Genomic DNA, 62,500 nt, shown 5'->3' with positions numbered 1-62,500 from the left:
GAGTTGATAGACCTAACCCTGACCATCTCATCTCGTTGTGTGTGTGTGTGTGTGTGTGTGTGTGTGTGTGTGTGTGTGCCTCTACAGAAGGGAAGTACCGGGCGCTGAAGATGGAGTTTTCTCTGCCGTCCTCCACTTACGCCACGATGGCCGTCAGAGAAGTGCTGAAGATGGACACCAGCATCAAGAGTCAGACTCGGCTCAACACCAGCTGGCTGAACTGACCGTCACACACACAGACACACACACACACACACACACACAGCTGGCTGAACTGACCGTCACACGCACAGACACACACACACACACACACAGCTGGCTGAACTGACCGTCACACGCACAGACACACACACACACACACACAGCTGGCTGAACTGACCGTCACACACACAGACACACACACACACAGCTGGCTGAACTGACCGTCACACACACAGACACACACACACACACACACACACAGCTGGCTGAACTGACCGTCACACGCACAGACACACACACACACACACACAGCTGGCTGAACTGACCGTCACACGCACAGACACACACACACACACACACAGCTGGCTGAACTGACCGTCACACACACAGACACACACACACACACACACACAGCTGGCTGAACTGACCGTCACACGCACAGACACACACACACACACACACACACACACACACACAGCTGGCTGAACTGACCGTCACACACACAGACACACACACACACACACACACACAGCTGGCTGAACTGACCGTCACACGCACAGACACACACACACACACACACACAGCTGGCTGAACTGACCGTCACACGCACAGACACACACACACACACACACAGCTGGCTGAACTGACCGTCACACGCACAGACACACACACACACACACACACACAGCTGGCTGAACTGACCGTCACACACACAGACACACACACACACACACACACACACAGCTGGCTGAACTGACCGTCACACACACACACACACACACACACACACACACAGCTGGCTGAACTGACCGTCACACACACAGACACACACACACACACACACACACACAGCTGGCTGAACTGACCGTCACACACACACACACACACACACACACACACACACAGCTGGCTGAACTGACCGTCACACACACACACACTTTCACCAGCTTTAGTCCTGCAGTTTATTGGTGATGAACACTTCGCTACGTCGTGTGTGTAATTTTCACAGTGAAGCTACACACAGTTTTTCAGTTACTCAGTTTTAGTGTGTTGTTGTTTTAAAGCTGTAAAGACATTTATTACATGTATTTTCAGAACTTCAGCATAGACTGAACATTGAGCAGTAAATTAACATTAATTTGATGATTTATTATTGTAAAATGTTCTATTTCTGCTGAATACTGAATTTTTCAGTGTAAATATTTGAATCTGAATAAATGAATCTTCCTGATGTCTTCGTGTGTCCGTGTGTAACTTCATGTGTCAGGCGTGTTCTCTAACATTCCTCTGGACAGAGTCTCGATTGTTATTTTACAGTCCTGTCTGGAATGATCTGAAGGACTTTGGAAACCTCTGTGCATTGCAGAGTGGGATCATGGAGCAACACCAAATGGCTGGCGTTCTGAAAACAATCCGGATGACTGCGTTCACATATAGATTGTTTTTATCCTTTATAGTATCAGGGCAATTTGGTTATCGTAAGAAGCTGATTATAAACCGTGGGCCGCCAGAAAACACTAGTTATAAACCCGCTGGAAAAGCGGTGAGCAGAACGCAAACACAGAACATTGGCACAAAAGGGTTAGGCATGTTAATACCCCCTGTCAGCGAGGTAAAGAGAGAACTACATGCCCGAAAATGCCACTGTTCAAGCTGCCAGACAACTTTACATTCGACAAGCCGGGAGAATGGCCGTCATGGCGACAGCGTTTCGTGAGATACAGAACGGCTGCAGTGGCGGAACTAGAGTTTTATACAGGGGGTGGCCACTGCCACTTTCGGGGGTACACAGTACACACACACACACACACACACACACACACACACACACACACACACACACACACACACATATACATACACAGTGGAAAAGCTTATGGAAGGAATTGGGTCACTCTGTTTGTGTCTATAAGTGTTGAACATCCAAAATATTTGCAGAAAACAAAGCTGAAGTACCAAGGAGATAAGATACCGTAGCATGTGTCTGTTATGAACTGCTGCGTTTATTTACCAAAAAAAAAAACACCCTCACATTTACAAAAAAAATGTTTTTTTTTAATTAGATATAGCAGGCATCAAGCAGACATGTACTTGAAACATGTAAACAATTTTATTGCCCATCAATATAAAATCTTATCCTAGGAAGATTTAATACAACATAATTCTTTCTTTATAATAATTTATAATTATTCTTTCTAATTATAATTATTTAATTTATAATTATTTTTTGTGTTCATTTTTGGGTGAACTATCCTTTTAATCTGGCAAAATCATCTCAACTTAAATTCCTGAATTGGGTATGTGATTGACTGCCTGTGTCTGGTAGATGCTCTGAGCTGTTCCTGGTTCTGAAGTCTGACCACACTGACTCTGACTAACCAGTGATGATGCAAGGGCTGGGGTCTGTTTGCACCTGATCTGCCTGTTAGTCCAGTCATTTTAAGCCAAAATGGGGGTCAACCTTGAACAAATTGCAACAGAAGCAAACTCAACTGATTTTGTATCCTCAATATGTCCTAAGTAAGGAAAAACAAGTCCCGAAGAATCCCATTAGGGGAAAGTTTCGAAAAAGACCCAAATATAGCCTATTCATACACCTATTCATTCTTTTACTCACATGAATAGGGTAAAAAATGTAACCTTTAGATATCAACATGAAAATTACAGAGTTGATTACTTATATCAAGACAAACAAAAAATGTATGACAAGTTTTTTAAAATTGTTTGTTAACATGGACAAACGGTGCATTATCTAATTACAGATGTGCTATTTTGCATAAATACCACAACAGGTCTAAACATTGGGTATAGCCAGGTGAAATGTCTTGTTGAATCTTGTTGACAAATAACAGTAAAATACTTAAGGTCTGAATGGAACCCATTTTGGCTACCCATGAGCATTAATACATAGAGGCAGGAAGAAGTACTTTAGAAACCAGCCTTTATTAATTATTAAGAGATTGGGTTTGGGGCTGGGTCCGTGGGACTGTTTCTGGGGGACGAGTCTGAGGGAAGAACAGGAGACAATGGTAAGGAGAATGCAGAAGACAAAAGGTAGGTAAAATAAAAAGTGAATCCCCAGAAACAGTTTTCAAAACTTTCCCCTAATGGGATTCTGGACTTTTTTTTCCTTACTCAGGACATATTGAGGATACAAAATTATTTGAGTTTGCTTCTGTTGCAATTTGTTCAACCTTTTTTTTCATAAAAATGACTATGTTTGTGCTTATTTAAAAAGAACTCTGATAGCCTATCTCTCCCTTTCTTTTCATGTTTAATTGACCCTGTTCAAAAATATGACAAATTTAAAATATGATTCCAAATTCCAATCATCTTCATATTCTCTTCATCATCCAATTACCAACATTTTTATCTTAACTATTCTCGCCAGTATAAAAAAATGGTGTTTTTGGTAATTTTCACAATTTCATGGCACCCCAGAATATTTTGTTGTATGAATATCTCAACATACCAAAAGAAAGAACAGACCCTATGCTTTTAAACAACAAAAAAATCTGTTTTATTCTAGCTTCGTGCATCTTTTTTATCAACACTTGAATGTTGGCAGTTGTTTCATAAAAAGCAACATGAGCAAAAAGCTGAGAAAATTGCATTTTTATCAAAGACTAACGTTACATCTAGATCAGATTTAATGATGATCAAAACACAATAGATCGAGTCCATCAACACCCTACACCCATAAAGCTTCACAGTCAGTGATCGCATTATGAAATATCGCTTGTTTCTGCTCTTCTTTGCATGCGTTTTGATCTCCTATCCTCGCATTGGCTTGAACATGTATACTGTAACGTACACACGGCAAGGTAGCCTACTGTATGCGTGTATTAGGCCTAATGTATTCGGAGCAAACCACCCTGATGCTAAACCTTGAAAACTTACTTCAAATATGATGTTTTCTTATCCGGGAAGTTCGGTATCTTTCAACCATCTCTTGTCCTCTGTCTGCTCGTCCGTTTGAAAACTGCGCGCGCGACGCGCTGCCGGCGAACGTAATTTTTTATTTTATTTTCAAATCAGCATCAGCAACTGCCAGTAGCAAATACAATTTTGGGGTGGCACCCGGGGTGGCCAATCGCATGTCAGGGGTGTCCAGTGCCACCCCGGACCCCCCTCTGGCTCCGCCACTGAACGGCTGCCAAGCTCACAGAAGAGGACGGGACCGTCCAAGTGAGTACATTAATTTACGCCAGGGGCGATTCTAGGATTTTCATTTTAGGGGGGCTCAGCCCCCAATGAGGAAAAAAAAAAGTTAGTTTATGGTCTAATGCTCATTATTAACTAGTTTCATTCATTCATCCAGTAACATGCATATGGCAGGGTTTTAGAATCACTGAGGTCCCAAATGTGAGGTATTTAGGGGGGTTCGGGGGCATGCTCCCCCGAGAAAATTTTGATTTCTCTGATCTACATATGTGCATTTTAAGATGTTTTGAAGGCCAAAAAAATTGGATAACAATAGCTTTAAAACCATGTGCGGGCAGCTGTTTATTTTTCACACCTCATCAGCATCACACTCTTTTTCTCTTTGTTTTTATCTTGCTCTGTCTTTTCCCCTCCTAAAGCTGAGCTTTGACTGATATAGGCTTTTCATTTTTGTCTGTCAGTGAAGAAAGTAAACATAGGGTCAACTGATAGGTTGATTTATGAATCATTTTCTCAGACAAAGCTACCAGGAAAGCTAGGTAACTAAGTTTATTAAATTCATTCACAATATGTACACATTCATTATTGATCTAGGCCTAATACATGGCCGTAGACAGGGCTTTATAATCAAAGAGGTCATAAATTTGAGGTTGTTATGGGGTTAAACATTTTTATTTCTCTGATATGTGCATTTCAAGACGTTTGAAGGCCAAAAAAGGATAAGAAATATATTTAAAACCCGCTCTCTCCTCATCTCCATCACTCTGTCTTTTTCTCTCAGTCTCCTGATCTTGCCCTGTCTCTAATTCCCCTCCTAAAGCTGAACTTTTTTAATTTACTGAAGGCTACAAATTGTATTATATTAATTCTCAACATGTACACATGCATTATTAATCTTGTGCCTATGAAAACGGCTTTGTTAATGTTTCTTGTCCCCTCACAATGACATAATTACACGTTATATAGGCCTATTTTCAGCTCAAAATGGCGAAAATAGACAAGTTTATTAGTTTTCTAATTATTTTTGTCATTCGTTTAACATTTATGACCTAAAAAACTGTCAAATATAAAATGTTTAGTTTAGCTACTTACATCTTAACTCGCACTATAAACTGAAGCGTCAGTCGTGCTGCTAAAATTCCATGTAAAATTCGCGCTCAGCAGCTTCCGTGAACATAAAGCCCGCCTACTTTGATTTGATTGGTCATCTCAAATATTCTGACATTGACGAGAAGTGAAAGACCAATGAGGCTCAGATGAACAAACACACACACACACACACGCCTCTGTTTCTGACCTGCGCTCTGCTTGGCGCTGCTGCGGATTGAAGATGAAGAACATTATTTAACCTTGTCAAAGACGAACAAAAATTTTAGAATAACAACATTTCTTACTCCAAGTTTTAGGGGTGCTGAGCTCCTTTTTAGGGGTGCTGAAGCACCCCTAAAAAGGGGCTAGCCTCGCCCATGATTTACGCGATGGGAAATGAGGCGGAAAATATTTACAAATCCTTCGTTTTCAATGAAAGAGAAAAAGAAGACGATTTCGAGACAGTTTTGAAGAAATACGATGACTACTTTGTACCACAGACCAACATCATCCACGAGAGGGCGCAGTTTCACCAGCGATCTCAGAGATCAGGGGGAAAAGCCGAGACATTTATTCGTGCACTGTACAAATTGTCAGAAAACTGTGACTTTGGTGCTAACAGAAATGAGAACATCAGAGATAGATTAGTTGTAGGAATTAGAGACAAGGATTTGTCAAAAAGATTACAACTAATCAAAGACCTCACACTGGATGTTGCAGTACAAATGGTAAGACAAGCAGAGGAAGTTACTCACCAGGTCAGCCAGCAGGGGGATCCAATGTGCAGCGTTCAAGAGATCAGACGACCCAAACAGCGTACTGGCTACAGGTCTCAGCACAGCAGAGAAAGCCAGCCTGGTAAAGTATGGAATGGCGAGGACAAATGCAGCCGATGTGGCAAAACATAAAGACAAAGAGAAATATCCTGCTTTTGGAGCAGAATGCAGGAGATGTCACAAGAAAGGCCACTGGGAATGCATGTGCAAAACTAAATTAGTCCATGAAGTCATGAGGGAAGATTCTGACTCATTTTACCTTGGATCAGTACAGCAGCCTGGAAAAGGCACCACAGAAACATCTGTGACTGTCAATATGACAATTGGAAATACACCAGTAGTATTTAAAATAGATACAGGGGTGGATGTGACAATAATAAACGAACATAAATTCCAGAATCTACAAAAGAATCATGAACTGTGCAAAGCAAATGTCATACTCAACAGTCCGGGAGGCCAGCTAAAATGTGTGGGTCAATTCAGAAGTCACATAAAGCATAAAGCGAAACAGTACGAACTGACCATATATGTTGTAAAGGGCCCAACAGTGAATAATCTTCTCAGTGGAAGGGCGGCTAAAGAAATGGGCTTGGTTAAACAAATAGAAGAGGTAAATACTAACAATGGGGACCACGGAAGGCTAAACACTGAACCAGTTAAGATTCTACTCAGAGAAGGAGCAGAACCGTATGCTGTTAATACTGCCCGTAGAGTCCCATTGCCGCTGCTTCAGAAAGTAAAAGAAGAATTAGGAAGGATGGAAGCTAGTGGTGGGATTGAGAGAGTCACTCAACCAACAGACTGGTGCGCACCTATGGTGCCCGTCATCAAACCCAACAGACAGGTGCGAATATGTGTTGACCTGAAAAGACTGAATGAAAACATCAAAAGAGAACGATTCATGCTGCCGACAACAGATGAAATTCTCGCGAAACTAACCGGAGCCAAAGTGTTCACATCGCTAGATGCCGCAAGTGGCTTTTGGCAGATACCGCTGCATCCCGAGAGCAGCCGGTTAGCAACATTCATCACACCATTTGCCAGGTATTGTTTTAAAAGACTTCCTTTTGGCATTAGCATTGCACCTGAGATTTTTCAGTGGAAAATGCAAGAGCTGTTGTTAGGTCTGGAAGGAGTCCAAGTGTACATGGACGACATCATCGTATACGGAGCGTCGATGCAAGAACACAACACACGATTGAGGCAGGTAATGGAAAAAATGGAACTCGCCGGTCTGAGATTAAATAAAGACAGATGTAAGATCAAAAAAAGTGAGCTGCATTTCCTGGGTCAGGTAGTCGAAGAGAGTCCGAGCAGACCCCGAGAAAGTCAGAGCCATTGCTGAACTCAAAGCCCCAAATAATGTACATGAACTAAAGAGAGTGCTGGGGATGATTAACTATATGGGAAAATATATCCCATCTGGCAACACTGGGAGGTCCACTATACGAACTCCTACGAACCGAAACTGCATGGATTTGGGACTCGGCACAGGACCAAGCTTTCCGACAACTAAAGGAAGCTCTTATGACATCGCCAGTATTGTCATTTTATGATGCAGAGAGGCCAACAACTGCATCTGCCGATGCAAGCAGTTACGGCTTGGGAGGAGTGCTACTCCAACAACACGGAGACTGCTGGAAGCCTGTCGCATACTGCTCGCGAACCCTTACTAGTGCGGAGCGTCATTATGCGCAGATAGAGAAAGAGTGTCTCGCAGGAGTCTGGGCGTGCGAACATTTCAGCAAATACCTGAGTGGAATGGGGCATTTCAGACTCATTACAGACCACAAGCCGCTGGTTCCTTTGATAAATTGTAAAGATTTGGACAATGTACCAATCAGATGCCAGAGACTTTTACTCAGACTGATGAGATTCAATGTGACAGCTGAGTATGCCCCAGGTAAAACACTTGTTGTAGCAGACACTTTATCACCAAGCCCACAAAGCAGAACCATGGACAGCACCACGGAAGTGGACGTCAGCTGCTATGTTAATGCGATCGTTGAAAGCCTTCCTGCTTCAAAAGGCAAAATAAGTGCAATTCGTGATGCGACGCAACAAGATGGAAAATTGCAGAGAGTGAAGTACTTAATTGGAATCGGATGGCCTGAACATGCTCGCGATGTACATCCCTCGGTGAGAGACTTTCACGCATTCAAAAGTGAATTGTCTGAGACTGATGGCTTGCTTACTAGAGGAAACCGTATCATCATACCAGAGTCTCTTCGAGGAGAAATTATCGAACGAATACATGAGGGACATATGGACTTGACCAAATGTAGGGAAAGGGCACAGACATCCGTATGGTGGCCAGGACTGTCCTCTGAATTAAAATGGAAAATTGAAAAGTGCACATTCTGCTGTGAACACAGAGAAAAGAACCTCTGAATCCAACTCCGTTACCAGAAATACCATGGCAGCGTTTGGGGGTAGATTTATGTGAGTACAAAGGAAGAAACTATATCGTACTCTCAGACTATTATTCCAGATTCTTAGAAATCCTACACTTATCGAGCACCACATCTGAACAGGTAGTCACCAAGCTCAAAGCTACATTTGCTCGATTCGGAATCCCAGAAGTTGTCGTGTCGGACAACGGCCCGCAATTTGCGAGTGAAACATTTAGTCATTTAGTGAGTATGATTTTGAGCATGTGACTTCAAGTCCACATCATCCCTCGAGTAATGGTCATGCAGAACGTGCAGTCCAGTCAGCAAAAGCCATCCTACGGCAAAAGGACCCGGTACTAGCGTTGCTGAGCTACCGAACAACCCCAAATGCGTCAACTGGAGAAGAACTTTTTGATGGGACAGAGACTCAGGAACACATTACCAACACTGGACCGCAACCTCATTCCGAAGTGGCCGGATCAGAGACTGATACGGAGACGAGATGATGCTGTTAAGCAACATCATGCATTCTATTTTAATAGAAGGCATGGAGTGAGAAACTTGCCTCCGCTAAAGCCAGGAGATCCAGTCCTTGTCAAGCTGGATGGGGAAAAACAGTGGAAGACTCCAGCGACAGCCATGGGACAGAGTTCAACGGAGCGCTCTTACATGATCAGTAGCCCAGAAGGGGGAATGAAAAGGCGTAATCGATGCCACTTACAGCTTCAACGTCCCTCAGAGAGCAGTGATGATGCCGAAACAACAGGGCACTCAGAAACAAAGTGTGATGATGACACAGTTCGAACAAATGACTCACTGCTCACACAGACTAGTGAAGGATGTAGAGTAACAAGGTATAGTAGAGTGAGTAAACCAGTTCAGAAGCTGAATTTGTAATACTGTATGTCTTACAAGTAAGAATTGAGGTTAGCAAACTGTTCTAATGTCAATGTTAGTGGTTGAAGTTAAGAATAGGAAAAGTGAAGAGAAGTAAAATGTTGATAAATGTGAGAAGCATTAATCTACTGTGTTATGTAAGTCATGCATACAGTTAAATTCTCTAATTTAGGGAATAGTTGGTTGTTTAGGAGAGCATAAGTTGAATCTTTAAAACACAGCCTTGTGCTAATTAATGTAGAGATAATATACTATGTTCATTGTAATTTGGGATACCAGTCCTTCTTTTAAAAAGAAAGTTCTTAAAAGGGGGAGATGTCAGAGTATTGTGTATGTGACTTTAAAGGAAGCCCTTTTAAGGAAAAAGCCATATATAACGTGAGCTCGCTGAGAAGAAGCACTTGTGTACTTGAACCACTGTTCATTATTGTTTTCGTTATTAAATGAAAGAAAGAGTCATCGTCTGCCTAGACGATAGTCTGCCTGTAACAAGAACTTACACGACACGCTTGTGTACAGCAAGCTACGTACACCGACCCCTATTGGCCGTGTTGGTCGTTGCAAGTACTTTGTGCAAACAAAATGGGTGATGAGTAGATTTAATAAAAAGATCTTTAAAATCCCTCGACCTCTGACTCACGAATCCATCAATTGTATTTATCTGGCCTTTTGTAAAAGATGCCGCAGACAATACGTGGGTCAGACGAAAAATGAACTGAGGGTCAGAGCCTATCAACATGCACACAATATTGTGCACAAAGTTGATAGGCGGCGACACCTAGTGCAACACTTCCTGACCCATGGTCTGTCTGCATTTAAGGTCACCTGTCTCCAATCAAACCCGGCATGGTCTCTAAAGGAGAGACTCAGAGCCGAGAGCATCTGGATCTAACGATTGGACACACTCTATCCGAGAGGCCTCAATGAGGCTTACGTTTTTCTCCCCAACGCTCTTCCCTTATTTTTGGGATAGTGGTTTGGACCAAAAACTTTTCTTTGAACGGCCACCCACACCTCATCCCTAACCCTACCGTCAATAACCCCTCATAAATTACACCTGGCTCATAAAACCCTATTTTTCATAACCCCAACATCACCCACCACACTAAAACCTACCCCACTTGCTAAAGCTCCAGAGTGAGGAGGCTCGGAGGAACCAGGCACACGCTCAAAGTCGTCTAGACCAGCTGACCCTGGAGGCCAGGACCAGCACAGAATAACGGATGAGCCGACATATATTCCTCAACAGTGTTTTCTGTGTAACCCTTCGCCTCTCAGCCAGCTCCTATCCCAGCCAGGTATACGGGGAGTTCGGGCCAAATACTCTTTTACTCTGAGTAACTCTAGTCTTTTTAATTAACTCTAGTCTTTTACTCTAATTATTTGTAAGTGTGAACTCATGAACTGTCTGTGGGCATTTGTGGGCATCTGTCTGGGCCGTGTGGATTGGCCTTTGCTGAAGGAACCATTATATTTATTTCTATGACCATCATTTGGTGCTTCAAAGCTCAAATTATTAGAAAGATTAGAAACAGATTTTTCTACAAATATTTTGTTTATTTGTTAGTCCTGCTCCATCTGAAAATTAAATTGAAACAAACACAAGTGAATAATTTGCACAGCAGAAGTTGAATCATATCACAGGATGAACTGAAACACACACTGTTTCTGAGCATACAAGAGTCTGCTGAATGAAAGAGCTCATAGAAAAGCTTGATGAAATTAATATTCTTAATGATAATAATAACCTTAATCTTTTAGCGTGGGGCCCAGAAGCTGCCCAGGGTCCAGGTCCGCGTCCAGAAGCCTCTGGGGTTACGGGTGTGGGAGCTGCCGTGGGGTCCGGGAGCTGTCGGGGGCCGGGAAATGCTGGAGTGAGTGTGTGTGAGAGAGAGAGTGAGTGACAGAGTGAGAGAGTGAGGGAGTGAGTATATGTTTACCCCGTGAGTCAGTCCTAGGGCTCCTCCAGTCCGATTTTAGGGAAAAATCGGGTCTATCGGAGACGTCCAATCGATTTCTTAGGCGGGCCAAAATAACACCACAGACACAGTGTAATCACCATGGGGAAATCTCACAGTAAAACTGTGCAAAATATTGATACACTGGTGTTTTACCAGATGAGAAGTTTATATTTGTATAATCTTTTTACTCTTTTAATTCCTTTTATGACTGTTTTAATCGTTCTTCCTCTTGCTTTTATTTTGTGATTATTTTAATTCCTTCCTGTAAAGCACTTTGAATTGCCATAGTGTATAAAAGGTGCTTTATAAATACACTTGCCTTGCCTTTAGTGAGAGAGTGTGTGTGTGTGTGTGTGTGTGTGTGTGTGTGTGTGTGTGTGTGTGTGTGTGAGCGTGTATGTGAGTGTGTGTGTGTGTGTGTGTGAGCGTGTGTGTGTGTGTGTGTGTGTGTATGTGTGTGTGTGTGAGCGTGTATGTGTGTGTGTGTGTGTGTGTGTGAGCGTGTGTGTGTGTGTGTGAGCGTGTATGTGTGTGTGTGTGTGTGTGTGAGCGTGTGTGTGAGCGTGTGTGTGAGTGTGTGTGTGTGTGTATGTGTGCCTCTGGGAATTGGGGGCCCCGTCTGCTCCACCAGCTCCAGAACCAGCTCCTCCCCATGAGCAGCCGCGTAACACCGCAGGCCAGAGAGACACTGCCGGCTGAGGCAGTCCTGCAGCCGTGGCCGTCCTCCGAGTCTCTGCTAGGATAGAGAAACTCTAGATTAGATCATGTGACACACAGAAAATGAAGCAGATGGGAATGAAAGCATGTGTTAGTGAACGCCTGACTCTAGTTCTGTATTAAACGGCTGAAGCGTCTCCTCTAGAAGCCATACGGGTCGCTACAGGTTTACTGCGGTGCGTCTCGTCTGTTTTACCTGGAATAACAATGGAAAACAGTCCCAGACACTGATGGCTACTAGTCGGAGTAGTTTTAGCACTAGCGGTCAGTGTCAATCATCTTTCACAGAGACTAGATTACAATAACTGATGACAGATTACAAATGAATAAAATATCATCTGAAGGGAACCGTTGACAATTATCGTCACACTGTTTGTGTGGTGTCAGTCGTTCTCTCACCCTCTCCGGCAGCGGCCCTGCCTCCCTCGCCGCCCTCTTGTTGCTCCCGGACCCCTCCGGGAACTCCTCCTGTCCCATGCGGACCCGGACCGTGAACCTAACTTAGAGAAAGATGAGGAAGGAGAATATAATCTTTATTCCATGTGGACAGAGTTGCATGGAAGTTGTTTGTTACTATAGCAACAGTCGGCTGTCGACCACTGATCTGTGCTCTCGACACGGTTTCTTTCAGAATTAAAGTATACTGTACCATAACACTGAATATTCAGCAATATTACTAGTCTGACTGCACTGACACTATTGGATGAGGACATCACTGTTCTCTGAAGAACTGCTTTATAGATGAAATGAACTCATTTAATAATTGATGATAATTCCCAGCTCTCCACCTGGCTTCTCTTGTGTTATCGTGTCCCTGGCTGCTCAGTGTTTTACAAGGTGTTTTATTTCTGTGTGTGTTGACCCTCGATTGCTCGGCACCCTTTGGGTTTTATTGGCCAGGCTGTGTTCTCTTGATGTCTTTATTGGCATCTCTGGTAATAATACTCTTGACTGACTCTCATCTCCACCTGCATCTGAGACCCTTCTGATCTCAATTGGTTTCGTAATGATCCCAGTTTATGGCCGACTAGTAATGGTGAATGGTGCTCAGTGTCATCAGATCAGTGCTCTCTTCATTGAATCCTCTGGAGATGAAAAGCTCCACAGTTTTCATGTCAGGTTGAACTATTCCATTGGCCTGTGTCTATTGAATCAGTGCATTGACAGCCTATACTCGCTGCCACCATTAATGTTGACCAAAGAACAAAAGAAAAAGAAAATCACTCACTGAACTTAATATGCATATATTAATGCACACATAATGAGCTTAATATTTTATTTGCCTGTTGTTTGGCGCTGACCGCTCTAACGGTAACATGATTGTGTTTCGTAATATCGTTAAACATATTTTCTGGATTTCTTGATCTTTATATGACTTTTTTTATTCGTATGCTATTCGTTTTTATATAACTTTGTTCTGCATATGAAAAAATGTAACTATCCTGTTAATTCAGAATAGCAGAGATATATCCAATTTAAAAAAAATAATATAATAAAGTAACCTAGGGCTATTTTATTTGGGTTTGCATGCATGAAAAAGTTAATCAGAAAAACAAATGGTAGAAGTAACTTTACCCGTTTCTGAATATTCATTTAAATGTTGCACATAATAAATAGGCCTAATCAAAAAGCACAAACATGAACATTGTAATTAAAATTGATTAAATTAAAATTTCGTTAAATTGCAAATGGATGAAGAAATTGTGTTGCTTGAATATCTCATGCACGCGTTCGGAGTTTACAATGTTGGCAGCTCGGTTACAGTAGGCTATATTGGGAGCGTTATACTTTGCTTTAGATAAAAAAAATACCCCAAATATAATTGTGTTACGAACTGCTCGGAGACACGAGGGGAGAGATCCAAATGCAGCTTTATTTTAAGGGTTATCCAGAATCGTAATCCAAAAACAGGCAATGGTCGAAACACAGGTAAGCAGTCCAAACAAACAAACAAATAAACAAACAAACAAACAAACAAAACAGGCAGGGACCAGAGGCAAGAGAGTAATCCAGGGAACAAGGCAAGATATCCAGAAAACCAAGAAACATGAAACCAGGGAAAATGCTCGGAAATGCAGACTAACAGTACAACAAGACTTCGCAGTGAGTAAATGAATGAACATGGTATAAATAGACAGACTAACAGGATGAGACAGGTGAATGCAATCAGTGAATGAGGTACAGGTGAATGTGATCAGTGATAAGTGATGAGTCCAGGCAGTGAGTTATGGGAACTGTAGTTTGTGAGTGAATAGGAGAGTCTTATGTGGAGTGCCCTCTGGTGGCTCTCAAGGGCACTCCAGCTGGTGATCGTTACATAGCCCCCCCTTTAAGGAGCGGATTCCAGACGCTCCTAAACTGTCCAGGAGGGAGGTGGAGCGGAGGTGGACCTGGGGGCGGGATGGAGGGCCAGGCCCGTGGAGCAGCAGAGGACCTGGAGACTGTGGCAAGACGGGAGGCCAGGGTGAAGCAGGCAGTGCAGGCGACCAGGGCGGTGAAGAGCCTTCGGGCGGCCACGGCGGTGAAGAGCCTTCGGGCGGCCACGGCGGTGAAGAGCCCTCGGGCGGCCACGGCGGTGAAGACCCCTCGGGCGGCCACGGCGGTGAAGACCCCTCGGGCGGCCACGGCGGAGAAGACCCCTCGGGCGGCCACGGCGGAGAAGACCCCTCGGGCGGCCACGGCGGAGAAGACCCCTCGGGCGGCCACGGCGGAGAAGACCCCTCGGGCGGCCACGGCGGAGAAGACCCCTCGGGCGGCGATGACCCTTTGGGAGGCCAGGGCGGAGATGACCCTTCGGGCGGCCAGGGCAGAGAAGACACTTCGGGCGGCCAGGGCAGAGAAGACACTTCGGGCGACCAGGGCAGAAACGACACTTCGGACGGCCAGGGCACAGGAACAGACACCGACTCAGGAACAGGAACAGACACCGGCTCAGGAACAGGCTCAGGCTCAGGAACCGGCTCAGGAACAGACACAGGCTCAGGCTCAGGAACAGACACAGGCTCAGGAACAGACACAGGCTCAGAGGATGCGGTGGCCCTCTTGTCCGAAGACACAGGCGTGGAGTCGGCCATCTTGTCCGAAGACACAGGCGTGGAGTCGGCCATCTTGTCCGAAGACACAGGCGCGGAGTCGGCCATCTTGTCCGAAGACACAGGCGCGGAGTCGGCCATCTTGTCCGAAGACACAGGCACGGAGTCGGCCATCTTGTCCGAAGACACAGGCACGGAGTCGGCCATCTTGTCCGGAGACACAGGCTCGGCGGCGGCCATCTTGTCCGGAGACACTGGCGTGGAGTCGGCTATCTTGTCTGTAGACACAGGCGTGGAGTCGGCCATCTTGTCCGAAGACATAGGCGTGGATTCGGCCGTCTTGTCCGAAGACACAGGCGTAGAAAGAGGAAGAGGAACAGATTCAGGCTCAGGAACAGATTCAGTCTCGGCGGGACGAGACTCTTGTCGGGCGGACGTGACGTGAAGCTCAGTCTCTGGATCGGCTGACGTGACGTGAAGCTCAGTCTCTGGATCGGCAGAAGTGACGTGAAGCTCAGTCTCTGGACCGGCAGAAGTGACGTGAAGCTCAGTCTCTGGATCGGCTGACGTGACGTGAAGCTCAGTCTCTGGACCGGCAGAAGTGACGTGAAGCTCAGTCTCTGGATCGGCTGACGTGACGTGAAGCTCAATCTCTGGATCGGCAGAAGTGACGTGAAGCTCTGGCTCGGCAGACGTGACGTGAAGCTCTGGCTCGGCAGACGTGACGTGAAGCTCTGGCTCGGCAGACGTGACGTGAAGCTCTGGCTCGGCAGACGTGACGTGAAGCTCTGGCTCGGCAGACGTGACGTGAAGCTCTGGCTCGGCAGGACTGACGTGAGCGGACTCAGACTTGGCAGGTACTGTGGGGTTGCGGGGCTCCTTGTCCGCCAAACCCACAGTAAAAGCTGAATCGCTCAATTGCAGGGCCAAGTTCATATACTGTCCAAGAGTCCAATGAGGATTGTGCAGAGGCATGCTTGAACCGAGCGGCTCAGATAATCCTCCTCGAAAAAATATCATTAAGCATACCTCTTCCATGCAGGTCAGGTGAGCCAGCTCCAAAAAGTCAATTACATAATCTTCCATTGATCGATCTCCTTGACGGAGACGCATAAGTCTCACTGCTGGATCCATGTTTGGCGAAGTCTTCTGTTACGAACTGCTCGGAGACACGAGGGGAGAGATCCAAATGCAGCTTTATTTTAAGGGTTATCCAGAATCGTAATCCAAAAACAGGCAATGGTCGAAACACAGGTAAGCAGTCCAAACAAACAAATAAACAAACAAACAAACAAACAAACAGGCAGGGACCAGAGGCAAGAGAGTAATCCAGGGAACAAGGCAAGATATCCAGAAAACCAAGAAACATGAAACCAGGGAAAATGCTCGGAAATGCAGACTAACAGTACAACAAGACTTCGCAGTGAGTAAATGAATGAACATGGTATAAATAGACAGACTAACAGGATGAGACAGGTGAATGCAATCAGTGAATGAGGTACAGGTGAATGTGATCAGTGATAAGTGATGAGTCCAGGCAGTGAGTTATGGGAACTGTAGTTTGTGAGTGAATAGGAGAGTCTTATGTGGAGTGCCCTCTGGTGGCTCTCAAGGGCACTCCAGCTGGTGATCGTTACAAATTGAATGACTTCGGTTTCTAAATTTCTAAAATTCTAAATAAGCAGTAATTTTTATTTCGTAAGCAGCTTGCGTTACCTTGGAACTCTAAAACCAAAAAGGAGGAAAGAAACAAAAACGTTTTTGGTCATGCAGAACGAAACAATTCGTTTTTAAATTCCTAATTTTTGACAAATAACAAATATATGTTTGAATACAAGTTTAAAAACAGCGCTACACATTATAATTAGGAAATTAAACATCATTAAATCAGGCGATAACGCCAAAAAAGAAAGAGAACATCGGACCTTATGAAAAACAAATAGGCGAGACACCTTGCTATAACATACACATGCGTTCATTCACCATTCTTACCTAATTGTGTTCTGTTCAGTATTCAACAGTTCTCCTCGCGAAACCAAACTCGTTCAAACACAGATGCGATAAGAACAGTGTGGAAATTATTAGCAACAACATAACAGCAAAGCGAACAAAACAGCAAAATGCTCATTTAAGCTCAAACTAACCAAAGTAAAACCTTTAACATTTCAATCTTTAAATTAAACTAGCTGAATCGCAGGCTATCATTAAAGTGCAGCCAAACTCCACATGACATGTTAGCGGTGTGTGTTGGGTAGACGGTATAATCGGATATCGCAATATTTTTTAAGGTGATTATTGATCAAATATTTTTCACATATCACCTAGCCACCACGCTGAACCAGAGAAAGCAAAGGACAGAGTTGTCTGAGGAGCTCGGAAAGAAAATAATAGACAAGCATGATAACGGTAAAGGCTACAAGCCGCTTGATGTTCCTGTGACAACAGTTGCAAATATTATTAAGAAGTTTAAGGTCCATGGATCTGTAGCCAACCTCCCTGTGCGCGGCCACAAGAGGAAAATCCACCCCAGATTGAACAGAAGGATGATGCGAATAGCAGAAAAATAACCAAGGATAACTGCCAAAGAGAAACGAGCTGAACTCCAAGGTGAAGGTACGTCAGTTTCTGATCGCACCATCCGTGGCTTTGAGCAGAAGTGGAAGAAGAATGGAAGAAGACCCAGGAGGACTCCACTTTTGGAAGAAACATGACAAAGCCAGACTAGTATTTGCTCAAATGCATATGACAAGCCACAATCCTTCTGGGAGAAACCCAAAACAAAGTCAGAACTGGAGCTTTTTGGCAAGCCACACCAGCTCTATGTTCACAGACGAAAAAAAACAAGCTTTCATAGAAAAGCACACCATACCTACAGTGGACTGGAGGAGGCTGGTTATGTTTTGGGGCTGCTGCTGCGTCTGGCACAGGGTGCCTTGAATCTGTGCAGGGCACAATGAAATCTCAAGACTATCAAGGCTTTCTGGAGCGAAATGTACCGCCCAGTGTCAGAAAGCTCTGTCTCAGTCGCAGGTCATGGGTCCTCCAACAGGATAATCACACAAAACACACAGCTAAAGTCCCCCAAGACTGGATAAGAACAAAACATTGGACTATTCTGAAGTGGCCTTCTATGAGTCCGGATCTGAATCCTATCGATCATCTATGGAAAGAGCTGAAACGTGCAGTCTGGAGAAGGCACCCATCAAACCTGAGACAGCTGGAGCAGTTCCCTCAGGAAGAGTGGGCCAAACTACCTGTGAACAGGTGCAGACGTCTCATTGAGAGCTACAGAAAACGCTTGACTGCACTGATTGCCTCGAAAGGTTGTGGTAATCTGTGCATTTCTGGCTTACTTGAACACACACGTCACTAAGCAACAAATAATGGCGCGCTTGTTCACTTGCACTGAAGTAATAGCGAATATTAAAAAGCATTTGGTTAACAAAAGACATTGTTATTTTCCAACATCCTACATGTTCTGTGAATTTTCTGTCCACCTAAAACACATTTTTGGTAAAAAAAAGAAAAGAAAAAAAAGGCTGTTAAAATCGATTCCCTATTTTCATTTTCGAAACTTGTGTTGGTTGGTCCGATCGATTGTGCAACCGATTTTCGAACGTAAAGTGACAGCCCAGTTTCAACACAGTTAAAATACATGATATAGATAATCATCTTAACTTAACATGTATTATAACTAACGCCTGCAGAGGGCGCCACTGTCCTGCTGATTATTACACTCTACAGCAGATCAAATCCTTGCTTAAATACTCGCCAAACATTTCATTTACATGTTCAGTTAATCTGTAATATTTGCCCACTTCTTTACAATAGAAATGCTACAGCCACTGTAATTTCTTCAAGAACATGTGGACTTCAAAACATGCAAACATGCGAAAAAAAGAGCGAGGGTTTAAACTTTTATTTTGAAATCGCGAGGAACAGTTTGCATATATTTAGAAACATATTGAGGAGGCAGTCCAAGATGGCGCCGAGGAAAGTCGTGTCGTGAGTGACGTCGTTTTATTTTGTGTTAAGTTTTAGCAATCGGTTACTCAAAAACGAACTCATAGGTGCTGAAAGACTTTCTAATAAATGTTTTGCTAAATCAGATAAAAAAATAGATAAATATCTACTCCCCAAGTGATTTTTATTGGTGAGTTCTGGAAGTTTAGTTGGACTGTGATCGTGGATGAGCTAATTTCTTGGAAAGAAAGATGAAGGCAAGTGAAGCTACAGAAAGCTACAAAAACCCACGCCAATAGAAACTGAGGGGGAAAAGGTTTAAACGGATCCACGACTATGTGAAACATCCCACCGTTGAGCCTGGAAAACAGTCAGGAGAGTCTCCAGTGAACAGTCCAGCAAAAAAGCAATAAGAGTAGAAACACCCGAAACAGTCTCTAACAACACTCTTCTAGATGCAATCAACAAAATTGGAGAAACACAACAATCATTTCTAGAGAAATTAGTGTCAGTTGAGAGCGCTGTGAAAGAAATCAAAGATCAAGTGAGTGGGATAAACGGCAGACTGGACATGGCGGAGGAAAAAATATCAGCGATAACTGCGGAGAACAAGATGCTGCGAAACAGAGTGAATGAGCTGGAATCCTACCAAAGACGCTGGAATTTTACAATTTCAGGAATCCTGGAACAAGACGAGGAGAATGTCAAGATGGCGGTAATTGATCTTCTATCACGCATCTCTCCTACTATTGCGGATACTCTGCAGAACTCGGTGGATGTTGCCCATCGCTTGGGTCCCAGACCAAAAAAATGTATCGGTTCATCACAACCTCGCCGCATCATCGTGCAATTCTTGGCGCGAACGACGCGAGGCCGCATTTGGATCGAAGCTAAAAACTCAGAGGTTCTCAAACAAAAGAACATTAAAATCACTGAGGATCTTACACAATATGTCAAAGATGCAAGAGCCAAGCTTTGGCCTCTGGTGGAGGATGCCAGACAGCAAAAGAAATTGCCGGATTCAAAGGGCCATTTGCCATTATAGAGGGTAAAAGAATTTCAGTAGATGATCTAAACTAAAGTGATAACTAACCTCTTTTTGTGAAATTGTTCTTCTGTAAAGTTTACTAAAAGACATAGGCCTAGCCTATTATTTTTGTGGTAACACTTTACGGTAAGGGTACATGAATTATCATGAATTCATGTATAAATTCATGCATGAAATATGCATTCATTCATGCATTAATATCTCATGAATCATCAGGAACTAACACGAGTTCAACGTTTTTCATTCAATGATTTATTAGAGCATTACCAATCATACAACCGGTTTTGCCGTCTCTTAGTTGTTCTGATAAGTCATTCATATACAGGTTGAAAAGGGCTGGGGAGAGTATTACTCTCCCCAGAGAGCCATTTTCAACGTACTCCATTACCCACACTAAAATGAATCAGTGATTCATTTGTTTTTTAAATGTCCCTTTACAGGAATGAGATTTCAATGTTGATCTTTACATCCTTTATTAATAACCTTATTGACATCACTGAAGAAATGGTCCTGTTTTTGTCATGTAACACTGGTTCTGTTCCTTTAAATAATGCTATTAAAATCCTGTGCTTGCTTGTAAAAGGTCATATTCATAAGTGTAAAGTTACAGCTTCAAACCCAAATTTTATTGCATTTTGCTCTGAATTAAAAAGTCTTGCTGAATCCCTCTGTAAATTAAATAAAAACAAAAAAGCAGTTAAAACACACCAGATTTTAAATAAGGTTTTGAATCACCTGTAAATTGAGATATAATCTTTAGATGAGCTTTCCTACCCCCTACTTGAGTCAAAAAGTATTTTATTATTTATTTATTTTTTGTCTATGTATTATTATTTAATCTTTTATATAATTGTTATTGTATTTTATTATTATTTTATTTTTTGTTATATCTGGACTTTTTAATTTTTTTTAATTTATTTATTTTTTTTATTTTTATTTACACTGTTATTCTAAATCCCTCGTAACAGATTGTTTGTTCTTAATAATTGTTAAAAGCTAATTTTTGTTGGAATATAATATGTTTTCAAATGTCAAATGTTATTGGCAAAATGTTAATAAAAAAAAAATATATATATATAAAAAGAAACATATTGATGTATTCTCCGGTGTTGGCTTAGTTTTACAAATGATTTACCTTACACATCTGATGAAATGGCTCACATTCGTCTCTGACAGACCACCATCTTCTCTTTCATATTAAAACATTCATTATATCGAGCCAAGTTTCAGATATGAGTTTCTCCTGACAGCAAATGTGAACTTCGCAGACCGGAGAGTATTGGGTTGCGTATCCTTTGAATTTTAACCATTCCTAATTTCGATTCCAATAAGGTTAAATAAATAAATCAATTTGGATATCATTCACATTTAGTCTTATTGCAAAACATTTAATTGTAGCTGAAAATTATGAAGAAAAATCCAAAAGTTAAAGGACACTTACGGAGCGTTTGACTGGTTTAAATATACTGTAGCGTTCTCAGGCAAGGACGAGACGGTGTTAATAGCAAAGGGTGTTAGCAGAGGCTGCCGCACACACACCCGGCGCGAGCCTCCGTTTGCCCATCTCCATATCCAACCTGAACATCCAATCAATCCAATCACATACAATGAATAAAGTACAACATTACAATTAAATGCATCCTTATTTGTAACAGAACAGCATTTTGAACACGTTACAATACCATAGAAAAACAACTAGCCTAATATACATTTTAAGCATTATTAAAGACTTAACGTAAACACTCACTAATTAACTAAAGTAAACACTCACTAATTAAAAAAGAACAAATAAACAAATTAGCAATCGCAACAAACCGAACAAAGATACGATTGAAATACGTGTTTTAAGATTTGCAGTATTCAGAAACGAATCAAATGTAAAATAACACTGCACTTTATCAATAAAATATACATTACAAATATAGTTACAAAAGTTATTCAGTGAAGAACGAGTGAGTTTGTCTACTGTAGTTTGATTAGTGTTATTATAGAGATGTACAGCAGTGCTGCTTATAAACACCAGGGGTCTCATTTATAAAACTGTGCGTAGGAACCTTACTAAAAGTGTGCGTGCGCCCGAAAGCCAAAAATGGCGTACGCAATAAAATATTCAGACTTATAAAACGCCAGAACCTGTGCAGAATTCACTTTATAAATCCCAGTCAGCGGAAGATTGTGCACACATGCGTCTCCACCCCGAAATAACCATATATGAGCTTACAACGCCTAGTTTTACTATGCAGATCCTCATCTGCATATCATTTGCATATTATTATTCATCCACGTGATAACGTTTAACGGTACAAGACACATTAAAAATCAAGTAGTTGCCTATATCTTGCCTTGTTTTTGAATACATAAATCAAATAGTGTAAAATACATTTCAGAGAAAGTTTTCCTCAATCTTTTCCACTGGCCGAATTGTATTTTTAATTGATTTATATTTTTAATGGAAACAGAAAGGCCTTGGGCATTATTTGCACGAAACTATTTCCCCAGACAATCTGGTATTATTATGTATTCTTTTATTTTGTGTGTGTATTTGTATGTATTGCCAATCCTTTGCCAATGCTCTAATGTTATTCTAGCATTAATAAAAAATGTAAAAAAAATAAACCCCAGAACAGTAGGTGGCGCTATGAACCTATAACCTTTGTTTGTTTGCTACTAGCCGCCAGTTAATGCATAAAAGAAGAAGAAATGCGGACGAACATCAAAATTCAATGAACAAAAAAACCCCTAACATGCAGCATCCGGTGAACAAGCTGTTCATTTATGGCCAGAGGACAGGACAGGAGGTGGCCTTCATTAATGAAGGCCGCACTGGACCCCTACATGCGCCCAGGTAACACATCTAGTGAACTCTCTCAGCCGCTGCTGTTTCTGTGAGTTTACTACTGTAACTGTTGATCATCAGTGCTGTGAATCTTGAACCGGTAACACTAGTGTTGAGGCTCTCGACTGCATTGACTCGGGTTTGCTTGTGTTGGCATGACATGTTTAGCCTCATTGTGTATATTTTAAATGTAGAAGACATGATATGTAAATATATGAAATGTAGAGCAGTATTTCTCAAATGGTCGCAGAGTGTGCAGTGTCAGAAACCGCAACAAACGTTTATTTTGTTTTGTTTGTTTTTCACAATAAACGTAATGGTCTAGTTGCTCGCGGCCACCATGTTGTATTTCCGGTCAGCGAGTGTAGGGATAGACACTTCCGGTTTCACTTTACGCCGGTGCAGGAGATGCACAGATTATCTTTCACTCTTTCTCCTGTTGATTCTGTGGTTCAGCGATTAGTGAAATCTCTTCCTTCATGTAAAACACTCAAGTGTGTAATATAGATTTCCTGATTATGTTCTGATTGCTGATGGACTCAATGGCTCAAAAACTGCTTCTCTTTCTGAGTGTAACTCGACCCTCATCAATGTTTACTATTGTCAAGCCAAATATCGATCATCAGAGATGTAGAAGCATAATAATGGAATATGGAACTTAACTTTATTTGGTATTATTGCTAACTGTTTTTATTTAGTATGCAATTTAAATTTCATATAATGTCCAGTGTATTTCATCTGTGCCTTTCTGTTATTTACTGCATTTATTTTGTGCAAGTGAGATGAGCATCTGTTGCATAAATCATCATCTGGTGTTTATAAGCAGCACTGCTGTACATCTCTATAATAACACTAATCAAACTACAGTAGACAGAAAACTCACTCGTTCTTCACTGAATAACTGTAACTATATTTGTAATGTATATTTTATTGATAAAGTGCAGTGTTACTTTACATTTGATTACAGTTTCTGAACCTGAATACTGAAAATCTTATTTCAATCGTGTCTTTGTTCAGTTGTATCTGTTGCGATTGCTCAGTTTATTTGTTCTTTTATTACTGACTGTTTACTTGTCTTTAATAATGCTTGAAATGAATATTAGACTAGTTGTTTTTCTATGGTATTTTTAAACCAGTCAAACGTTCTGTAAGTGTTCTTTAACTTGTTGATATTAGTTTATGATATTCAGCTACAATTACATGTTTTGCAATAAGACAAAATGTGAATGATATCCACTTATTTTTTACCTTATTGGAATCGATAAAATGCAAACGTTACGGCGTCTGCGAAGTTCACATTTGCTGTCAGGAGAAACTCATATCTGAAACTTGGCTCGATATAATGAATGTTTTAATATGAAAGAGAAGATGGTGGTCTGTCAGAGACGAATGTGAGCCGTTTCATCAGATGTGTAAGGTAAATCATTTGTAAAACTAAGCCAACACAGGAGAATACATCAATATGTTCTAAATATATGCGAACTGTTCCTCGCGATTTCAGAATAAAAGTTTAAACCCTCGCTCTGAGTTTGCATGTTTTGAAGTCCACATGTTCTTGAAGAAATTACAGTCGCTGTTGAATTTCTATCGTATAGAAGTGGGCAAATATCACAGATTAACTGAACGTGTAAATGAAATGTTTGTCCAGTATTTAAGGATTAGATCTGCTGTAGAGTGTAATAATCAGCAGGACAGTGGCGCCCTCTGCAGGCGTTAGTTATAATACATGTTAAGTTAGGATGATTATCTATATCATGTATTTTAACTGTGTTGAAACTGACAAAAGTAATTGGCGTCCACCATTGTTTATTTCATATTCAATAGAAATCAGAGTTTGCTTTTATTTTATTGTAGTGCTGTCTCTGAATAAGTCACGGCTGAAGGGCGTTGTTAGGCACGACGTGAATATGAAACATTGGCCGAGGTCCTCGGTTAAAGCTAGCGGGTATTAATGTCTGGCTATAATTGTTGTAGAAATTTTGTTACTAAGACTTTTTTTACCACCAAATAGTTGAATTTCCAAAACAGCCTAATACATGAATGAACCTCATCGATTATGGTCTAGTCTAACATCATAACTAACATGGCCTACCGTATACTTACTCTGAACAGTTCCTCTGGCAACTGAAGATGCCGAAATCACCAATTGCATTTTATTTTTCAATTTGACAGGGATGATGCACTGTCACCGTGAAAATGAAATCATTTAATTTCATTCTCAATTTTGTCACATATTTTGCGTACAGTTTTCTGTAATGAAATCGTTAATCTGGTTTTAATTTTAATCATTTATTTATTTAAATTTAGCAGAAAATGCTTTCCATAGTGAAATGCCGACTCTGAACCAGACCAAATCAACAGGACATCATCAGTGTAAATTGATACTGATATTTGCAGGAGTACCAGTGGAGTAAGTTCAGCCTGACATGAAAACTTCACTTAGTCGCTGTTGTTGCTCTAGATGCGTTTTTCTCATATGGAGCACAAAGTTAAGGAATGACAGTCAGGGGCGTCATGCAAGCCAAAATTCTAGGGGGGCACAATCTGAGACATTGCAATTATTTTCTGACGGGTGATATGGATCATGTTAGGAGGGGTCAGGGGGTTTTAAAATTCTCAAAATTTTTTAAATTCTGGCTGCTAAACATACCATTTCAATGCAGTTTGGGAGGGACAGAAATACCTTAACGGAGCTAGCAGCAAGCCTCCTGTATCTGAGGACTAAGTTAAAGCATCTATTTTGTAAGTTTATGTAAAAGACAGGTTGATGAAAGAACTGTAAGCTCAAATTCAAAAGCTTTTGAAGTCTACTTCATTAAAGCATGTTTACACACACACTTACTGTACACTTAGGCCTACTACACATGATTTTAAAAACAGTACCATTGCAGTTTTTATGTTATGATTTTAAATTGGTATGTGACCTAAGAACGATCTTACATTATTTTTTGCAGTTAGCCTACAACAAATTTAACACCCTCGTTTCTATGAAACTGAAAACAATTGAACCAGCTGGAGACTTTGACACAAGACAAAACAGAACAGATGTTTCAAAACCGATCAGATAACGTTACTATGGCTTTGTATGGCAGTAACGTTAGCCAACTAGTTTACGGTTAGACTAGGGTATAGCTATCGATAACGTTACACTAACACAACTTAAAGGGTTAGTTCACCCAAAAATGAAAATTCTGTCAGTAATTACTCTCCCTCATGTTGTTCCAACCCCGTAAGACCTTCGTTCATCTTCGGAACACAAATTAAGATATTTTTGATTAAATCTGAGAGCTGGATCACTCCTCCATAGGCTTCTATGTGATTGAAACTTGCTGGCCCAGAAAAGTTATTAAAGAGATCGTTAATATAGTCCAAGTGACTACAGTGGCTCAATCTTAAGTTTATCAATCGACGAGAATACTTTTTGTGTGCAAAAACAAACAAAAATAGTGACTTTATTCTACTATTCATTTCCTTCTCTCTGGGCCTCACTTTGAATGGGCATGACGCCACTGATGACAGTGTGTGTGTGAGGGACTTTCAGAAAAGCCAGTTTTGTGCACCGGGTTTCTATCGCTGGAAAACAGAACTCCGTAGGAGAGACTGTGGAGCTTTTCATCTCCAAACTGTGATCGTTACGAAACAAAATGAGATAAAAGGGGCTCAGGTGGAGATGAGAGTCAGTTGATGTGTGAACGGTACGAGTACATGAGCCCAGTATCCAGACCGACACCGGAGTACTGGTTTTGGTATCGGCGCATGCCTGAACAAAGCCTTGTAAAACACTGAGCAACCAGGGGCTTTGAGCTGGGAATTATCATCAATTACTAAATTAGTTAAGTCCATCTATAAAGCAGTTCTTCAGAGAACAGTGATGTCATCGTCCAGTTCTCATCCAATAGTGTCAGTGCAGTCAGATTAATAATTTGGCTGAATATTCAGTGTTATGGTCTTTATTAGAGGTCGACCGATAGTGGATTTTACCGATATCGATATTTAGGTTTGACCGTACATGCCGGTAACCGATATTTAAGTTCTGCAGAACAAATTCTACAGAAAATAATTTAAACATTAAAATGTTACAGGTCAAATGTGTGTTTCTTTAGCTGTAACATAGCCTATGTAAATGTCATAGGTAACACTTTGCAAGTCAGTCAAGTCATCTTCATTTATATAGTGCTTTTAACAATGGGGATTGTTTCAAAGCAGCTTTACAGAGATAAACGTGTAATTTAAGGAAACAGAGATTGTTTTGGCTTTATAGCGGTTCTTTAATAAAGTTATTTTCCAGCTAAAGTTAGTTTTAGCAAGTCCCATTTGTTAACAAGGATGAATTAGCTAGCTTTCATGAACTATATGCATTATGCAATATATGTTTTTACTGCATGTAATATTTAGGGGTGGGGAAAAATCGATTCTTAGATGTATTGCGATGCTGACGTGGACGGTTCTGAATCGATTCACAAATGTCAAAAATCATGTCAAATTTTTATCTTTCTTCTAATTACGTAATATTGACGGAGCTCTAAAGCGGACGTGCGGACAGTCTGTGGCGCGCACACAACAGAGACGCATGATGGCTGAGCGCCAGATCAGAACGCCTCCCTCTTCATTAAAAGCTAACTTATGGAAAATTGGCAATTTCATTGTGACCTATTGAGTGTTTTTTGTATGAGAGCTGCTTTCTGTATTGTTTAGTTTTCACATCAAAATGCTGTAAACCGATCTGTAATGCGTACGTTATACTGCCCTCCACAGGCACAGTGTGTGTCAGTGCAATGCCCATCACAAAGGGTTACATCTTGACTGCCAGTGTGTGTAGTTCTGCCTGTAGAGGGCGCTCTCGCTCTGTATAATGCCAGCTGTCTCTTCTCAGCTCATACTGTGTAATGACTGCACACACTTCTCAGCCGATCCAGCAACGGACGCAACCCGGAAATACTATCGGTGAGGTTTTTGCTGATGACGATAGTTCCACCAATCAGCTATCGGTACCGATATATCGGCAGAACTGATGACTCTGTCGACCTCTAGTCTTTATTCTCTACTTTAAACAAAATGCTACAGTATACTTTAATTCTGAGAGAAGCCGTGTCGAGGGCACAGATCAGTGGTCGACAGCCGACTGTTGCTATAGTAACGAACACAACTTCCATGCGCAGCTGATTGACAGATGAACTGTGCGCTCTTATTTCAGTGACAGAAGAAAAGGGCATTTACATACAAGTGTGTGTCAGGACTGATCACACACTGAGCTGTGTTTGTGTAGATGCTTTATAAGGGCTTTGTTCATGTCCCTGTTGTGCACTAAGAATAAAGATTATATTCTATATTATATTCTCCTTCCTCCTCTTTCCCTCTGTCAGGTTCACGGTGCAGGTCCAGATTGGGCAGGAGGAGTTCCCGAAGGGATCCGGGAGCAACAAGAGGGCGGCGAGGAAGGCAGCGGCCCGAATAGCGCTGAGAGGGTGAGAGAACAACTGAGACCATGACTTTATCCTTTTCTGTATTTGGCCCGCGTCTCTGGAATGACTTGCCAGTGGAAATTCGAATGGCTCCGAGTGTGACCATTTTTAAGTCTCTCTTAAAAACCCATTTGTTTTCTTTGGCATATTCGTTTTTTTTTTTTTTTCATTGTTGTCTAAATCTGTCTGTTTTAATTGTATTATAATGCTTTTCTTCTGTTGTGAAGCACTTTGGTCAGTCTTATGATTGACACTGACAGCTAGTGAAGAGCATGAGGGTTTAGTTCACAGCAGAGACTCGTTCAGAAACAGAGAAATGCACTAATAGTGCTAAAACTACTCCGACTAGTAGCCATCAGTGTCTGGGACTGTTTTCCATTGTTATTCCAGGTAAAACAGACGAGACGCACCGCAGTAAACCTGTAGCGACCCGTATGGCTTCTAGAGGAGACGCTTCAGCCGTTTAATACAGAACTAGAGTCAGACGTTCACTAACACACGCTTTCATTCCCGTCTGCTTCATTTTCTGTGTGTCACATGATCTAATCTCGAGTCTCTCTCTGTCCTGGCAGAGACTCAGAGGACGCCCAACACTGCAGGACTGCCTGAACCAACAGTCCCTCTCTGGCCTGCAGCGGTTTGCAGCCGCTCATGGGGAGGAGCTTACCCATAGATCAGTGGAGCACAATGGGCTCCCCAGTTCACAGAGGTTAGGGTTAACACACACACACACACACACACACGCGCTCATGCTCACACGGGTGCTCACTCTTACACTCACATGCGCACACACACACGCGCTCATGCTCACACGGGTGCTCACTCTTACACTCACATGCGCACACACACACACACACACGCGCTCATGCTCACACGGGTGCTCACTCTTACACTCACATGCGCACACACACACACACACACACACACACACACACACACACACACACACACACACACTCACACTCTGTCGCCTTTTTCGCCTTTGTTTCCATTGGCTTTTGTCTTGCTTAGTTGGGGACATTTAATTTAAGATTCAACAATATTATTGAGATAGTACAAGAACACAAGTACCTTGGCACAATAATTGATGGTAAGCTATGTTTTGAATCACACACTGATGCTGTTTGTGCCAAAGCCCAGCAGCAAATGTATTTCTACCGTAGACTGAGGAATTTTAACATTGACCCCACTTTGATGAGAATGTTTTATTGACTGGTTTGATTCCTTGTCCACAAAAAAAAAAAAAAAAAACGACTAGAGAGTATTGTTAGGACATGTAGCAAGATTGCAGGCATTAACTCCCCCAACTCTCCAACACAGTGGCAAAGAAGGCACTATCTATTGCAGCTAACCCTAGTCATCCTTTGTCCTGCCAGTTTAAGCTTCTTCCCTCAGGCCGTAGGTACTGCAGGTCAAATAGATTCAGAAACTCTCTTATCCCGACTTCTATCTCGATTTTAAACAATTTGTCAGAACTGTTTTGATGTATTTCTTTACTAGTGTGTTTTAGAGGCTGTGGGTATTCTATATCATGTTGTATTTCTGTGTGTTGTGTCCGTGTTTATCTGCTGGCTGTACAAATAATTGCCCCTCGGGGACAATAAAGTGACCTTGACCTTGACCTTGCTCTCCTGCACCGACAGCATTATATGAGAACTGAACTGAGCTGAGCTGGACGATGACATCACAGTTTTCTCCAGAGCGGCTATATATATATAAATGAATTAAATTAATAACTTTTTTACAACAGAAATGAAGCATCACTGAACTTACTTAAAGGGACAATGTGTAGGATTTTCTCCCATCTAGTGGTGAAATTGTATTTTGCTCTCCAGCGCCTCACTTTTTCTAATGCGTGTTGCATCTACGGTAGCCGTTATGTAGCGAAAAGCTATGACAGCTAAAGTCTTCTACTTAATCGAGTTTTCCTTCGGGTGAACAGGTTTGTTATTTAAAACAAACTGCAACTTGATGAATTACTGACTGTGAAAAAACATGGACTATGGTAATTAATAGTGATGCCTTCTTTATTCGTTATATTTTTTGAAGTATGTGCATTGTTAGATATCATCATCATCATCATCATCAGCGCCTTCTCTACTTTACTCAATAGCTGCTATTCATCAAAGAGCCTGTTTAACTTTTAACTATAAATGTTCTACTGTCTATATAATAAAGTACACAACCAAGCAATGAAAAAAAAGCTTGTAATTAAGACCGTAACATTGACTTACCTGTCGAGAAGAAAGCAGGCAACTTCAGCGTCTCTTTTGAAAGCTTTCTCCTGCATTAGCTATCCGATATTAACCCTTGTTTTTTGTAATCTCCGGTCACGTTTCCTTTTACGGTCTATTTTGGACTTTTTCAACGACGAGGACTCCTATCCTGTGACTCGGCATATGTATGGTCCTCCATTATAAATAACCGTGCAGTGCAGCTCTCCCTGCTCTGCTCCTCCGCTTCTGCTGGCTTCAGTCACGTGACGCCGGCTCTGAACGAACACGCGTTGTGGAAACGCATTGGCCTCGTACTTTTTGTCCCTCTCTGCTATTATAGTTTTTCAAGATGGCGGAACGACATGGAAGCCTCCATGGACCTTCCCGTCCCATGTATATAAAGATAATAAATTCTTTGTTTACGAGGATTAGTCTGATCATTGGCAGACGTATTTGTACACCATTGAGGACATATTTATGAATAAAAATATTGATTTTAGATAATCAAATACCTAAAAAACTACACATTGTCCCTTTAAGCTGGACTGTGACGCAATTTTCTTCTAGAAACAAACTTTGTTGCATTATTTCCCTGTTATCTCTGTAAAGCTGCTCTGAAACACTGCATTGTAAAAAGTGCTATATAAATAAAGGTGACTTGACTTGACTCTCTCTCACTCACTCACTCACTCACTCACACACACACACTCTCTCACACACTTCCGGTGTACGCTGGGAGCGTTTGGGGTGGTGGTGAGGGGTTTTACGGAGAGGTGCTAAACTTTTCTATTGTCTTTCTTACTTCTTTTTCGAGTAATTTTGATATTTAAATCTAATATTAAATTTAGTAGTAAAGTTTAGTTTGAGGTTAGTTGATGCATTGTGGAATCAGTATTCACGTGGCGAGTACAGAGATGGCGCACCTGGATGTGCGAACGCTGTCGCTTCGTCACGGAATTAGATGCATCACTCAAGTTGGTATAACAGTTGAGGATGTGTTGCTGGATGTAGCTGAGCGAGTGGGACATGAAAACATTATTTCCGCATCTCGAATGAATAAGGCCGTGGTGGTCTTTTTGAAAGAGGAGCTACTGGTCAATCGGTTGGTAGAGAGCGGCATAGTGGTAAGTGGAGCTTTTGTCATTGTTCAACCTTTATTATCTCAATCTGTGAAGGTAGTAATTTCAAATGTGCCGCCATTTATTCCTGATGAGGATATACAGCGTGAGCTTTTGAGGTGTGGAATTAAGATTGGATGCTTGGATGTAAACATGAGTCTTTGAAGCATGTGTTGTCTTTCAGACGGCAGGTGTTTGTTTTTGAATGTCCCAACATTAAACGTGTCTTTTCGTTGCGTTTACGAAGGAAAATCGTACATGTTGTATGCGAACACTGGGGAAATGCGCTGTTTTGAATGCGGTGCTGTAGGACATGTAAGATTGTCATGCCCGCAAAGAGAAGTGATGAATGAGACAGGGCAAAGTAAAGATACGAATGGTAGTGTAGAGAAAACTGTGGAAGAAAGAGTGGAAAATGAGGATCAAAATGTACATAATAACAAGGATTTAGGTAATGTTGGTGCTGAGAGGGAGACTAATACTACTGAAGTGTCTAAAGTGGTAGAGAATGTTAATGGTGGTGAGACACAGGTGATATTGAGGAGATGGTGATGACGGAAACTGAGAGGAACACAGAGCAAGTGGAGAAGGTAGAGAAGGTGTTGAGGAAGTGATGTCAGTTGATAGAAATCAATCAAGTAATAGAAGGATAGTGAATTCAGAGGGTAAGAATTCAGAAGAGATGGTTGAAAATGAAGGAGAGGAAGAAAGTGATGATGATTTGTCAGATGTATCAGATGTGTCAAATTTATCTCAGATGGGATGTGACCAGTTTTACACTTTGGGGGAAATAGATGCTTTTCTGGATGAGACTTTCGGGAAAGTAGCAGAAGTGAAGGATTACTTCACTGATACTAAGAAATTTGAAAGTTCTGTATTATACTGGATGAAACGAGTTGGAGAGGACAAATTAAGTAGGAGGAAGAGGTTTCGATTGAAAAAGTTTGTCACGAAAATAAGAGGGGGGAAAACCCTGAAAAAAAGGACATTTAAATGATGTATAATTCACTAAGGGTGTTTCTATTTCTTCTTTTTTCTATGTTTTTTCCCTCCATTGGAACCTTATTATGGAGTTTGTTAGAGTAGGATCCTTAAACATCAATGGGGGAAGAGATAGGGTCAAAAGAGAACTGATTTCTGAATTTATTAAATTAAATGATGTAAAAGTAACTTTTTTACAAGAAACACATTCTGATAGTAATAATGAATTGGAGTTGTGTAGATGGTGGAAAGGAGAGTGTAAATTAAGTCATGGAACAAGTTTGAGTATGGGAGTTGCAATTCTCTTCTCAAAACATTTGGATTTAAAAATTGTGACAACAATAGAGATAGAGAGTTATTAGTTATAGCAGAAATTAAAAGTGTTCAATTCCTTTTTGTTAATGTGTATGCTCCAAATATAGGATGGCATTGTGAAATAACATACAAAATTAAATGATGCAATAAAACAATATGATGATGACAATACATGTGTTGTAATAGGAGGTGATTGGAATACATTGGAGTCTGGAGTCTCCGTGCGGTCAGCTCACACTGATAGCTGACCTTCTCTGTCTGAAGCTTCCTCGTCTGCTGTGTGAGGGCTGACAGTCTCTGTGTTCTGCTGGAACACACTCTCTCTCTCTCTCTCTCTCGGTGCATGCTGGGAGTGTTTGGGTGCGTGTGAGGGTTCTCACGAGGGGAGGGTGAACGTGTGTTTGTTTCAAACTTTTCTAAACTTGTTTCATTTTTCCTGATTAAACCCAACTTTGTAGTGATTAGAGTATTTTGAGGATCAGTTTGGGAGCGGGATGGTGTCTCTTACTCCACCTGTTTCCCTCCGCCATGGAGTTAGGTGTGTGACGGCGAACGGGGTGAATGTGTAGGAAGTGTTACTTGCTGTAGGAGGGGAGATCGGCTATGAAAACATTTCATCTGCTTCGCGAATGAATAAAGCTGTGGTTGTGTTTGTAAAAGAAGAGAACCAAGTGAATCGTCTTATAAGCAGTGGAATAGTGGTAAGTGGAGATTTTATTACGGTTTTGCCGCTGGTTGCTCCAACTATCAAAGTCACCGTTTCAAATGTGCCGCCTTTCATCCAGAGTCATGAGATAAAACGAGAGCTGTTGCGTTATGGTACGTTAGCTAGCGCGATTAAAACCGTTCCTCTCGGATGTAGAAATGAAGCGCTGAAACACGTAATGTCGTTTAAAAGGCACGTTTTTATGTTCCTAAACAAGAGCTATATGTGTCGTTTAAAGTTTGGCATGAAGGAAGAGCATACATGGTTTACGCAAATACTGGGAACATGAAATGTTTTGAGTGTGGAGATGTTGGCCATAAGCATTTAGCATGCCCACATAAAGTTCAAGTTCAAGCTGCGGTAGAAGCCGCTAGACAAACTGATGAGGTTGATCTTGTGAATGATCCTGAAAACGTGCAGCCTGTAGATGTGGAAGAGAATGAGCCTCAGGGAGCTGAGGAAGCTGTTGAATTAAATGAAGAAAATGACAACCAAATTGAGGAAAGTGTGATTGTGAATAATGAAATAGCAGGAACGGTTGTAAACAATGTAAGGAGTGAAGATATGGAACATGTTGCAAGTAGTGGAGAAAATGATGTTGGAAGTAGTAAAAGTGAGATCACTGGTGATGCAGAAATGAGAGGCGAAGATGCACTTTCTGAGTTTTCGGACATTGGGTCACAAGTGATGGAAGACATGTACTCTTTAGAGGAAATTAATGACTTTCTTGATACAACATTTGGTAAAGTTGTAGAGGTATAACATTTTTTTTCCAGATGTGGACAAATTTATAATATCAGTGTTGTGGCTGCAAAAAACAGTGAGCTATGAAGTTTTGGATAAAAAGAAAAGATTCCGGCTGAAAAAGATGATAACGAAATTGAGGAGAAGAAAAGTGAAATTGACATGAACAAATCACAAGTGGTGTTCTTTACTCTGTGCTTTTTCTTTTCAGTTTCTGTCTATTTCTTTTTTCTCTACATGGATGTATGGAGAGTGGGATCATTAAATATTAATGGAGGTAGGGACAAGAATAAATTGGCACAGATTTCAGAGTTTTTAAGAATAGAAAAGGTTAATGTTTGTTTTTTTACAAGAAACGCATACAGACACTGATAATGAAGTAGAATGGGGATTATGGTGGAAAGGAATTTTTGCCTTGAGTCATGACACAAGAAATAGTGCTGGGGTAGATATTTTATTTTCTGAAAGTGTGAATATTTTAAAGGTAGAAGAAATTGTTAAAGGAAGATTACTATTAACACAAATTGAGTATAAAGGAATAGAATCTGTATTTGTTAATGTTTATGCTTCTAATAATGGTCCAGAAAGGCTGGAATTTTTTATGGAATTACAAAATGTGATTGAAAAATTGGAGGTGATTGGAATTGTACAATAGACTTTGTTGTTGATTAGAAATGGAGAAGAGCCCCATAATAAGTCAAGTGATGCATTAAAAAAAGTTATCAATGAATTCCAGTTAACAGATGTATGGAGAATGAGAAATGAAGAAGGAAAGCAGTATACATGGTTAAGAGTGGTTGACAATAGAATAAGTGGAGCGAGATTGGATAGGTTTTATTTAAAAGACATGGAACAATAAGGTGATGAATACTTTTATTAGACCTAATGGTTTTTCAGACCATCACATGGTTACATTAGATGTTAATTTGAAAAAGACACCCAGATCTAATTATTACTGGATTTTTAACATTAAGTTATTACAGGATGTTTTTTTTTGTGAAAAAGTTTAATTGTTCTGGGATATTTGGAAATCGAAGAAAAATTCATTTGAAAACCTTAGCCAATGGTGGGATGTGGGCAAGACAAATATAAAAATGTTTTGTCAAAACTATGTTTTCCACTCATCAAATATTTTGAAAGCAACAGTGAAAGCTTTACAAAATGATATTGAGTTCATTGAAAGACAAGCTGTAAATAATGATGAAGCTAAAACTGTAAAGGGTTAATTAAGAAAAGACAAGACCTGAGCTCTCTCCTACATGAGCAAGCAAAAGGAGCATTGATAAGATCAAGATACTCTTCCATTAAAGAAATGGATGCTCCAAGTACTTTCTTTTTTAACCTTGAAAGAAAAAATGTCCAACAAAAGATGATGTGCTATCTCCGTCGTTCGGACGGATCCGTTACATCAGATCCTACAGAGATGAGGAGACTGGCGGGAGACTTTTATAGACAATTATACAGAGCTGAGAGTTGTGAGATTGACTGTACTGAAGACTTGCTTAAAGAGTTACCTCAGCTTGGAGAAGAACAAAAGCAAGCATTGGTTCACAGAGGCTATGAGGCAACTATCTAAAGGGAGATCGCCTGGAATTGATGGATTACCGGTGGAATTTTATCAACAATTCTGGGACCTAATAGGACAAGATTTATATGAAGTACTTTTAGAATGCATCAAAAATAATTTACTTCCAATAAGTTGTCGTCGAGCAGTTTTGTCATTGCCTCCATAAAAAGGAGACCTCGGTCTGCTAAAAAACTGGAGACCAGTATCTCTGTTGTGTCTGGACTATAAGATTTTTTCGAAGTGTTTAGCTAATAGACTAAAGCGCTGTCTGGATTTGTTGATAAAAAATGATCAAACATATTGCATTCCTAAGAGATCTACTATAGACAGCCTTTTCTTAGTGAGAGATATAATTGATTTTAATCAGAATAATAAGAATGATATAGGAGTGTTGTCATTAGATCAAGAAAAGGCGTTTGATCGTGTTGATCATGAATATCTATTAAAAGTGTTAAAGAGTTATGGATTTGGTGATGTTTTTATTTCTTATATTCAGTTGTTGTACTCTAATGTTTATGTGATGATGAAAGTAGGGGGTGGTTTAAGTGCTCTAACAACAATTATGTAGGTTGGGGAGGAATTTAAATGGAACTTTAATCCCTCATGTTAATGGTCATTCTAAGGTGGTTTTATCAGCCTATGCAAATGATGTTACGGTTTTTATTACAGGACAAGAAGACATTGAAATTTTAACAAAAACTATTGAATTATATGAAAAAGCCTCCCCTGCTAAGGTTAATTGGACAAAAAGTGAAGGATTTATGATTGGTAAGTTGGAAAATTTCCCAAAACTTCCAGGAGGGTTGAAATGGAGAAAAGACTGACTAAAGATTTTAGGTGTTTTCTTTGGAAATGAACCATTTCAAAAGAAAAACTGGGAGGGTTTGATAGAAAAGGTGTCTGCCCGATTGTAGTAGTGGCGTTGGCTATTACCACAATTGTCATGTCGAGGAAGAGTTCTGGTAGTAAACAATCTGGCTGCTTCTGTTCTGTGGCATAGGACTGTTGTCATAGAGCCACCAGAGGAGTTGATCTCCAATATACAAAGGACAATAGTGAACTTTTTCTGGGATGGACAACATTGGTTGCGTGCTGCAGTATTATACCTACCAGTACAAGAGGGTGGACAAGGACTGGTGGATGTGAGAAACAGAATCTGTACTTTTAGGCTACAAGCTGCACAGAGATTTCTGTATGATAAAGATGTGCGTTGGGGAAAAACTGCAAGTGTGATCATGAGGACAGTTGGTGGCTTTGGACTTGATAAACAACTCTTTGTAATGAAGCTTGAAGAGATTAACCTGTCTGAGCTCACTGTTTTTATAGAGCTATGTTGCAAACATGGAAAACTGTTATAAGAACAGAACGGGGTATGGACAATCTGGAACTTTGGGCACCAGAGGAGCCACTTTTTTTAAATCCAATGACTCAAACTAGACTGCTGTCTTCTGGGACTATACAACAATGTTTATTAAGGAATAAAATCGTAAAGCTGGATCATTTATTGAATGAAGATGGATGGAAATCGATTGATGAACTTCAAACGCAACGGGCTTGAGATCTTCACCTCTAGTGTCAAAGCTAAAGGAAGAAATCTACAATGTACTACCAAGTGGATACAGAACATTTATTGCACAAAGACGTGAGAATACCCAGGACATGGGGAATAATGTGCAGTTTCCAGAACTGGTAATTTCTCCAGCAATAAAGGAGGAGGAAGAAGAAGTGGTGGATGCCTTTTTATCCTCTAAGAACTTTATCCTCAGTTTTATTCCTTTTAAAAGCACGTCAAAGAAAGAACTGTATAACGTCACAGTAAAAACAATCCATCAAGACTCTTTGAGAAACAAAAAGTTTCCAAGTGGCCAGATTTAGTGAGCCCAGACTTCCTGATAAGAGACAGGTGGAGAGCCCTATATAACCCCCTGTAGAGAAGCGTTCGGGGGATCTGCAGTGGAGGATTATTTATGAGGCGATAGCAACAGACGGACATGTGGCACACCTGAATACAGCTGTAAAGGGGGAATGTCAATTCTGTGGGGAAAAAGAGGATTTGGAGTAGGGCTGAACGATATTCTGTTTTAACATCGACATCGCGATGTGCGCATGAGCGATAGTCACATCGCCGGAACATGCGATGTGAAGGATAGTAGCACCCATGGTGTATTAAGAGAACGGTAGCACCACTGTAGCACACAGTAAACACGAGTTTGTTGTACGGCTTGTTGCTGGGGTGATGAAATGATGATTTCTACCAAAAAGAAAGTCAAAATATCTTGGCTATATAGTCGGCTATTTGGGACTATTTCGGCTACAAAAAGGAGTGTTATAAAGTTGTGGATGTTGTCTTTTTTAAAAAGTCTTTTGTCTTTTATTTTTCGTGTTCACATTTATGAGGAAAAAACAATGTTTCGGGACAGTTCTCCATTACGGACGCGAGCGCTCTGAAAGTGGCAAAAAGACTGCTTTAAAACTTTCACAGAGACCTCAAACAGAAAGCACAAAGCCCTTCTTTAAAGCAAATGTGCATTTCTCTCCGGCGGTTCACTACTGCGAAGAGCGCGAGTTAGTAGCCTATCGTCAACTTCATCTTTGCAGCCAACACAGAAAACACTGGTTTATTAATAAATAATTAAAATGTTTCATTGAAATATTTTACATATTCATAATCATTACTGCTGGTTCGTAGTGACAGCTTTTAGGTGCCGTTTACATGAACGCGTCACTGAATCAGCACCGAAAACATAGAGAGAGAGAGAGAGAATAAGATTTTTTTTTACTTATTTTGAGGAATTAGCCTAATGAACAAACCTCTGTTAAGAGTGCCGCCACGTTGGATTGCGTAGAACGTTCACCGAATAGTTACAGAAATATGTTCTAATTTTGGAATAGAATATTAAGTGACCTTTTTGTCACTTGTAATGAAGCTTGCTTATTAGTGAAATTATTATTATCATGGAATGGTAATTATTGACTTTAGCCTGGATTGATGGCTCACAATATCGCAATATACAGGGTGGGCCATTTATATGGATACACCGTAATAACATGGGAATGGTTGGTGATATTAAAGTCCTGTTTGTGGCACATTAGTATATGTCATGGTCACCACCCATCTTGAGGAGTTTGCTCCCTCACATATACTAATGTGCCACAAACAGGACTTTAATATCACCAACCATTCCCATGTTATTACGGTGTAGCCATATAAATGGCCCACCCTGTATATCGTTGTGAAAAAAATATCGCAATGTAATTTTTTTTCCAATATTGTGCAGCCCTAATTTGGAGCATTTGTTTTTGAAGTGTGAGAGATTAAAATGCATTTTTAAATTGCTTGGGAGCTGGTTTAGGAAATTTGATGAGAATTCTTTATTGGTCTTTATTGGAGGAATAAAATATACATTTTCAAAAAGGAAAAAAAAAAGTGTTTATTAAATGACCTGATTGGAACGGCTAAACTGGCAGTGTGGAAAACATGGAAAAACAAAGGTTTACAATTAGCAACTATAGATCCTGAAGAAATGTGCAAGCGGCTTATAGCAGGGAGGCTTAAGATTGAATTTGCATATTACAGGTTGACAAATAATTTATTTGGTTTTTGTGATGTATGGTGTGTTAATGAAGTGTTATGTATGTTACATGAGGATCAGTTTGTTTAAATTTTTTTAAAGGTTTTAAAGGAGGTTTTATAATAGTAAGAATGCAAATGAATTTATAGAAGTGGTTATATTGTTCAAAATTGTGAAGTAAAAATGTATAAATAAAGGTATTGTTAAACCTCTCTCCCTCTCTCTCTCTCACTCTCTCACTCTCTCTCTCACTCTCTCTCTCACTCACTCACTCACTCACTCACTCACTCACTCACTCACTCACTCACTCACTCACTCACTCACTCACTCACTCTCTCTCATCTGGATCTCATCTCATTGTGTCCTCACTGTCATGAAGATCATGTGTCACACACCTGTCAGTCTCTCTTCTCACGGTCTCTCTGTCTGTCAGGTTCTCCTACCAGGTGATATTGGGGAGCCACTCCTTCCTCCCCATGAGCGGCGGCTCTAAGAAGCAGGCCAGAGAGGCGGCAGTCCAAGCAGCGGTGGCCGTCCTGCTGGCTGAGGCTGAGAGGGAGGAGAGGAGGCCGCCCCCTCAGGTACACACACACTCACTCACACACACGCTCTCGCTTACACATGCACACACACACATACATACGCTCTCGCTCACACATGCACATACTCACTCACAAACACTCTCTCACACACACACACACACACACACACACACACACACACACACACACACACACACACACACACACACACACACACACACACTCACTCACAAACATGCTCTCTCACTCACACACACACACACACTTTCACACTTACAAACATGCTCTCTCAACCACACACACACACTTTCACACTCACAAACACGCTCTCTCACACACACACACACACACACACACACACACACACACACACACACACACACACACACACACACACACATGCTCTCTCAACCACACACACACTCACAAACGCACACACACACACACACACACACACACACACACACACACTTTCACACTCACAAACACGCTCTCTCACACACTCACACACACACACACACACACACAAACATGCTCTCTCAACCACACACACACTCACAAACGCACACTCACACACACTCACACACACACTTTCACACTTACAAACATGCTCTCTCTCAGACACACACACACACACACACACACACACACACACACACACACACTCACAAACATGCTCTCTCAACCACACACACACACACACACACACACACACACACACACACACACACACTTTCACACTCACAAACACACTCTCTCTCTCACACACACACACACACACACACACACACAGACACTTTCTCTCTCACACACACACACACACACACACTTTCACACTCACAAACACGCTCTCTCACACACACGCTCTCGCTCACACATGCACACTGTTTCCAGCAATATCCGGAGGAAGGGAGACCGGAGGATAGTCTGTTGAGACTTTTAGAACTTAGCTTGACAAGGAATGGTTCCGAATTCAACGGTCGGCACTTCTTACAAATCAAGGGGACAGCAATGGGCAAGAGGTTCGCCCCAGCCTATGCCAACATCTATATGGCAGAATGGCAGTTTTTTTTCAAAATGCAGAATTTTACCCACCCAATACTGGAGGTATCTGGATGATGTGTGGGGGGTTTGGGAAGGCACTGATGAGAGCTGGTCGGAGTTTGTAGAGACCCTCAATTCGCACCATCCATCTATTAGGGTAAAGTGGGAGCTAAAGTTGGATAAAATCGACTTTTTGGATACGACTGTCTATAAAGGGCCAGAGTTCTTGGACACGGGGAGGCTGAATGTGAAAGTATTCTTCAAACCTATGGACACCCACGCTCTGCTTCATCAAGGGAGCCACCATGATAAGCATGTATTCAAGGGGATAGTGAAGGCTCAACTCTTAAGGTTCCGGCGGATCTGTACGAGGGAAACAGACAGAATTGAGGCGATTAAAATCCTTGTGAGAGCTCTTAGAGGCAGGGGATATTTGTGGCACTTTTTGAGGATGGCAATTAAAGAAGAGAGGAACAGGCATGAGAAAAAGAGGGAGGTCCAGACTCCGAATAAGAAGGTACTTCCTTTTATTGTAAAGTTTTCCAGGACGGCCAAAGGCTTAGTGATGGGACTTAGGAAGAACTTCAAGAGACTCTCAAAGAATGAGACAATGGGTAAACAGTACAGGATGGTGGCGGCCTGCAAACGTGGAAAAAACTTACAGGACATCTTAGTGCACAGCAAGTTGGGTCCAGCGTACAGAGCAGCTCCATCCAAAGTCCAGGCCACCCTAGTGAGAGGAGAACATAGAGCGGTACACAGAATTGCTCAGATTATTCCCTTGAACCGCAGAAACTGCATTTACTTGATCAGATGTGCTTATTGCGGGAGAAGATACGTAGAGAGACTGGGAACTCCATACTCACCAGGATGTGGGGCCACAAGGTATACAGTCAGGAGAGGGACACAACGGAAGGAACACTTGGTACCGCACTTCCAGAGACATGGAATCCAGAATCTCAAAGTGTGCGGGCTGGAACACGATCCAGGATGGGGGAAGAGAGATAAATTGAAGAGGGAGTGGTATTGGATTAACAAATTGGATACATGGTTCCCAAAAGGCTTGAATATTAGATAAAATTAATAAAAACTTTACTGAGGAAGGATATGAAAAAGTTTTTTTTACCCAGTCAACACGTTTAGCCCTCACAGCAGGATGTTATTGGACTATCCCTAGATCTGCACAAGCACTAAAATCCACCCCTTACTGGGGATGAGGACTAAATTCTTAACATGCCTAAACCTACCCCTCACAGGAGGGTGGCTTAAATAGGATATTATTGGATTATCCTTGTATCTGCACAAGCACTAAAACCTATCCCTTACTGGGGATGAGGACTAAATTCTTAACATACTTTTACCTACCCCTCACAGGAGAGTGGCTTAATTATATATTGATATTCTTTTAGTTTTTTCAGAGTTGACTATTGAATAAACAAGCGCTTGGACAAGGTGTTGAGTAGCATGTTCTGATAGGAAGGGCCTGATCCTCCTAATGTTGTACAAGCCAAATCTACAAGACCGGGCAGTTCTAGCAATGTGGTCTGTGAAGTTCAATTGATCATCAATTACCACACCAAGGTTCCTGGCTGACCTAGATGGAGTTATGGATGACGAGTCTAGCTGATTGGTGAAATTGTGGTGAAGTGTTGGGTTGGCCGGGACCACGAGTAGCTCTGTCTTCGCAAGGTTTAGTTGAAGGTGGTGGTCCTTCATCCAGCCAGAAATGTCTGTCAGGCAGGCTGAGATACGATCAGCAACCGTCGGATCGTCAGGCTGGAATGAGAGGTAGAGTTGTGTGTCATCAGCGTAGCAGTGATAGGAAAAGCCATGTTTCTGAATCACAGATCCTAGTGATGTCATGTAGATGGAGAAGAGAAGTGGTCCCAGCACTGAGCCCTGAGGCACTCCAGTAGCTAGATGGTGGGTCTTAGACACCACACCCCTCCATGAAACCCTAAAGGACCTACCTGAGAGGTAAGACTTGAACCATTGGAGTGCGGTTCCCGAGATGCCCTTCATCTTTAGGATTGACAGGAGGATCTGGTGGTTAACTGTGTCAAAGGCAGCAGATCCAGCAGGATGAGAACTGAGGATTTGGAAGCTGCTCTTGCCAATCTCAGAGCTTCAATTACTGAGAGCAGGGCCATCTCAGTTGAGTGTCTGCTTTTGAAAAGCATGTGAGAAAAGCATGTGAGAATCTGAAGAATTGTTCATTTTGTTGTGATAGTAAGTCATTTAAGCAGTAGAGATATTATCAGAGAAGGAAGAGAGGAGGGATTGATAAAGACCAAGGTCAGTAGGATCTTTCGATTTGCACCACTTCCTCTCTGCACCCCTGAGTTTCGAACGATGTTCACGGAGAACATCAGATAACCAGGGTGCAGAGGGTGTGGCACGGGCTGGCCTGGAGGAAAGTGGGCAGAAGTTGTCCAAGCAGGATGTTAAAGTGGAGAAAAGATTATCAGTTGCACTGTTAGTGTCTAGTGTTGAAAGCTGATCAGGTGGAGGAAGTGTGGATGAGACCAGAGAGGATAGACGAGAGGGTGAGAGTGAGCGTAGGTTTCGGCGAAACGTGACCTGTGGAGGAGTGCGTGTTCTGTTCTGAGGCAGGTTGATGTTGAGAGTGAGGAGGAAGTGATCTGAGGTGTGCAGTGGAGTGACCAGTGTATGGTCAGTGGAGCAGTAGCGTGTGTAGATAAGGTCTAATTTATTACCTGATTTGTGAGTAGCCGCAGTAGATACTCGCTTGAGGTCGAATGAGGTGAGCAGAGTGTGGAAATCAGCAGCCTGAGGTTTTTCTAGGTGGATGTTGAAGTCTCCAGGATCTATGAGAGGAGTACCATCCTCAGGGAAGGATGAGAGTAGCACATCAAGCTCTTCCAAGAAACTGCCAAGCTGCCCTGGGGGACGATATACAACTACAAAATGGATTTTAATAGGGCTAGTGATAGTAATTGAATGTGATTCAAATGAGCTGTTGTCACACAGAGGTGGTAAAGAATCAAATTTCCAATCGTTTGAGATGAGCAGACCAGTACCACCACCCCTACCAGTCAGACGAGGGGTGTGTGAGAAAGTGAATTTAGTGGAGAGGGCAGCCAGTGTGGCAGTGTCCTCTGGTCTGATCCAGGTCTCAGTCAGGGCCAGTAGACTGAGACCCAAATGTCTAGAAATAGATGTAATGAAATCAGCTTTGTTTACAACGTACTGGCAATTCCAGAGACCAATAGGAAAAGAGAATATAGTACTAGAAGACACCGGAAAAATACGCAGGTTGTTAGGGTTGGACTGCCTCCGACGTGTGACATTTGCTTTACGGGTGTTAGTAATAGTAGGGATTTGAAAACACATAGTGAAAGAGGGGTCACAAACAGACAGATCAGATGAAAAGTTGTGTAGAAGAGAAAGGAAAAAAAAAAAGAAATTAATACTCAAGTGCCTTGTCGGTGTCCTTGCTCGGTGGAGTTGCACAGGTAGAGTCGTTGGTCTTTACACTCTTCGGTCTTCACACGAAGGCTGCCGCGGTGCACTAACCTATTTTATACACGCCTAATACCTCGTTATTGAATACAGCAGGCCACGCCCTCCTATTTAGTCAAGCGAAACTAAAAAGTCACGACGCACAAACAAGGTCAAACGGGCGCTTTTACCAGGGTAAAAACACAGTAAATGAAACGAAGTTCCTAGCAACACAGAGCCACGCTAAAATCTACTGGGAAAAGTAATACTCACAGACTGATGATCTCTCCTGTTGTTCGACTGCTTCTACACACACACACACACACACACACACACACACACACACACACACACACACACACACACACACACACACACACACACACACACACACACACACACTCTCACACTCACAAACACACTCTCACACTCACTCTCACTCACAAACACACTCTCACACTCACTCTCACTCACACACACACACTCACACACTCTCACACACTCTCACTCTCACACACACTCTCACTCACAAACACACTCACACACACTCTCACACTCACTCACAAACACGCTCTCACACACACACACACACACACACACACACACACACACACACACACACACACACACACACACACACACTCACACACTCTCACTCTCACACACACTCTCACTCACAAACACACTCACACTCACTCACAAACACGCTCTCACACTCACACACACACACACACACACACACACACACACACACACGCTCTCACACACACGCACAACCCTAATCCTGAAGTTTTGAATCTGCTGTCAGAAACACATTTCACACTTAATCTTGATTCCTTTCCCCATTAACACCATTAACACCTGATCTCTGATGTTCACAGCCGTCCTCCAGCATCTCGTCGCCCTCCAGCAGTTCCCAGCTGGATGTAAAGATAAAGGTTGTTATTATTATCATTAAGAATATTAATTTCATCAAGCTTTTCTATGAGCTCTTTCATTCAGCAGATTCTTGTATGCTCAGAAATAGTGTGTGTTTGTTCTTCCTGTGATATGATCTTCTGCTGTGCAAATTATTCACTTGTGTTTGTTTCAATTTAATTTTCAGATGGAGCAAGACTGATTTTTTTTTTTTTTTATAAAAAACATTACATTTATTTTTTGAAAAATCTGTTTCTAATCTTTTTTTCAATAAGTTGTGTGGGGAATCACATTATGAAATGTTTTTCTCCAAAACACGTTGGCCACAATTATTGGTACCCTTTTATGAAATACCTTTTTGCAATCTCCTTTTGCCAAGATAACTGCTCGGAGTCTTCTGCTATAATGCCTGATGAGTTTGGAGAACACCTGACATGAGATCAGAGATCATTCCTCCATACAGAATCTCTCCAGATCCTTCAGATTCCCAGATCCATGTTGGCACTTCTTCTCTTCAGTTCACTCCACTCATCAGGTCAGGGGACTGGGGCGGTCATGGCAGAAGCTTAATTTTGTGCTCCCTAACACATTTTTGTGTTGATTTTGATGTTTGTTTTGGATCGTTGTCCTGATGGAAGATCCAACCACGGCCCATTATAAGATTTCTAGCAGAAGGCGTCAGGTTTTGATTTTTTTTTGATCTGTTGATATTTGATAGAATCCACGATGCCCATGTATCTGAACAAGAAGTCCAGGACCTCCAGCAGAAAAATATGCCCACAACATTAAGTCAATTCATCTTCATTTATACAGCGCTTTTAACAATGTAGATTGTTTCAAAGCAGCTTTACAGAGACAAACGTATAATTTAAGGTAAGATTGTTTTGGCTTTATAGCGGTTCTTTAATAAAGTTATTTTACAGCTAAAGTTAGTTTTGATTGATTCGCTTCCGTCGCAACGATCATTTGTTATTAAATTAGAGGCCGCCAAGACGACACCATTCTCTCTACACAAACTTTAAACACAATCCTGTGAGAAACGCTGATGGTGTTCACATGCGCATTAAGAATTGGTTCTATAGTTATGTGCGTTTGAATATATGTGCGTAGGTTTGTAATTCCCTACAAACCAAGCCTAAACAAAGTACTGGTGTTTCCTTGTAAATATTGATACAGAATTTTATTTTGTCACTTTAGGGTAGATACGCTGAAACGAATTTTCCCGACAACGGTTTATCAGTAGAGTGGGAAAGGGATCCTCCATAGGGAGAGACTAGTTGGCACTTCGGGTCCAGGTGAAGGTCCTTCATCAGATCTGGATACGGCCTGGATCCGGCAGGCTGCGGGAAAGCTTAGGGATTAGGGATGCTCATATTGACCGTTAAACCGTTAACCGAAAGTAAACATTTTAACAGTTTAAAACGTTTTTTTTTTTTTTTTTAAGCTGCTTTTTTTTGCTGCATGGTTTAAAAATAAAATACTATATAGCTTATATTTCTTAACTCGCACAGCGCGTCGACACACGCAACCACACTCGTGACACGTGCCTGCAGACATTTTTTTTTCGAGCAAGGCAAGCGAAATGAAGTGAGCGAAAAGAAGCACTGTGTGGGATCATTTTAACAGAAAGGGTGACAAAGTTACCTGTAAATTATGTGGCGCCGTATTAAAATACAGCAGTAGTACAAGTACGATGCAGTGCCATTTACGAATATAGGCCTATTCTGGATATTAATCCTCTTGACTGGTGGAAAGCAAATGAAAGGCGCTTCCTAAAGCTGCCCACTCTAGCGAGACGTTACCTGTGTATTCCCAGGACATCTGTCCCATCGGAGAGGGTGTTTTCTGCCGCGGGTCTAACTGTCAACAGGCTGCGCTCCAGACTGACCCCACATCACGCTGATATGTTGCTTTTTAAAAAATAAAATTAGACAAGGTGTTGAGGTAACATTAGGGCTGCTATTTTTATTTAACGTAAAATCTTAGTCTAACGGAAAAAAATGCCGGTTTTTGAAAGCTTTGTTCAAACAGATTCAGTGTTTTCTTTTTGTCATCTTAATTTGTTAATTAGGCCTATTTAAGTTTAAAAAATATATTTTTATTATTTTAAAATAAGTTTAAAAAAATATATATTTAGTGTAGGCCTATTTTTGTATTATTTTGTTTTTATTTTATTTTTTTGGGAAGTGTTCCCGGTTCCAGCTGACCTAATCTATGCAGCCTAACATTGAATTATAGAAGTCTATAATGTATTATGTGTATGCTAGGTCAAAGAGATGTCTTTAATCTAGCTATGAACTGACAGAGTGTTTCTGCTTCCCGGGCAATGTTAGGAAGACCGTTCCAGAGTTTTGGTGCTAAATAGGAGAAGGATCTACCGCCAGCAGTGGATTTAGATATTCTAGGTATTATCAACTGGCCAGAATTTTGAGATCGCAATAGACGTGAAGGACTATAATGCGTTAAGAGCTCGCTCAAGCACTGCGGCGCTAAAGCATTTAGTGCTTTGTAAGTGATCAGCAATATTTTAAAATGTACGCGATGTTTAATAGGGAGCCAATTAGGGCTGTATTCTCCCAGTCGATTAGTCGATTATTTGGTCGATACGTTCTGGCTCGACCAAAATTCTGATTGGTCGATTTTTAATAGTCTATTCGTGTCTCAGCCGCGAAGCTGAGCTCCTATGTTCAGCCCATAGACTGTAAAAATTGGTTCAGCCTCACTCTGTGCGAGCTGCACAGAGCGGCTGAAATGATAGTGTCTGTCAGTTATTATAATACATATGACAGAAACAGTTGTCTAAATTATGTTACATATTCCTCAAAAGTTCTTGTCATGATATCACTAGTTGACAACATAGTACTATTTTCGGAAATCATAGGCTATGATATTGCGCAGGTGCACGTGATGCAACGCTGTCAGAGCCGACAGACTCGACAGCCGACAGACTCGTGTGTCAGACTCATTTCAGTGCAAATTAATTACGTCAAAAACGATTTAATACTGCAAATAGCCTACTAGTTTCTTATGTTTATTTATAATTCATTTAGGCGGACAACAAGGCTACCAAGTACTGCGCACAGTGCGCAGCTAATTAATTTAACGTTTTTTTTCTAACGCCGTTTTTAGTCGATTTTTAGTCGAAAAGTTAAGGACTTCAGTCGACCAAGATTTTCTTTGGTTGAGTACAGCCCTAGAGCCAATGCAGTGTTGACAGAACTGGGCTAATATGGTCATACTTCCTGGTTCTGGTAAGAACTCGAGCTGCTGCGTTTTGAACCAGCTGTAGTTTGTTTAAGCGTGCAGGGCAACCACCCAGTAGAGCATTACAGTAATCTAGCCTTGATGTCCTGAAAGCATGAACTAATTGTTCCGCATTCGTCAATGAGAGCATATGACATCATTTAGAAATATTTTTAAGATGAAAAAATGCGGTTTTACAGATACTAGACACGTGACTTTCAAATGAAAGATTGGTATCAAATAGCACACCCAGGTTCCTAACCGACGACGAAGACTTAACAGAGCAGCCATCAAGTGTTAAAGGGTACATAACATGCACAGTTTCACCTAATCTCATGTTAATCTTGAGTACCTATAGAGTAGTAGTGCATCCTTAATATCTCCAAAAAGTGTTTAGTTTTATTATATTTATAAAAGAAAAATACAGCTTTCCGATTCTCTCCGGGAAAAGCCGAAGTCCTGGAGGCGGAGCTATAGAGTCTAGCAGTAGTGCTGATTTCCAGCAAAAGACAGAAATCTGATCCAGTTGTACTTACATGAATGGAGTCTTTTATCACTGGGACCGCTCCACGTTTTAATAGCAAACGATTTGCAAATCCAGCGTCGACCTGGGCTTTGTTAATAAAACATTCGTCACTGAAATGACCAGAACACACAACCGCACTTCCTACACTCCGTTGCTGCCCCGGAAAAACAAACTGCTGCATCCACTGTTCCTGTAACACTGAGTTCTTTGGAAAGCTGAACACGGTAAGCTTTCCCTCACATCCAAATACACACTTTTTTGGAGACATTCTTGAACAAATCCTATGCAGCGCTGGCTGCCGATGATTTCCTGTTGAAGCGTGTTGATGTGCGCGGTCTCTCGCTCTCCTCTGGTCGACGTGTGCGCGGGCGCGCTTTTCCGAGAGAAATGCTCATATAAGGAGTTCCACTCTGGTCTACGTCATTAGATCCACGATCGAAAAAAAACAGCCGAAACTTGTACCAACCTGGAAGTAAGATTTTCGGCACAGAAATTCTCCGTTATTCGTCCAAAATATATTTTTTTAAACTTTTCCCATGTTTAGCATGAGAATCCATCTCTTTAACACTGTAAACAACTCTGAATACATGGAACACCATTGTACCATTGAATTTTTTTGTCCAATAATTAGAATCTCTTTTTTTTCTCAGAATTAAGTAGGAAATTACTAGACATCCAAGTCTTTATATCAGCTATGCATTCCGTTAATTTTGTGAATTGGTAAGTTTCATCTGGGCGTGAAGAAATATAGAGCCGAGTATCATCAGCATAACAGTGAAAGCTAATTCCATGTTTCCTAATGATATCTCCTAATGGTAGCATTTACAGTGTGTGTGTGTGTGTGTGTGTGTGTGTGTGTGTGTGTGTACATGAGTGTGCCTATACAGAGTGAACAGCAACGGTCCTAGTACTGAGCCTTGTGGTACGCCATACTGAAGCTGTGATCGATGAGACATCTCTTAATTTTCTGCTACAAACTGATAACGGTCAGATAAGTGTGATTTAAACCATGCTAGTGCGATTCCATTAATGCCAACATAATTCGAGTCTATTTAAAAAAATGTTGTGGTCAATGGTGTCAAATGCAGCACTTAGATCGAGTAACATTAATAGAGAGATACAACCTCGATCGAATGATAAGAGCAAATCATTTGTGACTCTAACGAGAGCAGTCTCAGTACTATGGTACAGTCTAAATCCGGACTGAAAATCCTTGCAGATATCATTTCTTTCTAGAAAGGAACACATTTGTGAGGATACTGCTTTTTCTAGTATCTTTGTCATCATTAGCAATCAGTAATCATAGCCATCTTAGAGTTTTTTGGTACGTATCCTAGAGACAAAGACGAATTAATGATATTAAGAAGAGGATCTATGACCTCTGGAAGCATCTCTTTCAGTAGCTTAGTCGGTATAGGGTCTAACATACATGTTGTTGATTTAGATGATTTAACGAGTTTGCAAAATTCTTCCTCTCCTATAGCAACGAATGAATCGAACTTTTCCTCAGGGAGACTACAATGCACTGCCTGATGCGATACTGTAGTAGATGATTGCATGGTTATAATTTTGTCCGATATCAATTTTATAAGTGAAGAAGTTCATAAAGTCATTACTGCTGTGTTGCTTAACCCTCTGGAGTCTGAGCGGTTTTCTGGGCCCTGGAGGTGTTCTGACATGCTCTGACATTTGTGCCTTTTTCAGTTATTTATAAACATGTTAATGGCAAAGGTGTAAATTCACTCTATATAGCACAAACAGAGCTACCAAAATATGTGATCACCATGCATGTATATTTTTGAATTTTTAAGAGAATAATGTTTATGCGTGGTTATTGAAAAAAATAAAAATGAAAGTTGCTGAAATAAGACCACAAAACTCATAATAAATATGTGTCAATAAGACTTTTGACTAATGGATGTTGTCGCTTCGAGTTCTGGCTTCAAAATTATGTGAAAATAGTCTTGCTTTATCGTTCACATAAAAAAAAACATTGATTTAAATTGATGTAAAACAGATTTTGCTTGGAAAGCCAATATGCGAGGGGGGCGTGAATGAGGAGTGGTTTACACCTGAGAATACAATGTCCCACCCACTCTGCATAATTAGCCATTCATTCAGGCGTGACACTGACTGAGCCACAATGCAAGGACAAAAGATATATTTAGAAGAAGACTTATATTGACCATTTAAGATTTTGCTTACATCTATCTTGTAAATATGTTTTGCTATTTTATTAAAAAGGTTACAATTACAACAATAATTACAATTTAAACAATATTTCAAGTGTACTCTTTCTTTGTAAAAAAAAAAATGATTATAGGCCTACATTTTATCATATGTATTCATTAGTTTGAATATAGCCAACATTGGAACAGCTAACATCTTAGTTGATGACTTTATTTTTGACAAAAATAGTATTTTATATATATAGAAATTGCTAAACAAATGCTTATTTGATGTGGCAGTATATTCTACAGTAAAAACTGTACCCAAATCTAGTCAACAAAATGTCTTTCATATTTCGCCTGACTGTAACGTTTTTAGGAAATATTAGGGCATATAAATGTTAATTTGCAGTTTAATACGTTGCTTATACAAATAGCCTACATTTTATTTCAACATATTTCAGTCGATTTTTACTCATCTCAGTATAGCAATACAGTTTGCTAAAACATCATCATTCATTCACACACGCGATTTAAATTTAAACTGTCTTTTGCGAGCTGAGGTAAACAGCGCGCATCTCTGCCGTTCATTCATTCATAAACAGAAACCCGATTCACGTGAGAAGGGAAAAAAACATACTACTGTATTCCTCAGCTCGAAATACCCGCACTTCTGAGGGACATTTTCCATTATTATTATTCCTCACAGCGCTGCGAGACGGTGTAAACAAGTAATGATCTGAATATACTTATGTTTTCTCGAGCTGATATGGGGGCGTTCACAGGATTGCGCCGTGGATTGCCTCAGTCATTTGCGTTTGAATAGCGCGCGCTCTCCGTGGGCGTGTCACATTACATTTGAATCAGCTGTAATGAGCTCGACTGGAATCGCTCTCTTTTAATACAGATTTCACAAGATGAGAATATTTGTTTTTTATATAAATTACTCCATTTAAAAGAAGAGAATTCAAGCTTCATGCCTGTGTGTCTGTATGTCTGTTTGACTGAGTATTCGCTGAGTTAGTTCATTTTCGGGCACGTTTCAGAATGGACTTCACTGACAGAGAGAAGGCAGAACTCGCTTCGTGTTTGTGTTGTCTTCACTGCAGTGTAGCAACTGTAGCTATACAACCAGCTAACACTGATGCAAAATGACGACAAGTTGTAGTGAGCGATTTCTTGCTGTTTACTGTGGCTTCAACATCATCTTACATGACAGAGTGAAAACTGTAACAAAGAAATAAAGTTTGACTGTTTTAACATAAATCTTGTCTAATGAAATATACCTGTATATACATGTAAATAAATATTGTAACTACGTGTAGTCTTTTCTTTTTAAACAGTATTGTAACATTACTAACCCCAAACTCCAGGTCTACATCATATCAAAATAAAAGTCTCTATCAAATTAAAAGTCCCTAACATTTTGCCTTAATGGCAACACAGTGTTTATTTTTCTTTATTTGGCAAAAAGCACAACACTTTGTTTTTATTGTGAGTATACACAAAAATAATACACATTTAACAGAATCGATTGATGTATGAAACTCCTATGGAAAATCAAAGTCAACAGAGTTTTTATGAGTTTCTTTTACACTGATAAAAAAAAAGCGAGCTCACCATCTGTGTCGCCCATTCCCTTTGTCTCCAGAATGTGCGTACACACGGCTCAAAGTTTGCTTAAAGGTGTGCACATTCTCCCGTTAAGTTTGTTTTTTATAGATCACAACCTTTGCGTGGGAACTGGCGTACGTACGTTTCCAGCCCTGTTTTGTGCGTACGCACGCTTTATAAATGAGACCCCTGAGCTTTTTATGAACTCAAAGGCGCGGGTGCGCGAGAAAATAAATAAATAAATAAAAAGTAGCTGAGTGCACGGGTGGCGCGTTAACAGGCTAGCGAATTACTAGCGTGTTGTGCTAGTAGTAACGGAAGCTAGCGATGTCAGGTTAATCTGAGATGTTGGGTAAGCTGTATTTAGTAGTAGTATAAACAACTAGAAATGATGGTTCAAAACAAAGAAATATGAGGCTAAGACGGAGCTTACAGCACCGAAGCAAACACACTCACAGTAGGCAGCAAGGCAGACAGGGATGGTTGGAGAGGGAAGAACCAACTGAAGTGAGGGTAAGAAATGTATTTTAACGTTGTTTATTTTTCACTTGTACTTAAAGATTAGAGATCTACAAGAGAAATTATGTATATTTGTATTTTCATAAAAAATGTAGAAAGTTAATATTGAGCTGAAATGTAATGACCCAATCAAGAGTTGTTTCATTAACGGTTTGGAGACACTGCTTTCATTGCTGTTGGAGACACAAGAGTTTGATTGGGACATGGAAGTGAGAAGCTGTGTCAAGAGATTGAAGATAAACTGTCTGAGGATAGGAACTGTCTAGGTTTGGAAAACATTGTATTTGTATATTTTTCTGTTCTTGCGTTTCTATAGTCTTTACTGGTTTATTTATTTTTCCTGTTAGTTTAATTGTGGCTTGTTTTATACACCAACTGTCACAGTTGTGTTCTGCTTAGTTTGTTTTCATTGGACTTGTCTGCCTGTCTTCATGTTATGTGTCATCATCATTATCAGTTCATCTGTATCATCTGAGTTTAGTTAATCATCATCATCATCATCATCATCATCATCATCATCATCATCATCATCATCATCACCTGTGTTCTGTTAATCAGTGTTCATCTGTGTTAGTATTTAAGTTCCTTCAGTTCAGTCAGTCTTGGTCCGTTCTCCGTTGTATTCAGGTGTGTGTGTGTGAGAACTTTCTGGCTGCCTGTACCTGTTTGAATTATATTATTAGTAAATGTTTTGCATTGGAACTTTTGACTCCTCATCTTCTTCTGCCTGCACCCTGACACCAACGATGTGTGAATATGAGGAATTAGTTAATTGGTTTTTTATTGTCACTGGAAAAGGGTGAGTAACATTCAGCTACATTCCACACAAAGCTTGAATGGTGTTTATCCCACAGCTCTTCAGAATTAGTGATTTGAATCAGAACCATTTCTAATAAGGACTGTCTTTGTATTCCTTACAGGTCTAAAGGGACTTGTTTAATTTTAAGCCTAAACGTGTGAGTTCTTTGGATTTGTGCAATTTATTTTATTTATTTTACAAATACACATTATTTGAACATTGAATTAAGAACTTTTTTGTTCTTAATATTGAACCATTTAATAGTTTGCCCTGTAGTCATATACAAGCACATCATTTATTGACTGTGGTAAATTAAATTTCTGTTTAATACTCCTGAAATTGTTGCTTTTGTATTTATGCCTTCACCTTCACCTCATGTATGAGTGTTTTTTGTGTTCCCCCATCCCTTGTATTTCTGACCGCTCTTGTCTCTGCATTTTTTCTAAGCCTATTTTTTTGTTGCTTTTTGTGTTTATGATTTAATGTCTTCTATACATCTTTCATTTATGTTCCTTACCCTCTTAGCCATTATGCTGTTTAATGGCCCTGTCCCATTCACTATTTTATGACCATTCCCATGTACTAAAACTGTTGTGTTTTGTATTGAAATGTACTGTGTAATTTTTTTTGTCTTTACTGTTTGTTTATTTTTTATATGTATGCAATTGTTTTCATTTAGTGGCTGTCTTATTATGCCCTTTTCTGCGTTGTGATTTTTCTCTATGTCCTTGTGCCCATTTGTATTTGTTAACTTTCAACCCTGTACCCCAACGGTCCATCAATTACAGATGCATATCAAAGTCATTTAAAGCTTGTGTCTTCAGCTCTGACTAATCTGAGTTGGTTGTCCCCCTGGTTCAATCTGGCCCATTCACCATTGGTCCACCTATCCATTCATCGACTGTGCCATGGCCCTACATCCTGGTTATGCTTCTGGGGCTTTCGGCCATGTTCTGGTGGTTCCCTCTGTCTGCACCCACCTTGGTCTTACCTTTCTCCAGCTCCAAATCTTCGAGCCGCCACTCATCCTCTTTTGCCTCTTTATTCATATTACTTTCATCTTTTTTGTACAGTTTTGTATTACTGTTTAAGTGTACTTGTAACTCATGCTCCTTTATTTGTCCCTTTTGTATAGATATTAATGGTTTGTTTTTTTATGCTGTTGACTGATTGTAATATATTTTTCAATTATTGTAAAATTGTTTAACAATTTGTTTTGAAACAAATAATTGAATCTATTAATTTTGTGTCTTTTAATTTTATGGATTTTTTTTCCTAGTTTTTTTTTTTTTTTGAAGGGGTAGAGTCCCAGGGGTAGAGTCCCAGGGGTAGAGTCCCAGGGGTAGAGTCCCAGGGGTAGAGTCCCAGGGGTAGAGTCCCAGGGGTAGAGTCCCAGGGGTAGAGTCCCAGGGGTAGAGTCCCAGGGGTAGAGTCCCAGGGGTAGAGTCCCAGGGGTAGAGTCCCAGGGGTAGAGTCCCAGGGGTAGAGTCCCAGGGGTAGAGTCCCAGGGGTAGAGTCCCAGGGGTAGAGTCCCAGGGGTAGAGTCCCAGGGGTAGAGTCCCAGGGGTAGAGTCCCAGGGGTAGAGTCCCAGGGGTAGAGTCCCAGGGGTAGAGTCCCAGGGGTAGGTTAGAGTTAGGGTTAGGGTTAGGGTTAGGGTTAGGGTTAGGTAGGGTTAGGGTGGGTTAGGGTTAGGGTTAGGGTTAGGGTTAGGGTTAGGGTTAGGGTTAGGGTTAGGGTTAGGTTAGGGTTAGGGTTAGGGTTAGGGTTAGGGTTAGGGTTAGGTTAGGGTTAGGGTTAGGGTTAGGGTTAGGGTTAGGGTTAGGGTTAGGGTTAGGGTGGGGTTAGGGTTAGGTTATAGGGATAAAAACGAAAAGTGCACCCCCCCTGAAGTGCACCCCCCCCAGTATCTCGAGTTCTATAGGTCCTAGAGAGCTGAAACTCCGCCCATATACTAATTAGGGGGCGGGGAGTCGATTGCACTTGGTTTGGGCGCTCTAGCGCCACCAGGCGCCGAGATACAGTAGTGCACCCCCCTTATTTTTGCACCTAGAGAGCTGAAACTCCGCCCATATACTAATTAGGGGGCGGGGAGTCGATTGCACTTGGTTTGGGAGCTCTAGCGCCACCAGGCGCCGAGATATGGTACTGCACCTAGGGGTTGACTTTCGCAAATCAGGGTTAGGGGTTGACTTTCCCAAATCAGGGTTAGGGGTTGACTTTCGCAAATCAGGGTTAGGGGTTGACTTTCCCAAATCAGGGTTAGGGGTTGACTTTCCCAAATCAGGGTTAGGGGTTGAGTTAGGGTTAGGGTTAGGGTTAGGGTTAGGGTTAGGTTAGGGTTAGGGTTAGGTTAGGGTTAGGGTTAGGGTTAGGGTTAGGTTATAGGGATAAAAACGAAAAGTGCACCCCCCCTGAAGTGCACCCCCCCCAGTATCTCGAGTTCTATAGGTCCTAGAGAGCTGAAACTCCGCCCATATACTAATTAGGGGGCGGGGAGTCGATTGCACTTGGTTTGGGCGCTCTAGCGCCACCAGGCGCCGAGATACAGTAGTGCACCCCCCTTATTTTTGCACCTAGAGAGCTGAAACTCCGCCCATATACTAATTAGGGGGCGGGGAGTCGATTGCACTTGGTTTGGGAGCTCTAGCGCCACCAGGCGCCGAGATATGGTACTGCACCTAGGGGTTGACTTTCGCAAATCAGGGTTAGGGGTTGACTTTCCCAAATCAGGGTTAGGGGTTGACTTTCGCAAATCAGGGTTAGGGGTTGACTTTCCCAAATCAGGGTTAGGGGTTGACTTTCCCAAATCAGGGTTAGGGGTTGAGTTAGGGTTAGGGTTAGGGTTAGGGTTAGGGTTAGGTTAGGGTTAGGGTTAGGTTAGGGTTAGGGTTAGGGTTAGGGTTAGGTTATAGGGATAAAAACGAAAAGTGCACCCCCCCTGAAGTGCACCCCCCCCAGTATCTCGAGTTCTATAGGTCCTAGAGAGCTGAAACTCCGCCCATATACTAATTAGGGGGCGGGGAGTCGATTGCACTTGGTTTGGGCGCTCTAGCGCCACCAGGCGCCGAGATACAGTAGTGCACCCCCCTTATTTTTGCACCTAGAGAGCTGAAACTCCGCCCATATACTAATTAGGGGGCGGGGAGTCGATTGCACTTGGTTTGGGAGCTCTAGCGCCACCAGGCGCCGAGATATGGTACTGCACCTAGGGGTTGACTTTCGCAAATCAGGGTTAGGGGTTGACTTTCCCAAATCAGGGTTAGGGGTTGACTTTCGCAAATCAGGGTTAGGGGTTGACTTTCCCAAATCAGGGTTAGGGGTTGACTTTCCCAAATCAGGGTTAGGGGTTGAGTTAGGGTTAGGGTTAGGGTTAGGGTTAGGGTTAGGTTAGGGTTAGGGTTAGGTTAGGGTTAGGGTTAGGGTTAGGGTTAGGTTATAGGGATAAAAACGAAAAGTGCACCCCCCCTGAAGTGCACCCCCCCCAGTATCTCGAGTTCTATAGGTCCTAGAGAGCTGAAACTCCGCCCATATACTAATTAGGGGGCGGGGAGTCGATTGCACTTGGTTTGGGCGCTCTAGCGCCACCAGGCGCCGAGATACAGTAGTGCACCCCCCTTATTTTTGCACCTAGAGAGCTGAAACTCCGCCCATATACTAATTAGGGGGCGGGGAGTCGATTGCACTTGGTTTGGGAGCTCTAGCGCCACCAGGCGCCGAGATATGGTACTGCACCTAGGGGTTGACTTTCGCAAATCAGGGTTAGGGGTTGACTTTCCCAAATCAGGGTTAGGGGTTGACTTTCGCAAATCAGGGTTAGGGGTTGACTTTCCCAAATCAGGGTTAGGGGTTGACTTTCCCAAATCAGGGTTAGGGGTTGAGTTAGGGTTAGGGTTAGGGTTAGGGTTAGGGTTAGGTTAGGGTTAGGGTTAGGTTAGGGTTAGGGTTAGGGTTAGGGTTAGGTTATAGGGATAAAAACGAAAAGTGCACCCCCCCTGAAGTGCACCCCCCCCAGTATCTCGAGTTCTATAGGTCCTAGAGAGCTGAAACTCCGCCCATATACTAATTAGGGGGCGGGGAGTCGATTGCACTTGGTTTGGGCGCTCTAGCGCCACCAGGCGCCGAGATACAGTAGTGCACCCCCCTTATTTTTGCACCTAGAGAGCTGAAACTCCGCCCATATACTAATTAGGGGGCGGGGAGTCGATTGCACTTGGTTTGGGAGCTCTAGCGCCACCAGGCGCCGAGATATGGTACTGCACCTAGGGGTTGACTTTCGCAAATCAGGGTTAGGGGTTGACTTTCCCAAATCAGGGTTAGGGGTTGACTTTCGCAAATCAGGGTTAGGGGTTGACTTTCCCAAATCAGGGTTAGGGGTTGACTTTCCCAAATCAGGGTTAGGGGTTGAGTTAGGGTTAGGGTTAGGGTTAGGGTTAGGGTTAGGTTAGGGTTAGGGTTAGGTTAGGGTTAGGGTTAGGGTTAGGGTTAGGTTATAGGGATAAAAACGAAAAGTGCACCCCCCCTGAAGTGCACCCCCCCCAGTATCTCGAGTTCTATAGGTCCTAGAGAGCTGAAACTCCGCCCATATACTAATTAGGGGGCGGGGAGTCGATTGCACTTGGTTTGGGCGCTCTAGCGCCACCAGGCGCCGAGATACAGTAGTGCACCCCCCTTATTTTTGCACCTAGAGAGCTGAAACTCCGCCCATATACTAATTAGGGGGCGGGGAGTCGATTGCACTTGGTTTGGGAGCTCTAGCGCCACCAGGCGCCGAGATATGGTACTGCACCTAGGGGTTGACTTTCGCAAATCAGGGTTAGGGGTTGACTTTCCCAAATCAGGGTTAGGGGTTGACTTTCGCAAATCAGGGTTAGGGGTTGACTTTCCCAAATCAGGGTTAGGGGTTGACTTTCCCAAATCAGGGTTAGGGGTTGAGTTAGGGTTAGGGTTAGGGTTAGGGTTAGGGTTAGGTTAGGGTTAGGGTTAGGTTAGGGTTAGGGTTAGGGTTAGGGTTAGGTTATAGGGATAAAAACGAAAAGTGCACCCCCCCTGAAGTGCACCCCCCCCAGTATCTCGAGTTCTATAGGTCCTAGAGAGCTGAAACTCCGCCCATATACTAATTAGGGGGCGGGGAGTCGATTGCACTTGGTTTGGGCGCTCTAGCGCCACCAGGCGCCGAGATACAGTAGTGCACCCCCCTTATTTTTGCACCTAGAGAGCTGAAACTCCGCCCATATACTAATTAGGGGGCGGGGAGTCGATTGCACTTGGTTTGGGAGCTCTAGCGCCACCAGGCGCCGAGATATGGTACTGCACCTAGGGGTTGACTTTCGCAAATCAGGGTTAGGGGTTGACTTTCCCAAATCAGGGTTAGGGGTTGACTTTCGCAAATCAGGGTTAGGGGTTGACTTTCCCAAATCAGGGTTAGGGGTTGACTTTCCCAAATCAGGGTTAGGGGTTGAGTTAGGGTTAGGGTTAGGGTTAGGGTTAGGGTTAGGTTAGGGTTAGGGTTAGGTTAGGGTTAGGGTTAGGGTTAGGGTTAGGTTATAGGGATAAAAACGAAAAGTGCACCCCCCCTGAAGTGCACCCCCCCCAGTATCTCGAGTTCTATAGGTCCTAGAGAGCTGAAACTCCGCCCATATACTAATTAGGGGGCGGGGAGTCGATTGCACTTGGTTTGGGCGCTCTAGCGCCACCAGGCGCCGAGATACAGTAGTGCACCCCCCTTATTTTTGCACCTAGAGAGCTGAAACTCCGCCCATATACTAATTAGGGGGCGGGGAGTCGATTGCACTTGGTTTGGGAGCTCTAGCGCCACCAGGCGCCGAGATATGGTACTGCACCTAGGGGTTGACTTTCGCAAATCAGGGTTAGGGGTTGACTTTCCCAAATCAGGGTTAGGGGTTGACTTTCGCAAATCAGGGTTAGGGGTTGACTTTCCCAAATCAGGGTTAGGGGTTGACTTTCCCAAATCAGGGTTAGGGGTTGAGTTAGGGTTAGGGTTAGGGTTAGGGTTAGGGTTAGGTTAGGGTTAGGGTTAGGTTAGGGTTAGGGTTAGGGTTAGGGTTAGGTTATAGGGATAAAAACGAAAAGTGCACCCCCCCTGAAGTGCACCCCCCCCAGTATCTCGAGTTCTATAGGTCCTAGAGAGCTGAAACTCCGCCCATATACTAATTAGGGGGCGGGGAGTCGATTGCACTTGGTTTGGGCGCTCTAGCGCCACCAGGCGCCGAGATACAGTAGTGCACCCCCCTTATTTTTGCACCTAGAGAGCTGAAACTCCGCCCATATACTAATTAGGGGGCGGGGAGTCGATTGCACTTGGTTTGGGAGCTCTAGCGCCACCAGGCGCCGAGATATGGTACTGCACCTAGGGGTTGACTTTCGCAAATCAGGGTTAGGGGTTGACTTTCCCAAATCAGGGTTAGGGGTTGACTTTCGCAAATCAGGGTTAGGGGTTGACTTTCCCAAATCAGGGTTAGGGGTTGACTTTCCCAAATCAGGGTTAGGGGTTGAGTTAGGGTTAGGGTTAGGGTTAGGGTTAGGGTTAGGTTAGGGTTAGGGTTAGGTTAGGGTTAGGGTTAGGGTTAGGGTTAGGTTATAGGGATAAAAACGAAAAGTGCACCCCCCCTGAAGTGCACCCCCCCCAGTATCTCGAGTTCTATAGGTCCTAGAGAGCTGAAACTCCGCCCATATACTAATTAGGGGGCGGGGAGTCGATTGCACTTGGTTTGGGCGCTCTAGCGCCACCAGGCGCCGAGATACAGTAGTGCACCCCCCTTATTTTTGCACCTAGAGAGCTGAAACTCCGCCCATATACTAATTAGGGGGCGGGGAGTCGATTGCACTTGGTTTGGGAGCTCTAGCGCCACCAGGCGCCGAGATATGGTACTGCACCTAGGGGTTGACTTTCGCAAATCAGGGTTAGGGGTTGACTTTCCCAAATCAGGGTTAGGGGTTGACTTTCGCAAATCAGGGTTAGGGGTTGACTTTCCCAAATCAGGGTTAGGGGTTGACTTTCCCAAATCAGGGTTAGGGGTTGAGTTAGGGTTAGGGTTAGGGTTAGGGTTAGGGTTAGGTTAGGGTTAGGGTTAGGTTAGGGTTAGGGTTAGGGTTAGGGTTAGGTTATAGGGATAAAAACGAAAAGTGCACCCCCCCTGAAGTGCACCCCCCCCAGTATCTCGAGTTCTATAGGTCCTAGAGAGCTGAAACTCCGCCCATATACTAATTAGGGGGCGGGGAGTCGATTGCACTTGGTTTGGGCGCTCTAGCGCCACCAGGCGCCGAGATACAGTAGTGCACCCCCCTTATTTTTGCACCTAGAGAGCTGAAACTCCGCCCATATACTAATTAGGGGGCGGGGAGTCGATTGCACTTGGTTTGGGAGCTCTAGCGCCACCAGGCGCCGAGATATGGTACTGCACCTAGGGGTTGACTTTCGCAAATCAGGGTTAGGGGTTGACTTTCCCAAATCAGGGTTAGGGGTTGACTTTCGCAAATCAGGGTTAGGGGTTGACTTTCCCAAATCAGGGTTAGGGGTTGACTTTCCCAAATCAGGGTTAGGGGTTGAGTTAGGGTTAGGGTTAGGGTTAGGGTTAGGGTTAGGTTAGGGTTAGGGTTAGGTTAGGGTTAGGGTTAGGGTTAGGGTTAGGTTATAGGGATAAAAACGAAAAGTGCACCCCCCCTGAAGTGCACCCCCCCCAGTATCTCGAGTTCTATAGGTCCTAGAGAGCTGAAACTCCGCCCATATACTAATTAGGGGGCGGGGAGTCGATTGCACTTGGTTTGGGCGCTCTAGCGCCACCAGGCGCCGAGATACAGTAGTGCACCCCCCTTATTTTTGCACCTAGAGAGCTGAAACTCCGCCCATATACTAATTAGGGGGCGGGGAGTCGATTGCACTTGGTTT

At 42.1% G+C, this 62,500-nt stretch overlaps 1 protein-coding gene and 1 long non-coding RNA gene across 2 annotated transcripts in view; both read left to right on the top strand.

Annotated features, from left to right (window-relative positions):
- Positions 1-1,436, top strand: part of pus7 (pseudouridine synthase 7) — a 34,486-nt gene extending 33,050 nt beyond the window's left edge. The window contains exon 15 of the mRNA XM_084139050.1: positions 88-1,436. Within this exon, the coding sequence (XP_083995176.1) occupies positions 88-224 (137 nt within the window). The 3' untranslated portion in view covers positions 225-1,436. The remainder of the gene's footprint in view (positions 1-87) is intronic.
- Positions 1,437-23,078: 21,642 nt separating this feature from the next.
- LOC311077227 lies at positions 23,079-47,669 on the top strand. Its single transcript, XR_014604808.1, has 5 exons — positions 23,079-23,126; positions 28,441-28,542; positions 40,161-40,339; positions 45,688-45,744; positions 45,912-47,669. It is a non-coding gene; the product is annotated as an uncharacterized lncRNA (long non-coding RNA).
- Positions 47,670-62,500: the final 14,831 nt, after the last annotated feature.

The sequence above is a fragment of the Abramis brama genome, assembly GCF_963993115.1.
Source record: "Abramis brama genome assembly, contig: SCAFFOLD_91, whole genome shotgun sequence".
NCBI classification, from domain to species: Eukaryota; Metazoa; Chordata; class Actinopteri; order Cypriniformes; family Leuciscidae; genus Abramis; species Abramis brama.
The sequence above is the reverse complement of the archived record's forward strand: the minus strand, read 5'-3'. Positions and strand labels throughout refer to the sequence as shown.